At 28.8% G+C, this 69,130-nt stretch overlaps 9 protein-coding genes across 12 annotated transcripts; 6 read left to right on the forward strand and 3 right to left on the reverse strand.

Moving 5' to 3' along the window:
- Window positions 1-9,263: 9,263 nt before the first annotated feature.
- LOC122852082 (insulin-like growth factor-binding protein complex acid labile subunit) lies at window positions 9,264-11,410 on the reverse strand. The gene is made up of 2 exons (XM_044151661.1): window positions 11,130-11,410; window positions 9,264-11,040 (listed from the first exon to the last, which is right to left on the reverse strand). Exon 2 carries the CDS (start codon window positions 10,934-10,936, stop codon window positions 9,305-9,307), a length of 1,632 nt encoding a protein of 543 aa, XP_044007596.1. The 5' UTR covers window positions 10,937-11,040; window positions 11,130-11,410; the 3' UTR covers window positions 9,264-9,304.
- Window positions 11,411-13,049: 1,639 nt separating this feature from the next.
- LOC122852081 (testis-expressed protein 10 homolog) lies at window positions 13,050-15,285 on the forward strand. The gene is made up of 4 exons (XM_044151660.1): window positions 13,050-13,397; window positions 13,468-14,837; window positions 14,905-15,059; window positions 15,132-15,285. The coding sequence occupies exons 1-4, from the start codon at window positions 13,203-13,205 to the stop codon at window positions 15,233-15,235; spliced, it is 1,824 nt and encodes a 607-aa protein (XP_044007595.1). The 5' UTR covers window positions 13,050-13,202; the 3' UTR covers window positions 15,236-15,285.
- Window positions 15,286-15,397: 112 nt separating this feature from the next.
- LOC122852070 (transcription elongation factor SPT5) lies at window positions 15,398-20,201 on the reverse strand. Its single transcript, XM_044151644.1, has 2 exons — window positions 19,716-20,201; window positions 15,398-19,118 (listed from the first exon to the last, which is right to left on the reverse strand). The coding sequence occupies exon 2, from the start codon at window positions 19,116-19,118 to the stop codon at window positions 15,783-15,785; it is 3,336 nt and encodes a 1,111-aa protein (XP_044007579.1). The 5' UTR covers window positions 19,716-20,201; the 3' UTR covers window positions 15,398-15,782.
- Window positions 20,202-23,561: 3,360 nt separating this feature from the next.
- LOC122850952 (leucine-rich repeat-containing protein 15-like) lies at window positions 23,562-25,193 on the forward strand. Its single transcript, XM_044149994.1, has 2 exons — window positions 23,562-23,609; window positions 24,462-25,193. The coding sequence occupies exons 1-2, from the start codon at window positions 23,562-23,564 to the stop codon at window positions 25,191-25,193; spliced, it is 780 nt and encodes a 259-aa protein (XP_044005929.1).
- A 1,088-nt stretch (window positions 25,194-26,281) lies between these two features.
- LOC122852136 lies at window positions 26,282-28,246 on the forward strand. Of its 2 annotated transcripts, XR_006373795.1 has the most exons (3): window positions 26,282-26,765; window positions 26,889-26,950; window positions 27,230-28,246. XR_006373795.1 is itself a non-coding variant. In XM_044151753.1 (2 exons), the coding sequence occupies exons 1-2, from the start codon at window positions 26,736-26,738 to the stop codon at window positions 27,587-27,589; spliced, it is 390 nt and encodes a 129-aa protein (XP_044007688.1). In that variant the 5' UTR covers window positions 26,282-26,735; the 3' UTR covers window positions 27,590-28,246. The 2 variants fall into 2 exon arrangements, 1 of the variants encoding a protein (XP_044007688.1); XM_044151753.1 differs by lacking the exon at window positions 26,889-26,950.
- A 582-nt stretch (window positions 28,247-28,828) lies between these two features.
- Window positions 28,829-30,764, forward strand: LOC122852128 (protein LSM12 homolog). The gene is made up of 3 exons (XM_044151743.1): window positions 28,829-29,133; window positions 29,639-30,015; window positions 30,085-30,764. Exons 1-3 carry the CDS (start codon window positions 29,013-29,015, stop codon window positions 30,193-30,195), a joined length of 609 nt encoding a protein of 202 aa, XP_044007678.1. The 5' UTR covers window positions 28,829-29,012; the 3' UTR covers window positions 30,196-30,764.
- LOC122852064 (NACHT and WD repeat domain-containing protein 2) lies at window positions 30,587-37,563 on the reverse strand. The gene is made up of 4 exons (XM_044151631.1): window positions 37,461-37,563; window positions 37,154-37,359; window positions 32,428-37,071; window positions 30,587-31,259 (listed from the first exon to the last, which is right to left on the reverse strand). Exons 1-4 carry the CDS (start codon window positions 37,561-37,563, stop codon window positions 31,101-31,103), a joined length of 5,112 nt encoding a protein of 1,703 aa, XP_044007566.1. The 3' UTR covers window positions 30,587-31,100.
- Window positions 31,996-49,927, forward strand: LOC122852061 (transformation/transcription domain-associated protein). Of its 2 annotated transcripts, none has more exons than XM_044151625.1 (3): window positions 31,996-32,225; window positions 37,838-49,206; window positions 49,322-49,927. In XM_044151625.1, the coding sequence occupies exons 2-3, from the start codon at window positions 37,908-37,910 to the stop codon at window positions 49,663-49,665; spliced, it is 11,643 nt and encodes a 3,880-aa protein (XP_044007560.1). In that variant the 5' UTR covers window positions 31,996-32,225; window positions 37,838-37,907; the 3' UTR covers window positions 49,666-49,927. The 2 variants fall into 2 exon arrangements, with proteins under 2 accessions (XP_044007560.1, XP_044007561.1); XM_044151626.1 differs by having other exon boundaries at window positions 32,004-32,225; window positions 49,331-49,803.
- Window positions 49,928-50,239: 312 nt separating this feature from the next.
- On the forward strand, window positions 50,240-55,227 carry LOC122852078 (zinc finger-containing ubiquitin peptidase 1-like). 2 transcript variants are annotated; one of them, XM_044151655.1, is made up of 5 exons: window positions 50,240-51,443; window positions 52,334-53,403; window positions 53,468-54,007; window positions 54,077-54,300; window positions 54,374-55,227. In XM_044151655.1, the coding sequence occupies exons 1-5, from the start codon at window positions 51,238-51,240 to the stop codon at window positions 54,416-54,418; spliced, it is 2,085 nt and encodes a 694-aa protein (XP_044007590.1). In that variant the 5' UTR covers window positions 50,240-51,237; the 3' UTR covers window positions 54,419-55,227. The 2 variants fall into 2 exon arrangements, with proteins under 2 accessions (XP_044007590.1, XP_044007591.1); XM_044151656.1 differs by lacking the exon at window positions 50,240-51,443 and adding an exon at window positions 51,950-52,234 and having other exon boundaries at window positions 54,374-55,005.
- The last annotated feature ends 13,903 nt before the right edge of the window (window positions 55,228-69,130 follow it).

A 69,130-nucleotide genomic window follows, 5' to 3' on the forward strand; every position in this document is an offset into this window, starting at 1 on the left:
ACTTTTACGTTTTAAATAAATAACATTTTTCGAGTGAATTTAAACTAATTAATTCTTGTGATAAATTATTATTTCCTGTGTTATTTAACCTTCCCTAATCCTATATAAAAATTATTGACTGTGACATTTCTCCGGGGTGTTGTTTTCTGTGCTACGAGTTACCTATTGGATTATTCGAAAATTTTCAACATCATCAGGCGACCATCCGGATTGACACGCTCTCTATAAATTATTTTTGGATAACCAACAACAACAAGGTAGAATCTACAAAAATTTACACATTCCCTCCTAACCCGTTACCCTGTAGGGAATAACAAAATACGAGGATTTTACAAAAAACGTTAAATATCAAGTTGATTGAATTAAATTAGTCCTAATAAATTATATTATTATTTTTCAAGTTAAATATTCTTCTTTTCTTTTGTTATTTCATAGACTAATTTAATTAAATCAACCTGGTACGTAACACTCCGTATCACTCCGGAATTGGCCCATTAAAATTTTTCGGTCATTTTTTTTCCTTCATTTTACACAGGAATTCGAGTATTTTGGAATTGCAACCGATTTTCGTATTTTTTCGAATTTTTTCTAAGTGAACCAATTCCGGAATAATCCGGAGCAATTCGGAATAATCCGGAGCAATTCCGGAGAAATATTTCCACCAGGGCCTGCGGCGCGCTGTGAAGTATTTAAAGATAACCCTGGTAGAAATATTTCTCCGACTTTTTTCCGCCATTTCTCCACTTTTTTACGAAAATGACCCATGGTTGGAGAAATGGCGGACAAATTTCTCCAACCTTTCTCCAACCAAAAATTTACTCCAACTTTTCTCCAACTTTTTTCCGCCATTTCTCCAACCTGAAATGTACTCCAACTTTTTTCCAACCTTTCTTTAACCAAAAATTTACTCCAACTATGGGTTATTTTCGTAAAAAGGTAGAGAAAGTTGGACAAAGTTGGAGAAATACTTCTACCAGGGAAAACAGCGTCTTATAAAAAAAAAACAAATATACAAGTTATATGTTCCAAAAACCCTTAACAACAATAATAATAATGACGATTATGATAGGGGTAACATGATGATTACGATGATTTAAATATATTTTCTTGTAACGATTATGATGAGTATGATAATTATCAATTAATAATAATAATAATAATAAAATAAATATATCAGATCAAATTTATGGTCGTATTGGCCGTGGATTATCCAGGTAAAAAATTATCAATTGGTGGTGTTTATGTAAAATCAATTAATGACAGGAAACATAAAAACAAAGAACAACGTCAAAAATTGAAAAGTGAAAAACTTTTGTCGAAATAATTAGTAGTGGTTATAATAGTAGACAAAGAGTCATGGAAAAAATGACAAAAAAAGTTGAAGATGAAAAAAATTATCTATAATAAATATTTAGCTATTAAGGAAAAGCAATTTAATGAATTTAGGTCAAATAAAGAAATTGAAATACAAGAATTTATTGAAATAAAAAAAAAAAAAAATTGATAAGCCTGCAGTACATCAAAATAATAATAAGCATCGGGGGTATAAAGAATATAAATTAAAAAAAAAAGCTGAATTATTGAAAAATTCTAAAATTGAGGGTCTGGATGCAAGAGAGACCTGAGTGCTCAGAGCTGGATAAATGCGGCGCTGTAAACTAGTAAAATTTAGAAAAAATAAAATTTGGAAAATTGAAAAAAAAAAAATATCACCTTATTGAGAAAGATAAGAGGGACATTTTTTTTTCAAATAAACGTTTTTCTAAAATTATTATTTAACGGAATAAAAAATACAAATGAAAAAAATTTACGGGCTACCGTGGTAGAAATAATCTCTCCGGATTTCTCCGAATTTTCTACCCAATTGAGACTTCCGGAGATATTATTCCGGAGTTTTTTCGGGTTTTGTCCGGATTTTCTCCGGTTTTTCCAGAAAAAATTTCTTTTTTATTTTTCGTATGTAAACTCTTATTTCTACTTTTTCTTATTAATTTTTCCATTTTTTTGTGTTTGTTTTTTTAAGTCAAAATTCCGGAAAAAATCCAGAGATATTATAGAAATAGTCTGGAGATTACTCCGTAAATATCTCCGGAAGTCTCAATTACGTAGAAAATCCGGAGAAATCCAGATTAAGTCCGGAGAAATCCGGAAAAATTCGGAGAGATTATTTCTACCAGGGTAAATTTTCTTTTTTTTTAAATATAACTCATCATAACTTTCTGAAATATTGTTGGATCGTTTTGAAATTTTAAATACATATCAAGTACAGTATAGCGATGTATTTAGTAATGATAGAAATTTAATTTGCGTTTATTGTTTATTTATAGGAAATTTTTATTGAATACGCGACGAAAACTACGTTTCTTGCACTTTGACGAGAAAAAGTATCGAGGAAATTTCATGATTATGTTTACAATAATATTCCGTAGTAAACAAAACGACATAACCTATGAGCAATTGGACATTTATTTAAAAAAAAAAAAAAATGAACCAATTAATAATTGCACATGACCCACCGGAGTATTGAAAATTTTAATTTTCGTCACAAGTGATTTTTTTTTCTGAATTTTTCTTTACAGAATCAGGTACACAATACACGCATTTTAAGCACAGCAAAAATCTGGGTCCAGAAATATAAATATTTTTTTTTTATTTTTGAAATTTTTATTTTCAGCAAAAAAAGTTTCTAAAAATGCCGAAACAGGAAATTTACCAAAGGAAAATCTAGTTTTATTTTATTTTTTTGAAATCAAAAACTTATATATTATAAACTTATATTTATTTTGGAAAAAGAAATTTTTTTTTCTGGAAACAAAAAATTTTTTTGCTGAAAAAAAAAAATTTCAAAAATAAAAAAAAAATATTTATATTTCTGGACCCAGATTTTTGCTGTGCTTAAAATGCGTGTATTGTGTACCTGATTCTGTGAAAAAAAATTCAGAAAAAAAAAAATGGTCTTTTTTGAGAAATTGCAAAAATAGTGATATTCAAGATGTTGGAGTCTAGAAAAATTAATGAAAAAATCTAAAAAAATTAGGGGCCTTATTTCAGCCTAAAATCAACCAAAAATAGCTCATATTATCAAAATCGTAAGGGGTCAGGCAGATGACCCCGTGATTTGACTAAGAATGCCCCATATATATACCTATATATAATACAATCATTGGTCGACTATATATTATTTAAAGTTGATGAATTTAGAAGTACAAAATTATGCTGTAAATGTAACAAACCATGTATATAACATCAAAATCACCAGATCGTTATCAATATTGTGTTAATTGTAAAATCACTTTTAATCGGGACATTAATGGAGCTGAAAATATATTTATTCAAGGTGCATCAAGTGTTGATGACAATTTAGTTTATCTATAGTTCCAATCAGGTTTAATTTTTTGCGGTCAACAAACCGTGATGACATTATAGCTTAAATCTTCAATTAAAATGACAAAAAAATATAGTTCGGTTATGTAAACCAAACAAAATAATCAAATAAAACTTTGTATTTAGTTGATGAATTGTATCCCTGGTAAAAATATTTCCCCGAATTTTTCCAAATTTCTCCGCTGTTACTCCGAATTACTCCGCGATTATACTCCGAATTTCTCCCAAATTGACCCATGCGGAGAAATGGGTGGAGAACTTTTTTTCGGCGCGGAAAAATTACTCCGAACTTTTTCCGCACTTTCTCCGAAAAAAGCTAACGGGGAGAAATTGGAGAAAAATATTCTTGACTCGGAGAAATTTTTCCGAATTTTCCGCAAAACTGACAAACGACGAGAAATGATAACAAAAATATGTTTAATGTTTGAATTTCGATAATGTTGAATAGATAATATTATTTATATATATTGTATGTAAATAACAATTGATAATAGACTTATTTAGAGTTACTGAGGAGAAATTCAGAGAAATATTTTCACCAGGGGTACAATAGTAGTACAACAATATAAGAAATCAGAAAAAAAATACCAAGAACAAGCAGTGGCCAAGGAAAAAATGGAGCTAAGGAATTAATGCAGCCAAAAAAATTATGGAATAAGCAGCGTTAGTTCCTTAGCTTAATTTTTTAATTAGCTAAGGAATTAATGTACAAGGTCAACGAAAAAAAAAAAAAAAAATCAATAACTGACGGAGAAGAAAGAATATCGAGAATACTTTGTTGCCCTGTCATATTTACTTGATCCATTGGTTTCACACATACAGTCATTTGTTTATTTTTTTGAGACCAAAATTTTTGACGATCGTATTGTATTTTATTTTCACTGGATGATCACGTGAATGTAAATATTTTATCTCGTTTGAAAAACACGGGCTTCTAAATTCACGTGATCTTCCAGTGAAAATATTTAAATTTAACGTGAATTATGCCAGATATTAACTGAACTATTTGACTCAAGCATCTTTCACGTGATTCCAGCGTTATTATAATTCGACATCTCGGGAAAAAAACTTGGAATTCACGTGAAAGGCTTTTAACGCTTTTTTCACTTTAACATCACGTGAAAATAAATAAAAAAACAATGTTTCTTTATTCAGATTGGCTATCGGGTCCAGTAAAACTTGATGTCACGTGAAAATAACATTTTTTTTCTCTCAGTGAGGTTTTTATCAAAAAGTGAACTACAAAAATTTTGAACTCTCGGACTTATTCTTGTTTGTTTGGGAAATGATTGAATTTTTTGGAAAGATAGAAATCTTGGGCTTTTTTGAGGAATAATACGAGCTGGGCTATCCTTCAGATTCAACAGAAAACGGTTCTGGTTTTCGAATGGAAATGTGCTGTGTGTCCATAGAGGACCCCAATTTCTGACACTTCGGCATATATGTAAGAGAAGATGAATATTATAAGACATAGCTTTTTTACCATAAAGTTCTTGAAATCCAACAACGAACCTAATTAAAAGCACTTCCGCATCTTTCAATGGTTCTTCCACAATACTGTTTTGAAGCAGAATATTTATATAGCCACCACAAACAAGGCCCAATGTTCAAAATATTTCTTTTCTAGTATCCCTTTATTATTTTATTTAGCTTTCTATAGACTGCAACTAACAGAACAATGTTCACCATCACCTCCAGAACCACGGCCACAACTACCTGAAAAAAATCTTGTGCCAAAAGTTCATGTACAACGTCTAACTCCAGCAGAAATACCATCAGCCCGAAGACTATCTATATGTGATAATCTCGTGGTCGATAAAACCTACGAAGTTCAATTAAAGCACAAACCCATTCGCGTGGCGGCACTAACGTGGTTTAATACTGACAGAAGTAGATTTTCTTTCTTTATTGATGATGAAGGATCTGAAAAAAGCAAAATCAACGAGTCTACAAGAAAGAAGATATTATCTACTTGGGGGAGACCAATAAAACCATAAAAAAGGTGTTGACTTGTCAACATACCAGGCATAAATATGGTTTGAAGGGGCGACCCAGAAAAGTAAAAGCATAATAATCTTAGGCCCCATTTAATCTACTAATCGATTTTTCACGAAAAATATGGCTTGAATAAAAGAATGATTCAAGTAAAAGCTGTAGAATTTGAAATGAGACATAGAAAAAAAAAAAAACAAAAGTTAAATTGGCGGAGTTAGGGTTTATACAGAGTTTCAGGTATAAACCTGGAACTCCGCTATTTTGAATTTTTGAATTTTTTTTTTTTTTACGTCCCCCTTTAAATCCTACAACTTTTACTTGAACCATATTTCTCAAGAAAAGTCGATTAGTAGATTAAAATAGAAAAGTCTGTATTGTACTGGTTAATAACTGACACACAGCTATAAAAAAAAGGTTATATAATATAATTTTAATAATTTAAGATAAATCAAACAATTGTGGTATGAGAATAATTTTATATCATTTACTGTCGACTTTTTATAACATCATTACCTCATATAATAACAACTTGACTCAATGACCTAGTCAATAACAATCAATAAATTAAGATAAATGAAATAAAAACTAATTTTTGGTATCACAAATTCTCATGAATTATTTTAAAACCAAAAAGACTAGAAATACCGTATTTTAATTTCAAACTACGTCATACTGTGCATCTTATATTCTTCAATTTTTCTAAAGTAAATGTCAAGCCTAAAATTCATGAATCCAGTTGCTGAGTAAGAGCTTAAAAAAATAACGACATAAAATTTTTTATTCTAGAATTGAACAAATTAATAAAATTAGAAAAATTCGTACGCTAATTTGTACTGATAAGAGCGGAATTTGTACCTCAATAATTAAAGCAGATATGCAATTGTTAATTAACATTTTGGAGTAAATAATTTTTTTTGCATGTTATTTGTGAGGTACAAATTCCGGGCTTAATGGTACAAATATTTCCGGAATATTTCCGAATGTCTCTTCACCCGAGTCGATTCGGAGAAAATTCGAAAAAAATTTCTCCGCTTAAATGATACGCGGAGAAATATTTCCGAACGTTTTTCCACCCAAGTCAATTCGGAGAAAATTCGGAAAAAAATTCTCCGCATAAATGACACGCGGAGATAGTTTTTCCGCCGTGAAATTATTTCTTTAACATGTTTCTGCGCGTGTGTTTTTTTCGTGAAGAAATATTTCCGAACGCTTCTTCACCCAAGTCGATTCGGAGAAAGTGCGGAAAAAGATCGGAGTAATTTTTCCGCGTCGAAAAAAAGTTCTCCACCCATTTCTCCGCATGGATCAATTTGGGAGAAATTCGGAGTAATCGCTGAGAAATTAAGGAGAAATCGCGGAGAAATATTTTCACCAGGGTTAATAAAGTACAAAATAATAATCAATAATAAAAAAAAAAATAATTGAAAATACGATAATAATTAAATTAATACAAAATTATTTCAAGATTGCTGATGTCCTACTGGCAGTACGAATTCAATTAATATTATTTAAGTCTCAATACACTTGCTAATTTAATGTGTCTATAGAGATGCCAAAACAGTTAATATCATCCTTTGCTAAATTTACCCATTTATTTACTGACAGCATTAAATTATTCGAAACTTTTTTATTATTGAATCTTGATGCATTAACAAGAGGATAAAAAGGCAATTGCTTTTTTTCCCTTGTGTTAATGTAAGGAATGTTTATTATCATTTTTTGGAGTACTGCTGGACAATAAATAAATGAATTAATTAAATTCAAACAAAAAGTAGTCAAGATCAAGTCTCTTCTTCTTTTTAAATCCATGTAACCAGATATCTTACACAATGTCTCATTATCATATTCATTCTCTAGCCAAATATTATTTTTACACCAATATAACTGTCTTACAAATCTCCTCTGAACTCTCTCAATCTTTTTGCATAAATACACTGCTTCAGGTGCCCATATAAGTACACCATATTCAAGTTTTGTTAATACTAAAGTTTTATACAATAATTCTAATGTTGCACAACCAACAAAATTCTTATTAATTCTTACAACCATACCCTGGTAGAAATATTTCTCCAACTTTTTCCAACTTTCTCCGCTTTTTTTCCAACTTTTTCCACCTTTTTACGAAAATGACCCAACGTTGGAGAGAAGTTGGAAAAAAGTTGGAGTAAGTTTTTGGTTGAAAAAAGGTTGGAAAAAAGTTGGAGTACATTTCAGGTTGGAGAAATGGCTGAAAAAAGTTGGAAAAAAGTTGAAGTAAATTTTCGGTTGGAGAAAGGTTAGAGAAATTTGTTCGCCATTTCTCCAACCATGGGTCATTTTCGTAAAAAGATGGAGAAAGTTGGAAAAAAAGCGAAAAAAGTTGGAGAAATATTTCTACCAGGGGGGTACCCAATATTTTTAAGGCAGAAGAAGTCATGCTACTTATATGTGGAATAATTACTTTGTGTCAAATACTACCGCCAGGTCCTTCTTAATTATTGACCTATTCAGCACTACCCCATTTAATATGTAATGCCAATTGATTACCTTTCTACACCTGCTGAACATCATCACCTCGCATTTTTTTTCATTCAACTTTAATCCCCATTTTTTACATATAAGCAAATTTATCTAAATTATCTTGCAATGACAACACATCATCAAGTGATTTTACTTGTGAATATATTTTGCATCATCAGCAAAGAACAGAGTGTGACAATGAACATATTTTGTAATTCTATTTATAAAAGAGTAATAAATAGATGTAATATAATAAGAGTAATAAAAGAGATGTAATAAATATAAAAGAGGCCCAAGGTTTGACCCCTGAGGAACCCCTGATGAAGGAAAAAATGTCCTTGATTTTATATTATTTACTATGACAAATGTTTCTCTATCCTTCAAGTACGAAGCAATAATATAAATTAGATCAACAGGAACATTAATCTCTTCCAAAGCAACCAACAGACCAACAAATGGAACCTTATGAAATGCTTTAGCAAAATCAGTGTAGATAACATCTACCTGAAATCCATCAGCAAAAGACTCATTTATGTAAAAAAGTGGTACTTATTTTTAGGGTTTACCGTCTACGTTTGATAATACTTCAAACAGCCCTAAAAATAAGTACCACTTTTTTTCAATATTTATGAAATTTAAATTTTCAAAACCATGAAATATATCCATTATTAATTTATCATCATTTAATTCTGTTGGTCGAATATTTTTATAAAATAATTTATCTAGTATTTTTTTTCTTTTTTTCTTATTTTAAATTTTTTTTACTAATTTTAAATATTTACCTATTCTTGCTCAGCTAGAATTTACAATGATATTATTCGCAAAATTTGTTTCAAATGTTATAATATTTTGAGCTAATAAACAACTACGAAATCAACATTATAAAATGGTGTATTAATACCTGCTTCTTTTCTTAATATTTTGTATTCACATAATAATTCATCAATATAATCGGTTTCTTTTGATTTTCTTTTTCGAGTTGTCATAAATGTTAATTTATTGATATATTTATGTAGATGTACAGTTGAACTTCTCGATAATGATAATTCTTCAATCAATTTATTATTTGGATAATTTAATGAAAAATTAAAAAATCGACTGCTTTTTTCATAATTTCATTTTTACAAATACGATTAGAACCCATTTTAACTGAATATATTTGATAATTTTTTGATGAATCAACTCCAATTGTTGAAATACGTTTTCTTTTTTTACCATCCATATCATATAGGTATTATTATAACAAGACAGTGAATTTATTTAATCAAACTTTTATTCAAAAATTTTACAAGTTTTATTTTTTATATAAAAACAATATAGTGACAAGATTACTTGTATTTATTCTTGCTTTAGAATCGGTATGTACATTTTATCGTTTTCGGTAGATTAAATTTATTATTTTTATCATTGAGACGATATAACTTTTTCAACTAGATAAAGGTAAAGTAAAAACTCTAGGCTTAAATATAAGCTCGCTTGATTCTAAAGACAAGGTTGTAAGTTTTTTATTTTTCTTGAAAATATCGATTGGAAGCTCTGTTAGTCTATTATGACTTATATCTAAAGTTTCAAGTTTACGCAAACTATTAAAAATATCAGCTTCAAGACGCGTTAATTTATTTGATTGTAAGTGCAACAGTTCTAAAGATTTTAAGCCGTTGAATATTCCATGTGGAAGAGATGTTAAATTATTATTATCGATAAATAAGTCTACAAGATTTGACAATTGTTTAAATGTATCAGGCTGAAGATTTTTTAATTTGTTCTGATCCAAAACCAAATGTCCGAGAGATTTCAATTTTTTGAATACTTGTCGAGGAAGAGATGTTAAACGATTATTCCTGAAATTTAAATAACAGAGATCGGACAAATTATTAAAAGTACTAGGTTCCAGATTTGTCAGTTGATTGTCAGACAAATCCAAAGAAAGTAGAGATTCTAATCCATTAAACATTTCTTGTGACAAAGATGTTAAAAAATTACCACCGATATTTAAACGCTCGAGATTCGACAAGTTTTTGAAAGTATTAGGTTCAATGTGGGTCAGTTTATTGTATTCCAAACTTAAGTCTTCAGTAAGCGATTTCAATCTATTGAATACTTCTTGTGAAAGAGATGTTAAACTATTAAAACTGATATCCAATTTTTCGAGATTGGTCAAGTTGTTGAAAGGATTTGACTCAAGATTTGTTAGTTGATTGTTAGACAAATTCAAAGAAACTAGAGATTCTAATCCATTAAACATTTCTTGTGACAAGGATGTTAGAAAATTACCACCGATTTTTAAACGCTTGAGATTGGACAAGTTGTTGAAAATATAAGGCTCAAGACTTGTCAGCTTATTAGATCTCAAGTTTAACTTAGTCAAAGATTTCATTCCATTGAATACTTCTTGTGAAATAGATGTTAAACTATTATAACTGATATCCAATTCATCGAGATTCAACAAGTTGTTGAAAGGATTTGACTCAAGATTTGTCAGTTTATTTCCAGACAAATTCAAAGAAACTAGAGATTCTAATCCATTAAACATTTCTTGTGGCAAGGATGTTAAAAGATTACTACTGATATTTAAATTTTTGAGATTGGACAAGTCGTTGAACATATTGGGCTCAAAATTGGTCAGTTTATTTGATTCCAAATTTAACTTAGTCAAAGATTTCATTCCCTCGAATATATCTTGTGAAATAGATGTTAAACTATTATAACTGATATCCAATTCATCGAGATTAGACAAGCTGTTGAAAGTATTTGACTCAAGATTTGTCAGTTTATTGTGAGACAAATTCAAATAAACTAGAGATTCTAATCCATTAAAAATTCCTTGTGGCAAGGATGTTAAAAGATTACGGCTGATATTTAAATTTTTGAGATTAGACAAGTCGTTGAACATATTGGGCTCAAAATCGGTCAGTATATTTGAACTCAAATTTAACTTAATCAAAGATTTCATTCCCTCGAATACATCTTGTGAAATACCTGATAAACTGTCACAACTCAAATCCAATTCTTCCATATTGGACAAGTCTTGGAAAGTATTACGTTTACTGCTGGTCATCTTGTTATATTGTATATCTGACACTGTATTACCTCTTGAACTGATTCTTCAACGTCTTCAGCAACAGTGCTTGCATCCGCAAGCTATCTTTATCACTCTGAACACTATCCATTTAAATAATAATTTAATAAATCATCCGAGTTCAATTATATTTAATAAGTTATTAATAATAATAATAATAATAAAAACAAACCTTGCAATAAAATGTTTTGAGTGGTTTTGAGTATGTGAGATTTGCAATTTTTGATGTAAATAAATATTGTATAGGTATTTTTTTCCAATCAAATGAAGACAGATAGTCCAATTTACGCGTTGGAATTTATATAATTCGATATGATTTCTTAATCATGAACTTGTTTAAACAAATATAATGAATTCAAATCAATTTGTTAAACCAATGACATAATTCAATAAATAAGAAAAAGAGAAAGTCAGCAACAGGCAACAGACAACAATGCAACAATTAGTTACTATTGTTACCAATTGTTACTAACACTCAAAGTCAGTTTTTGGAAAAGCATGGAAAAGTATTGTCATACACCACGTTGTCTAAGAAGACCAGAAAACCTGTTTGTTGACAATAGTGCGTCGCTTTTTGACCGCCACATGGTGGTGCTCTCGTAGCTAAATACCAGTGATGGGTAAATGGTCGATTTTTGAGGTTTCTTACACTTACAGTAAGATACTGTAAGAAACTGTAAGATACCTGAGACGCCATTTTTGAACATTCTTACCGACTGTCGACTCGACAATTAGCTGTCATTGCTCGATATATGTTGGTACATGTATTTTATTTGTTAAATAAATATATAAGATATCAAGGAGAAGCAGTGGCTAAGAAAAGATATAGCTCGGCACCCGTATTCAGAGGATGTTCTCATTAGGGCTTTTTTTTTCCGATGGTGGCGCTTGTGAAGCTTTTCTATGTAAAATCTATATAAAAAGTTCACAAGCGCCGCCATCGGAAAAAAAAGTCCTAATGAGAACATCCTCTGAATACGGGTGCAGAAATTAATGTTGCTAAACAATTATGTTTTAAGGAATTAATGTTGCTTGAAACAGAATTTTTTTGGCAACTGTAATTCCTTAGCGACATCTTTTCCTTAGCTACTGCTTTTCCTTGGACAGTTTTATTTATCAAATAAATAATATGCATGTAATTTTATTTGAAATAAATAAAAATATTTATGAAAGTATAGCTAGAAAGATGTAGCTAAGGAATTAAGGTTGTCAAAGAATTATATTTTAGGCAACATTATTTCCTTGAAACATAATTCTTTGGCAACCTTAATTCCTTAGCTACATCTTTTCCTCGGCTACTGCTTTTCCTTGGACATTTGTATTTTAAAAAAATAAATTTACATGTATTTTATTCATAAAATAAATAAAAATGTCCAAGGAAAAGCAGTAGCTAAGGAAAAGATGCGTGGCTAAGGAATTACAGTTGCTCAAAAAATAATTCCTTATACCCACTGCAGCAACTGTAATTCCTTAGCTCCATCTTTTCTTTAGCTACTGCTTGTTCTTGGGATTTTTATTTATTTAATAAATAAATGACATGTATTCATCGAATAAAAAAAAATTGTGGCATGAAGGTTCCACTAAAAAATCATAGGAGGCGCTGGTAACGCAGTGTAAGATACCTTGATGTATGAAACCAATGATGTAAGATACAGTATCTTACATGGTATCTTACCTACCCAACTCTGCTAAATACCATGAAAATATCATATATTTAATACTACTATATTGCGCATAGGATATGATTTTAAATTGGATTATTATGTAGTAGACATCTTGTCGTGTTATAGCGTTTCGTGGACAAAAATCTTTCGCGCATGTCCGAATTATTATTCGAGTGAGAGCTCGGAAACATTCTGCAACGCATACAAATTCATTGTGTATACGTGTGAACCGAACGGATTATTTGGACATGCGCAAAAAATTTTTGTCGAGGAGTATGACTGCAACAGAGAGATTGTCGGCACCGTAAAAAATCCGAACAGCCCACTTATGGGAAAGCATAGGCGATGCGCAATATAGTAGTATTAAATATATGGAAAATATTACGTAGTGTACACTCGTCTTTATCGTTGAAAAATAGTTCCAGCAGTAAAAATGGGCCTTAATAAACTAAGCAGTAAGCACATGGCTTGACGTTAAATTTACCTGATAAAATTATAAAAAACATAAAGTACATAACCCTATGTTAAATATAGTATTGTTTAAATAATTATTATCCTTGAACTAAAATTGTTAATTAAAAATGGGCAAAAATCAAAGACATCAAAAATATCTTAAATCCGAAAAGGCAAAAGTTAAATTAAAGACAAAAAAAGGTTTACCAACAGGAACTAACATAACTGATACGACATTTAAAGTCAAAAAAATTATAATCCGAGAACAACTCAAGCAACATGAAGAATCTGAAATTCTCAGTCGTCGAAAATTAAACATTAAAGTAATATATATTTTTAAATTAATAAAGTACCTATAATTAATTTTATTTAATGTTAAATTTTTTAATTTAGGATCTTTTGTCACGTTTAAAACATCACAATTCTACAGTACGTCAAGAAGCAACAAAAGAAATTAAAGAAGTTATACTTAATAATTCCTCGAGGATTTTAAGTTCAAACTTGGGATCTTTACTTCAAGGAATATGTGTTTTAACACTCGATAAAGAGTCTAATATTCGTCGAGAAATTCTTAAAGTTCTTAGCTTGCTGTTAGGTCCAATACCAAATGAACAACTATCTCCATTCTCAGATGTTCTTATATCTTATCTTAAATGTGCCATGACTCATATTGATTCAGCTATAAAAGAAGATTCACTTAATTTTTTGGATGTTCTTGTGCAAAATTGTGGCTCACTTGTTGCAAAAAATTCACAAAAAATTCTTTCTAATTTTTTGGACATGGTGTCAAAACATAATAAAGAATCTCAAGTTTCGCGACAATTGACTCTTTCATTGGGCTCCAAACACACAAGTATCAAATGGCGTATCAAAGTTTTTGAAAGTTTATCAAGTATTTTAAATTTATTAATTATTGAAAAAAGATGTAAAAGTTTTGGAAATAGTCAGCATGAAGGTCGAAAAATATTTGTTGATAAAAATACATATTTTGTTGAGCTTTATCAACCACATCATATGAATGATTCTAAAATTAATTTTAAAAATGATAATGAAGATGTTAGTAATGACAATGAAGTTGTTAATTTTAAAAAATATATTGATGTTTTGATGCATTTAATGATGGAGAGTTGGCTTGAAGTTAGACCCAAAGAAAATAATATTCATGTTTTAGCCTCAGCAATATCAATTGAAGCAGTTAGTTTTCTAAAAATAACAACAAAAATAATACAACAAATTATTGGTTGTATTGATGTTATAGAATCTGACAATGAAGATATCAATATTTGGTTTGCTCGTACATTTCAAACAACATTTGGTAAATATTTTATGCTAAAATTTCCATACAGCCAAGTTAAAAGTCTTCAAAGATCCAACAAAAGAGACAATGATTCTGAGACAAATGACAAATGTTTATCTGAAAATATTGGTATTTGTTTTGTTTATTTATGGATGACATCAAGATGTATGATAATGACTGACGAAGTTAAAGATGGATTTGAAAAAATTTTAGACTACATCAATGACAGATTAGATAATTGGAGTCATGTTAATGACAATAATTCTCTTAATCAATTTATTAAATTACTCAAAGAATTATTTTTAAATTCAAGCAAAATTTTATACAAAAATAGAATTAAATTGAGCAAAACTTTGAATAAAATAATTAGTGTCAGTCTTAGAGTTCCTAAAAAAGAACTTCAAATACAATTATTTAATATACTTGGTGAAATTGTACTTGATCACAGTTTGACTGAACTTCATAGGTAAGATTATATTAAATTATTAAAATAATCTTGTCATTAATTTTATTTATGTTTTTTTATTTTGTAGTGAAGAAAAGTTGAAGGAATTTATAAAAACACTTCCAAATTTATTGTTGGAAAAAAGCATTTCTGAAAATACAATTTTCATGATTAATCGAGTTAGTCTTCAGCATGGAGCCTGGATTCATAACGAACTTCGAAAAAAACGATTAGAAATTACTGGTAAGATTAAATAGCAGTAATAAATATTTTTAGAATAAAATAAATTACTATATTGAAATTATTTTGTTTTAGAAAATGCCAAAAAAATCGAAATTACAGGATCAACTGATATCATGCAGTCTCGACTGATGATATGTAATCTTTTTTATTTTATTGATGGACAAATATATTATTGAGTTTTTAAATAAACTTTTGTTTCAATAAAATTGTTAAACGATTCAAACAATTTTTTGGAATAATTATTTTACTTCCAAGTCATACTATTTTATTTTGTTTATTAACTTTCAATTTAATTACAAAAAATTAATTAAACAGACAAAATCATGTTTTACTTGATGCATTAATGTGATGTCATGTCGACAAACCAACATGATGTCGAAATTCTTCATGATTAACCAAAACTATTTTCTAATTACAATTCGTCTTTGTCAGCTAACAGCTAAAAGTTATAAATTAAAAAAAAAAATAAAAAATAATTGTTTAATCTAGCAGGACAATTGTCAATAAAATGTGTAAATAGTATGTATAATTATTTAAAAAAAAAAAAAAAAAAAACTAATTAAAAAATCGTCGTTAATCTAGTCAAACATATTTTCGTTAGATAAATTTAAATTTATCTAATTTCATCAGCTTTTTTTTATGTATGATATACGCTATTTGTAAAAAATAGTACATACATACATATATTAATTATGTTCAATTCGGATAAAATATTTAATATTATTACGCTGGAGTTTTCATTTTGCAAAGATATTTCAACTGTAACATTTTAACTTCACCAGTATTAAGTTTAACGACACCTTCTTGATTGTCGATTGATAAAAGTGTACCAACTGCTTCACGTTCTTCTCCAATAATAACTTTAACACGATCACCATGATTTGGAGCAACTGGTTCAAGTTGTTCACAAACAAGATTTACAGTTCTATCTTCAGCTGGTAGAAATACTGCGCACATACCACCAGAAATACCACGAATGATTCCCTGTTGTTTGGCAAGTGCTGGATCATTAGAGTCACGAATTCTAACTTCAATATCAACTGTGTGCCATTCGGTGTTGCCAATCATACCACCAATTCCAGTATCCAAACCTGATCCAGGTGTTTGTGGATTATATGGACTACCAGCAATACCCGGAGTCATTGGACTGTAACCAATTGGAGACATTGTACTAAATGCACCATGTGGACTTGTTGTGTATGCTGTGCCACTTGGACTGGGTGTAGCAACATAACCAGCTGGACTTGGACTTGCTGTAACAGAAGCTGCAGGACTTGGACTTGGCTGATAAGGAGAATAACTCTGCTCAGAGCCGTACATTGTTCCAGGAGTTTGTGGTGTAAATGGACCACCAGTTGATGGATAACCTGGTGCATAACCGGGTGAGTTGCCTTCGTCTATTGAATAAGCATCAAAATCATTGTTTCTAGCTGGTGTATTAGTGACTGTAGGATCCCATGCACCTGATTGACCAGGTGTTCGTGATCCATCATGGCTTGGTGTCATTGAACCATAATGAGGTGTTCTTGAACCATTTTCATACATTGGTGTTTGAGAACCATGCATTGGAGTCTTAGATCCATCGCGTCCATACATTGGTGTTTGTCCACCAGTTGTATATGCTGGTGTTTTTGAGTAAGAGCTGAATCCACCGTCTTTCGTTGGTACTCCAACACTTGCAATATGAGAACGATCAACTGATATTGTTTGACAAGTAGAATGAAGCTCAACTCGAGCAGTAGTTTCCGTAGCATCTTTGACAATACCAACATTTCCTTTGTAAGGACCACCAGTAATTTTTATTGTTACACCAATGAGATCACGATCTCTTCTTGCACCACTACCTCGTCCTCTACCACGACCACCACCACCGCCACCACCACGACCACCAAATCCACCTCCACCTCCACCACTGGGATGCATTGGTGATGCTATTCGTGGTGACATAAAACCAGATATTGGTGAAACTGAAGTTGTGGCTTTTGTACCACCAGCTAACTGTAAGTGTCGTGTTTTACAAACAAATATACCACCATTATCTACATACATACGTGAATGTAAAAATGCAAAACTACGATACAAATGTTTTATTTCACCTTCTCTACCTGCATGTGGACCATCAACAACTTTAACAATATCTTTTTTTTGTATTGTATTTTGTTGATGATCCAGTGCAACAGCATTACGATTTTCTCGTCTTTTAGTAAGACCCTGATGTCTTGCTTCAACTACTTTTCCATGCATTGATAATACATGAAAATTTTCTCTTTCTAAACGTACAATAACACCAACAGTTTGTGCATCCAATTGAACCAAATCACCCCATTGAAATTGACCAAAACTATCAACACCAGTCGCCATATCTGAGCAAAGCTGAAGATCACGTGGAAGTACTTCCAATTCATGCATTGATAAATCAGAAAATAAAACAACACGATTTTGTTCAACACGAACAATTAAACCAGTATCACCTTCATATCTTCCTGCTACAACTTTAACGTGATCACCCATTGTAAAATATTTACGCAATTCATTTGCTTGAAATTCCAATGCATCTTTTAATTCTTCATGTTTTGGCATTACCATAATCATATTTCCATCGATAGATACAATTTTACCTTGTAAATTCATCAATTCTCCCTCACAAACTTCAACATTATCACCATTACTAAATGAATGTGTAACTGCACCATCTTCTTTTCCTGCTGAAGGACCCATTGATCCAAGCTGAAGATCAATACCTTCTGGTGATTCTTCAAATTTCTCTAGCTCCGATAAAGTTGGCTTAATTCCATCAATAACAATAGCACTTATATTGAAATTTTTCAAAAGAAATCCTTTACCTGAATAACGATTACCTTCGAATATTTGATAATCACCGTCAGATGTCATTTCACCACCAATAGCACGAATTGCTTCAGGATCAAAAGGCTTTTGAGGTGGTCGACGTTTTTTTTTTCTTTTTAATGCCTCTGATTCACTTTGAGCTGTTCGTAATGCACCTCTTGGTCTTGTGTAATCAATTCTTGGTAATAATTTAAGACAAACAAGATTCTGAGCCATTTCAATATAAGCAACTTGAGCAATATCATCTTTGTAAATACCTCGCTTCAATCTAACCCATTGTTTTGGTTTTAATCCTGATTGTTCCTTGACAACTTTCAGTACATCCGTCATTTCTTTGATTGGTACCATTTGTTGTTTCCATATTCCCATTCTCAAATTTCCAACATTGTCAATAGCAGCTTTAACATGAGGCTGTTTGTATGCCTCAATGTATATATATCCTTTGGCTGATTCTGGTGCAATAACTGATTTAATTTGTATTGGCTCAGGTGAAAATTGATAAGTTATAAATTTTCTCATTAACAAAAGAGCTGTTGCTTTTTCTTCACCAATACGACACTTGACCATCCATAAATTTGGATCCTTTACACCAGGAAGAAGAGTTTGTTGTGTTATTTCATCAGACATTTCTTCACCACCATCACCAAAATGTCTTGCTGCAGCTGATTCATCACGATACTTGTTTGTATAATATTCAGCAAGATTTTCTACATTGTCATCACCCAACAAATGTGTCATTCTTCGACGGCCTTCAATATCTCGGGCAGTTGGTCCCTGTTCATCAACATCATTACCAACTACACTTAATTCTTGTGCACCATCTTCCCATTCTTCGTCATCTTCAACATCATCATCAACTTCAGCTTCATCATCAATAAATCCACAAAAACGATCTTTCTTTTTTCTTTTACGTGGGCGATTATCTTCTTCATCGTCTTCGTCTTCTTCACTATCATGAAGATCTTCACCCTCAGGCTCATCTTCTGGTTCAGGTTCTTCTTCTTCACCTTCTTCGGCTTCATCATCTTTGCCACCGTCAGATAATGATCTTGATCTTGAACGACTACGTGATTTTGAATGTGACTTTGAACGTGATCTTGATTTTGAACGTGATCTATTGGATTTAACAGAACGATTGTCTTCAGAATCACTTATTGGTTGAGCTCGATCAGAACTTTCGTTCCCCGAAAAGTCACTCTCCGAGTCCGACATCTGTAAAAAATATTAAAACATTTTTTTTTTTTTTTTGAGATAGCTATTTATAAATTTATGTATACGTGGTCATTTTGAATGTGGAGACTTCATTAACTCAATTTTTACAGTGTTTTGACTGAAGTAGTGTAAAAGGCATAGAAAAAAAAAACACATATAGGTACACTTGTTTAGTCTACGAAAATAACAGCTGTTGTTTTATCTCAATTGTAAAGTATATTTACAACAAACAATTTTATTCTTTTTAACATTGCAACTATTGTAAAAACAGCTTTGTTTTTTTTTCAATTAAAACATTGTTTACATATTGTCAATGAATGCAATTGTTGCAGCTTAGTAATTTTATGTACCTATAAATGATTCTTTTTTTTTTTAATTTATAAATTGAATAATAGAGTTTGTTCAATGAATTTTGAGAATAAAAAACCAATCAAACCAAATGATCAAGATTGCCTTTTAATAAGCCATGATATTTTAGGTTATAAATTGACAAGTGGATGCAAGTGGATGTTTTATTTAGAAGATCGTGTAGATAAAATTATGATGTTACTGAAATTAAGTACTAGAATTGATTTGTTGGTAATTAGAAAAACGTACTTTTTTACTTGGTTGTTTTTCTCTTGTTATTGATGTTTTATTGATAACACCTTTGACAGTAGTAGCAGGAGTACAGCTTTAACAAACAAGAGTTGTCGTCTGCTCTATTCTGCTCCAATTTTTATTCTGTTAAAAAATGCAGCAAAGCTAATATAATATTATCAATAGCTCATGCTTCAAACGATAGAAATCACTTGTATTCACTTGGTATCATTTTTGTAAAATGTAGTTTATAAAATCCAACAATTCAAGATATTATTATTACATAGGTACACATAGGTAAATATCAATTTATGAGCTTATATTTTAATTGTATTTTATTCATTTTATATAATGCTCATACATTTGTATACATTGTTATTATAAGTACAATACATACAAATGTATGTATCCATACGGAAATACGGCGTATGTACATACGTCATAGTGCGTCATAGGGCCGGTTTTGTAGTCCCAAGAAGACTCTCTAGGTTTCTAAATAGTCTTCTTGTGTAGTCCATAGTCAAGTCAACATGGTATATCATCATTATCGCCGATCATTTAAATTAATTTACAGTTGGTTCCTGGTGGAGACATGCCACTATGCCAGATACATAAACAACATAAAAAACAACATCAATATATTTTCACATATGTATAGCACCGAGTGTTTATTGGGATTAGCCGCATGTTTATATTATTTTACGTTAAATATCTTGGCATGTAGTGACGGTCAGATTGGTATTTGTTATTAGCATGCGCAGCGTTCAGTATCTTATATTCAAAACTTCGATACATCGATAATAATTCGAGGCTACTGGGCAACTGGCGATGCTAAGTATGCGCATAGAGCATGCTATATACATATGTACAAGGCTAGATTTTTTACTAGCTGTGAATTTTTACTTTTCAGCTAGATTTTACTTAGCTAAATTTTTATTTCTTAGCTAAATTTTTACTTAGCTGTAATTTGTAGACAAACAATCGATACATTATTTTATTTTAGCTAGATTTTTCACTTAGCTAGAATTTTACTTAGCTGTAATTTGTAGACAAACAATCGATACATTATTTTACTTAGCTAGATTTTTCACTTAGCTAGAATTTTTTTACTTAGCTGTAATTTGTAGACAAACAATCGATACATTATTATTTTACTTAGCTAGATTTTTTACTTCTTAGCTAGAAATTTACTTAGCTAAATTTTTTACTTTTAGCTAGAATTTTACTTAGCTAGATTTTTTACTTAGTCAAATTTTTTACTTGAAGCTAGATTTTTTTACTTAGCTAGCATTTTTACTTAGCTAGAATTTTTACTTAGCTAGATTTTTTTATTTAGCTAAATTTCTTAGCTAGATTTTTCACTTAGCTGTAATTTGTATACAAACAATCGATACATTATTATATTTCTTAGTTGTTTTTATGCTTAGCTGTTTACTTCTAGCCAAATTCTTTTACTATAGCTGTAAACTTTTTCAGCGAGATTTTACTTAGCCATTCAAAACCAAGGTGAGGGATAAAATTATGTAACATGTGGTTATAGATGGTATACATGCCATATAGCATGGAGTAATTTTACTCCATGACATATAGCATGTATATATGCTCGATAATATAGCCTGCTCTATACATATGTAGCATGCTCTATCGATTGTTTGTCTACAAATTACAGCTAAGTAAAAAATCTAGCTAAGTAAAAAATTTAGCTAAGTAAAAAATCTAGCTGGACAAAATTCTAGCTAAGCAAAAAATTTTAGCTAAGTAAAAAATTTGGCTAAGTAAAAATTTGAAGCAAGCAAAAATTTAGCTAAGTAAAAAATCTAGCCTTGTAATATATGTATATAGCATAAGCTCTACGCGCATATAGCATGCGCCAGTTGCCGAGTAGCCTCGAATTATTATCGATGTATCGAAGTTTTGGTAAAGATACTGAACGTACGCGCATGCTATATAATGTAAATTTCAATCTGACCGTCACTTATCTCGCATGCGGGATATTTACCAGCATGCTATATTATAGAGCATGCGGAATAGTGCCAATAGCAACGTCCGGAGTTCAACTGACCACGACCACGAGGCAAGTTTTTTATATTGCCAGAAGTAACTAGAATTTTCCGAGTTAGGGTCGGTTTTCACTCACAGCTTCATGACGCGCGACACCAAGCGTCTTGAGTCTTGACGCAAAGCAGCCGACTTTTTGATCGCAAAAACTTTTGACGCAGTGTTCTGACGCGCAGCATGAAATTACGATGCGCTAGTTTATGCCGTTATTGTTGTTTACATTCTGTCAAAAAGGTCACATGTTTTAAATTTGACAGAATGTAAACAACAATGGCGGCCAAAACAAGCTGCGCGTCATGAAGTTTCATGCTGCGCGTCAAGAAGCTGGACACTTTGCGTCAAGAAGTTGGGTGCTTTGCGTCAAGACGCTTGGTGTCGCGCGTCATGAAGCTGTGAGTGAAAACCGACCCTAAGGGTATACAGGGGTGCGTTCCGTGGCTACCCAGTCCGTACGAACTTCGAAATGGCGACGAAAAAAATGAAAATTCTAATAATGTTAAAAGTTACAATGATACATCACTAATCAGTAATCACTATAGCCAAAGAGAAGGCCAGAGATTTTTAAAAACTTAAAATATTAAGTATTACTATTTTTTTCAGGTTTAAGTTGACAGAATTTCTATTTAATTATTTCATTTCTGTCGAATAAATTGGTTAATGTCAAATTTGGTCAGATTATTTTCAAATGAAAAAAAATAGGTCTACCACAACAAAGGATCAAAACATTTCCAAACTCCGCCATTTTGGAGTTCGTACGGACTGGATAGCCACGGAACATGGGGTGCGTTCCGTGGCTACTCAGTCCGTACGAACTTCAAAATGGCGACGAAAAAAATGAAAATTCTAATAATGTTAAAACTTACAATGATACATCACTATAGCCAAAGAGAAGGCCAGAGATTTATAAAAACTTAAAATATTAAGTATTACTATTTTTTTCAGGTTTAAGTTGACAGAGTTTCTATTTAAATATTTCAAATCTGTCGAATAAATTGGCTAATGTCAAATTTGATCAGATTATTTTCAAATGAAAAAAAACAGGTCTACCACAACAAAGGATCAAAATATTTCCAAACTCCGCCATTTTGGAGTTCGTACGGACTGGATAGCCACGGAACGCACCCCTCATTTTTTTGGATCTTCAAGATGGCGGACGTGAGTGCCTATCTAAATTGCTGGACTCAATCAACACCATCTTGAAGATCCGAAAAAATGAGACTTTCTGAATTATGGACCCCCGGTTTAACTCTAAGTGCTTTCTTTTAGGTGTTTATTTTTTTCACTTCAATGCGCATGATCATACACATGCGCATATTATGCAAACATGGGACAAAAACAGTGGCGTCAAACAAATAATTCTTAAAAAATAAGAATTAAATCATAGCCGATCCAGTCCCTCATGTACTACGCTGTTGCAAACTGACTTTTTGCTGACTGCGCATTCAACTACGCATGGGCAAAAATAAATAAGAAAAAAAATAAACACGCAATAAAAAGCACCTTATTTAACTCGATCTTTTCAACTCCGTATTCCATTAAGTGCGCATCGTTCTCCGGTTGTTCGAAATAAAATAAATACCGCGATTTCCTTCAAGTGCATTTAAAAATTTCAAACTTGTAAATTTACATTAATTAATTAATATATATTAACAATTAATTAAATTTTAAATTCTATGAAAAAAAAAGTTATTTACGGCATATTTCAACAACGAACACGTGGCAATTGTTGAATACAATAGTGAACTTTCGTTGCATCGTTCTGCAATGTAAATATTGTTATAATTATAACAATAGACTATATCCAAAATGTCATGCAATAATGCCAGCGATACTACATACAGAGGAGAAAACGAGGTAATGATTATTCATCTGGTATTGACAGCGTATCTCGTGAAGTTCCTGCCGTTCCTCAGGGTGATTGCTACAAGATTTATGTAAAAAATTTTTCATTTTAGTTTTTCATACAATTAATTTTAAAAAATATTTTTTTTCTCTGAAGCAATCATTATAATTTTTGGTTATTTGGGGGCCTTTATTAAATTTAATATTCAAATTTTCTCACAGGGCCCAATTGTAAATATTGAATGCGATCAATTCCACTAAGGTTTCAATCGAAGGCGCTTCATGAGTAAACTCCACACGATATTTTTTTTGAATCGTAAAGTCCCACATATATTGCTTGACAACGGAAAAAAATAAAAAACATTTAACGAAATGACTTAGAAATCAAATTAAGAATAAAGAAAAAGTATTCAAATTTTTGATAAAATATAAAAAAAAAAACTCCGACGAGCACTTGACTATATATAGTTTTTTTTTTTTAATTTATTGAAAATTAAAATTTTTCTTTTTGTTATTAATTAAAAAATAAAAAAATGTCAGTTAAAATAATATACTTATAAATTATAAATTATAATAAATTAAAATAAAATACTTATAAAATAATATCTAAAAAAAACAAATTCTGACACCACATACTGTTGAATAAAAAAAAAAGTAAAGGACAAAAAAAAATAAAACAAAATGAGCAACTTGAAAGCCAATTCGATCAATTGGTCCCAAAGTTATCACAAAAGAACAAAAAGTCACATGAAAAACAAAAACATAAGTTTTCTACGGAACACTAAAAATGATTGTTGATTATTTTAAATAATAGGCTGATTAAAAAAAAATTCTAATGCAATCATTTGTAAAATATAATTTCAGGGAGCAGAGCTAGACCAAGATGGTTTAAAAGCTGGTAGCAGCAGTGTATCGATGAATGAAACATCTGGAGACGAATCAACAACTAAAACATTATCATACAAATCATATTTTTGTGATTCAAGTTCTGTTTTTTACGATCCAGACATTTGTACTGATTTTTCAACCACAAGAATTAATATAATCGACAGAAGTTTGACATCTCTGCCAAAGGGAATATTCAATGGATTAAAATCTCTGACAGTGTTAAATTTACAATCAAATAAACTGACCAACATTAAACCTAATACTTTCAAAAACTTGTCGAATCTCAAGGATTTAAATATCAGTAATAATGTTTTAACATCCTTGTCACAAGAAGTATTCAATGGATTGGAATCTCTAACTGATTTAAATTTAGAATCAAATGAACTGACAAGTCTTGAGCTTCATATTTTCAATAATTTGTCGAATCTTAGGCGTTTAAATATCAATTATAATAGTTTAACATCTCTTTCACAAAAAGTATTCAATGGATTGGAATCTCTAATACTGTTAAAGTTACAATCGAATAACTTGACAAGTCTAGAGCCTAATATTTTCAAAAACTTGTCGAATCTCAAGACCTTAGATATCGCCAATAATAATTTAACATCTCTTTCACAAGAAGTGTTCAATGGATTAGAATCTCTAGGTTTTTTGGCTTTGAGTGGCTCAATGCTGAAAATAATAAATCTAATCTACCAAAAACGATAAAATATATATGCCAATTCTAAAGCAAGAATAAATACAATTAATCTTGTCACTATGGTTTTATATAGAAAATAAAACTTGCAAAATTTTTTGAATAAAAGATTGATTAAATAAATTTATAATTGTCTTGTTAAAAGCTAATTTATTTTTTTTTCTATTTATTAAAATGAATGCGTTTGCAACTCTGATAGTGTTTAATTTTTCAATCAAATCGTCGATTAGAATATAGAATTTTTTGAATAAAAGTAAATGGATAAATTATTAATATTGTCAAACTTTAAAATTCCAATATTTTTAGGTAAGGACACAAACACGAATGTCAAGAAAAATATAAATATAATACCGGCGCTAATGCACAACCATTAAACTACGCATGCTCAGAAATAAATTGGAAAAAATAAACCACCGAAAGAAAGCACCTATTTACCGGAACGTTTCTTGAAAAATATTAATATAATTTTGAAGTAATTTATAGATAAAGACCAAAGAGTACTCGTTCAATTTATATTAGCATTAGTATACCGCTATAATTCGGTTGTACATTGTTACAGTCTTACCAGTAAGTTACCGAAATATTGTCAACTGGACAGTTACAGAACTCACTGCGCAACTGTCTAATTCAGTCTAATTAATCTTATTAATATATTTAAGTATTAAATGAAAATATGAAAAATTTTTTATATATAATTTTCTAAGATCTGTTAATAATTTATTCAACTTTCTCAAACAATTTTCAATTGAATTTTATTTTATTATTAATTGTATACGCCTACTTGTGATTGAAAAAATCTTCAAGTTCTAAAGAGTTACAAAAGCTGAAAAAAAAATGTCTTAAAGTTCGATAGAAATGGTGAGGTTTAGTTAATCTTATATTTAACTCATTACTAGGTCAGTTGTGACATGTGGAGTAATACAAAATAATTCGTAATAATACTCATAATAATACGGAGTAATTTGGGAAAGTTTCTTCACCAAAAATGTACGCATGCTCACTACAGTATTAGACACATGTATTTAACTACGTTTAGATGACACTTTGTTGCACTTCGTAGCCATGACTACCAAAGTTATAAATGTCACTAAATCAGACAATGACCCATGCTTCTTTTTAACCTTAAATAAATGACAATAAAAACAAGTTAACATGTTACTTGAAGAACCGTATTTTTTTGTAGCATTAAAATATTAAAAATGTATAATTTAAAATTAAATTGAATAATCGGTACATTTAACAGCATGTTTTTGATGTAAATTATCAATAAAAAAACTCTTAGACTTCAGATGAAAAACGCGGCTAACATGTCAAAGTGTGTTAAAAATCAGTTCTAATATTTTTTGTTTTTAGTTATCCGTGCCCTCTTGGTGGACAAACAACATTTGACAATCAGAAGAACATTAACCAAATTTTTCACCGGTATTGTTATTCAATACACACAGATTATTGGCACGTTTAACCTAGGTTTTTTTAAGGCTCAAATTAAAGGCCTAAAGCTTTACCATATACACTCAAAAATAAATTGTATTTTTCATTATTGATAGAATAAAATGTTGTCTGAAGAATCAGCACATCAAGTGGTACGTAACACATAATTGAATTTGTAATTATTAAACATCAAATCATTATTCAGTATCACAATACAAAATTAATTTTAAAATTATATATTGATACTTGAGTATATTGTGGTAAATTAATTCTAGGTTGCTGATTATAAACTCTTATTGATATTTAATTATTGATGACAAATAACTGACAACTTTTGGTATATATTTTGTTAATAATGTTGCTGTATTGTTGATCAAGCTTTATTTGTTAAATTGCATGTTGACAGTGGTTATAATTTTTTATTGATAGTGTATGCTTTAAATTCTTCCATAATAATCATGTACAATGTACATACATGTACAAGCACGTGTTTGTAAAATGCTTTTTTCCATTAGCAATTTTTAATTTTTTACTAAAAATACAATATAACAATTAAATTAACTTTTGATTAATAATTTATCTTTTTATTTTTTGTTTTTTTTTTTTATATCATAAGGAGTGGGAAATGGTTGATGATTTTGTGGATACATCAATAGAAATGTTGTTGAGTGAAGGCAAACTTGAAGAATATAGTCTTTTGAAAAATTCAAAGGAGTGTCGATTAAATGGACGTCTTTCTATTATGCAAGTTTTGCAAACAACATGTATGTGTTTATTTGATTATCCAGATCTAGTTATTGAATATCAACGTTTTTTTTCAAGTGAACAAGTTACATTTCACAATGATTTTAATCGAGATGGAGAATTTACACAAATATTAATCAGTATTGCTGCTGATTTACCAACTTCTACATCTGCTGCAGCTGTTATTATCAATAGAAGAAATGGAATTGTACAATGTACAATTGTTTTATAGCTTTTTTAAAAATTTTTTCTAGATTTAATTGTTTTTAAATAATTAAATTTAGTTAATTAGCATAAATAAATTTGAAAAAAAACAAACAAACAAAAAACAATCAATTAATTATTAAACTTTTAAGTGTGTTTTATAAAAAAATTATTATCAACTAAAATTGAGCTTTTTATGGACATATCACATATAAAAGTCAAGATATGTATAGTTGACTCACTTGCTGTATAATGTATCAGTTGATGAGACAATTTGTTTGTTGAATTTGAAATGATGTTTAATGACAATTTACGTTTGTTGAAGTTGTTTATCTTGTAAATAAAATAAAGTATCAAAAAATGTACCAAGTCGTTTCAAAGTTGAGATTGATAAGCTCTGATTAGTGAGTTAATCAATTGACAAGCTTCCAATAAGTCTATTTATTCAGACTTGTTAATCCAAGCTTGTGATAAAACTTAATGTCAACACTATTTTTTTATCATTAAATTTAATCGAAACATATATCCATTTAGCTTAATTTCGAAAGCAATATATATTACTCAAAAAATGACGTAAAAACAAACGAAATCTATTTAAATAAGATGAATGTATTTATCAGAGTTATCAATAATAATTTTTTTATGATCATTAGAATAGAATATGAATGTAATAAGTATAATAATTGTGGAGTTGTTTTTGTACCAGTTATTAATAATTAATAAACTAGCGAATTTTTCGTTTTAATAATTCGCTAGTTTAATAATTCACTAGAGGAAAATTCCACAGTTTATATTTTATATTATGTTTTAAATATATTATTTTGAACTTGAAATCGAAGGTATAACTTTAATTTATCATTTTTATATTTTGTCAATTTAATAATGAATCACTGACTAGTTGAACCAATCAATACCTGTTATAATTTTGTAATCAATTTTTATCTTCTCTTTGTTGGTTGTTAATCATTATTAGTTTCAATAATATTTTATAAAAAAATTTATCTATTAATTATTATTAATATTAACCCCTATTTTCTACTATTATTATGCAATTTTAAAATTATTTCTGTATTGTTTTATTACAAAATTGAGACAAGATAAGACAACTTTTATTGGCCCGCGCGAAAAAGGATTGACTGTGCAAGTCCTCATTTGAACCGATAGCGTTTTTTACAGGTAAAAACAGTATAATAATGTAAAATATCGGTAAATTAACAGCTTTTGTTTTGGTGTTTATTTAGTTTGACAAATGATCGCACCAAAAAAACGCCATTTCTAATCAGCTGGTTTCGCGTGGGTCTGCCATTTTGCTCCATATGAACGAGAGAGAGAAAAAAACACAGAGAAAAAGAGAAAGATACGACTTCACCATCAGCATATTTTGTGTATTTGCGACACTTTGTATTTATCAGTATTTCAATATATATGCTGTTTATTATTAGTAGTAAAAAATGGCCGGCGTTAGCGACTGGTTTGGAATTGGAAGTACGGTGGCATGCAAAACGTGTTATCAAAAAGTAATTGAAGGTGAAGTGTTGGCTTTTGATCCACAAACAAAAATGTTAATACTTCGTATCCTTTTTTAAAAAAAAAATATTACATTAGTTAATTTTAGTAAAACACTAACTTGTGACGAATGTTGCATCTGCCCTTGCTCGATGTAAATAATAGCCTATTTATTATTACAATAATTCATCAAAATTTCAAGTTAATATTATCTTTCTATTCATTTAATTATATCTTAAAAAGAAATTACAAAGTAATCATCAAGTTGTAAGATCATTTTTTAGATTAAACATTGAAAATTTTTAAAATTGAGTTAGGTTAGACTCAAAACTTTGGAGTATATTATTATCAACTTGACCAAGTGTTACATATTTTTTTTCTTTTGTTTTTATAAATGCTATTGTTATTTGTCTCTTTATTTTTTAAATAAAATTTCAGTAGTAATTATTTTTTTATCATAAATAATCACTACATACTGTGTATATAAAAAAATGTTAATTATTATTGTTATTTATTGTTATGATTATTCCTTAATTTGAATGTCATGATTACGACTAAAAATATTAAACAGAATGCCCATCATCAACTGGAAGATCTTCACTTAATGATGTGCATATAGTTAACTTATCACTTGTGTCAGATGTACAAGTTAAAAGAGAAGTTAGTCCAACGCCGATTGAACCACCACAAAGTTTAAATTTGCACAGAATAAATACAAGAGTACGTAATCAGATTGAAGAAAAAAAACGTATGGTTAAAGCAATACAAGCTGGTGTATCACCAGATGGACAAAAACTTTTTATTGCTATTGCCAAAACAATACAAGAAATAACGTGGTCTGGACAAAATATTGTTGTTCTAAATACTGTTACAATTGTACCACCATATAAAGTTGATAATATACAAGGAAATATTGAGTCAAAGCCATATTTGCATATTAAAAAAGTGGCAAGTATATTTTTTAAAATTTCAAGTAACTGTTTATTATCACAATGATAATAATTTATTTTCATTTAGGTGGAAAAACATTTAAAGGATACAGCAGTAGCAGCAGCATCATCAGCAGATACACTGCTAAAAGATCCACAGCCACAATTGCTAACACAAAAAACAAGCAGTACTCAGTAGAAAAAAAAAAAAAAAAAAGAGAAAAATAAAAAAAAAAAACTATAAAAGAAATAAAATCATTCTAAAAAAATTATTCGTTGTTGAAATACATCAAAACACAAAGAAAAGACTACTAGAAATAAGAAATTTAATTAAACAAAAACAGCAAATACAATTAGCCTTGAATAATTTTTTTTTGTTTTTTTTTTTTTTTCAATTCTTATTTGAAAAAATATGCAATAGATTATTTTACTTACTTTCATCATTGATGAATACTTTTGTTGCACAATAAAAAGGTGGCTAAATCATTTTTATTTGCATCAAAAAGTGAGTCAAGTGTAAAAATTTATTTACTAATGAGAGAAAATCAATCGAAATTAATAGTAAATAAAGTGATCGCTTTCATCAAACAGTTATTTTTTTTTTTTTTATTTATTTTTTATTTTTATTGAAAAGAGATTTTGTTTTTTTTTAAATAACATCAATCATGTGCATGTGAAAGTAAAGAAAAAAACAAACAGCCTGTTAAATTGTGAAGAGAAAAACATATTGGCTTAGATCTTGCCTACATTAAATCACGTGAAATACAAGTCATTGAAACTGTTGAACAACAATTATTATAAATTAATAATGAAAGAAAAAAAGTAATAATAAAAGATAATATAAACTCTGTATTTTTCATTTGAATATATTATTTTTCATTTCATTTATAATTTAAAGAAAAACATGTGCTGAATTTAAATTTGTTTGATTTTGTTTTTAACAATTGCCAAGTAAAATTTTACAGTAAATAAATTATTTAATATTATTTATCATTGAAATAATATAACAGATTATATTCTCTATTAATAACAACAACTAATTCGACTAATTTTACATTGAAAATAATTTAATTAAAAATTGTCAAAGTAATTAAGGAATGACTTCTAATTTTCAATTATTTCATCATCTTCATTGTGATCAACATCTTTGAGTCCAGAATTAGTAAACTTGACAGTATCAGTCAAATCATATGTGATTCTTGCACATCTTGCAGCAGCCCTAAATTTTATTGCTGCTTTTTGTTTCTCCATTTTATGTTTCCACTGAAAAAATATATTTAAATCATTATAAACAATTATTAATTATTTTAAATATGAATTTATATAAAGATTTCGAAATTGTGTCTTGTTTACACTGTCAAAAAATGGAAAAATGTAAAGTCCCTAGATGCAAAGAACATATTCCAAAGATGAAAGTTGTTCTAAATTAGAGAAAATTTGTCATCAAAATGTTTTTTAACTCTCAAGATTAACTTCAAATTTTGCTAATTTTTTAAAAAATAATTTCTATGTTTGCTAAAATAGATTAGAAGTTTAGAACTAATTAAAAGCTCCCTAGGATAAACTAGAATTCCCCACACTGTGGATGTGCCATCTTGTGTGACTCAAATGTTTTTTTTTTTGCTCTTTTTCATTAATTTTTATAAATTAAAATACTTTATTATTGTGAATGAATTCTTTTTTTAAATCAGCAATGCTAATAATATTTTAATTCATTAAAATTAAACGGAATTATCATAGAAGCGAAATGACCGATTTATAACTAGACTCAATCTGGGGAATTCAAATGAACTAGGCTGCCAAATAAGAGCCCAATAAGAGCCCTCAATCCTCATGTCGTCCAATGGTAAAATACGATTTAGCCAAGGGAATAAGCTTTCTCCCACTCTTCCTTAAAAACATTTGATTCCGTGTCCCCTTCTCTAAAACTAACTTTGGTAAATTTTACCCCTGGCTAGTGGAGTAGTGGCTCTTTTTTTTTTCTGCTTTGGCGCACTTTGACACACCGCCTTCACGCGGACTGTTCTAAAAATCTAAATAATAATTTCTCTACGAATAATAACAGATTGATTTTATTGTTTTTATTTAAACAATCATATTAAAATATTCTAAAACATTTGATAAACTATTAAACAATGTGATTTTAATTAAAAAAAAAAACTGTGCAAATAATATGAGAAAAGTTTTAATTGCCGACAATACCAAGACGCTGGGAGCTTAACCTCACATGTAAGTTGATATTATCAATGTATTATTATTTTTTTTATATCAAATATAAAAGGTTCGTTTACTTTGTGTGTTTTTAATTTTATCAAAAAAAAAAAGTAACAATTACTTTAACCACACCCGTACAAGAACAGAAAAAAAAACCAGCAACATGTATGAATTTGTTTTAATTCTAGTTGTAAAAATAATATATAATTTTTCTTACGGTTTCATCTCTAGAGGGTAAATTTTTAAGATAATCTTGAATCTCTGGTTTTGCTGGATCAGCAATTGTTAATACTGAAACACATCCATCAACTGTGCCCATGACAATACTTTTACCATCATATGTCGTATCAATTGCACTGAGTTCAGCTGGTACACGATAATTTGCAATCATTTCACAGTCTGATGATCTAAAAACTCTTATTGTTTTACGTCCACTGTGATAATAAAGTACATAATCATCAGTTTTATTAAAAGTTGATATAACTGTAAATACACCTTCAGCAACTTTTGGAATATATGTTTTAACTGTTGTTCCTTTTTTTAATTCAATAAGTTCTAAACCTCCACGACTTGGTGCATAAAGTGTATATTTACCATCTTTACTTATACATCCACTCCATCTTGGTAATGTTCTTATTGTTTTTTTTTTATTAATATCAACAATACTACCTTTATCAGCTCCAATAATACCAATCCATTGTGCTTTATTTGGCATTGGTACAATACTTATAATTTCTTTAATACCAGTTAATTTAATTAATATTTTACTAATAAATATACCAGTTTTTGCATTATGAATAAGTACACAGTCTCTTGTTAATTTTTCGGCTGATGGAATTGCCAAATAATTATCATCAGATGTCATGACAACTTTTCTAAATGGTAAACCAGTATGACTACGAATTGGATATTCAAAATTAAATATATTTTTACCATCTGGAATATTTCTCATTACAAGTGTTGCATTTGTTTTAATACATTCAACACCAACTGGATTATTTGGTCTTGATACTGAAATAAATTTCATTGATCCTTGAAATAAAGACAACTGTTGTACACCCTGTTGTTTTTCTTTAAATAATACTTGTTCAGAAATTCTATTCCATATTATTACATTGCCAGATTCAATTGAAATAATAAATTTACCATCATTTGTTATTGCTGCATGTGTTACAATTGCACCAAGTGGACTATCAGCTAGCTTTGATACTAATTTACCAGATTGTAAATCCCATACTCCAACACAACCTCTTGTTACAGTTACTGCTAAATTACAATGTTCTGCAAGACTTATTGAATCAATTTGTAATTCATGACGATCAATAACATGTACTTGTTCAAATATATTATCAATATTCCATACTTTAACACTTCTATCTATACTTGATGTAATAACACTATTCCAATTACCAATTGTCAATGCTTCTAATTGTATAATTCTAGCAAAATGAGCATCAAGAATTTTAACTAAATCACATGTATCTAAACTCCAAATGTATAAACTTTTTCTAACACCAGCAACAGCATAATTTTTTTTAGCTGATACCATTATTGAATTTGATTTAAGCATTTTTGTGCTAATATTTCTAACTCCATTTGGTAAAGTTAAATTAAATGGTTCAATTATTCCTTCAAAAAACCAAACAATAAAACCATTTGCTGTTGTTGCTAATAATGTTTCTTCATTTCTATCAATTTTAAGTTGTAATAAATATTCATTTTCATCATTTGAAGTACGTGGCATATCATATTTTTTTTTCCACATTAATAAATCACTAGATAAAGTATATTTTGTAACACGATAATCACCTTTTGTTGTACAAGCATATAATGTTTTTTTTTCATTATCTAATACTATTGAACTATGAAATGACAATGATTCAAATTGTATATTTGATTCTCTAATAGTATGAAATTGCATTGATGATTCTTCCAAATTACCTGACCAATATATAACATGATAATCATCAAGTGTTATATATTCAACTTGTAATATATTCCAAAATTTTGGATCAACTGGTGAACTATGTCTTGATATTAAATTTCCTCTTATGTCAAGTCTACACCAACAATTATTACCATAAACAATTGTAAATTGATTCATCATATAAACACCACATACTGGAATTTCTTCAGTCAAAGGATTATCAATTGTTACAAATTCACTTGTTAATGTATTCAAAATAATAATTTGATTATTTGTTGTATATGCTGCTGCATAACGATTATCAGGACTTAATACAAGTTGTTGCATTATTCCTTCAATTTTTGGATTTACATCTCTTGTCATGTCACTTGTACTTAAATCCCATGTTATAAATCTATTTGATATTGATACAACATAACGATAATCTGATGTTATAACAAAACCAAATACAGCAAATTGATGACCTTCAAGTGAATATTTAAGTGGACCACCAGGTGTATGAAGACAATGATAAACTGGTATTAATGCACAATCATTTGTTCCATCTTCATCACATGCACGAAGTAACATTCTTACATTAACATTACCACCAATTTCTGGTAATAATCTACCAACTAATTGTGGTGCTAACATATTTGGATGATTACCTAATATTGCACCACCAAGTCTAAGTGCATCAGCAACCATCATTAATTCTCTTACTAAATTTTGATCTTCAATATTTATACAAGCATCTTCATAATCAGATAAAACAGCTTGTAATGGACAAGAACTTAATTTAGCATGTAACCATTTATAATTAAATAATACATTTTGAAAAAGATCTTGAAATCTTCTTGCTCTTATAAAATGATATGGTAATTCACCAAATTTTCGTAAATTATAACGTGATAATTTACCTTCTTTTGAATAAAAAGCAAGTGGTTGTTCTGGTACTTTACGATCAGCAACACCTTCTTTATCTGTTAAATTAAATCTGTGTCTTTGAATTTCTGTATATTTAAATGGTTTTGCTCTACCACCTCCCCATATACCTAAAAAATAATCAGCAATCATTGAATGAAAATACATTGCCATATTCATATTTTTAAAATAACGTTCTTTAGCTGTATCACGAAATTGACGATGATACCAATTTAATACACTAACACCATCAGCTTCTCTTTCACTTAAATAATTTGGTAAATCATTACGTATTCTTGTCCATAATAATGGTGGTATACGTCTTACTGGTGGTAAATGATATTGATAAACATCATCTAAAACTTTATCATCCAATGATATTAAATCTTCTAATTCAGATTCTGATAATCCTGATTTTGCTGCAGTTATATATGCTAATGCATGAAAAACAAGAATTTTACCATGTTGTTTTTCAATTCTTTCAAATAACATCATAATACTATCCATAACAGTACTTGCTAAATGTGTTTCAGCTGGTTTAGTATAACTTCTCCATCTGCATATTTCAGCAAATACAAGTTTAACAAATATTGGCAATGAACATTTTGATATTGCATTTGCAACAAGTCGCCATTGATAATTATTTAAATCTCTGTGTGCTGTTTTCATCCACATTTTAATAATATCAATAGCAAGTTCTTCACCAAGTGATGTTACCTCAATAAAATTATCCTCAGTATCAATCATTCTTCTTAATAAATGATAATCACGTGATATAAATGGATTTGATTCTTCTGCAGCACATGATAATATCATTTTACAATATTGTGGTAATCTTGTTGGTAGCCATGATAGTTTATTACCTTGTACACCAGTTAATTGATCAACACTATCAAGAAATAATAAAATTGGTTGTTTATCAGTTGCAAGTGTTAATAAATATTTAAAATGTGCTGTTAATGGAACAAGATCATCTGGTATTTCATCAAATGGTAACATAAAATTATATGATATTTGTTGACATATTGATACAAGTGTTGGTGTTAAAGCACTACTGTCTGGTGTTGTTCCAAGATATCTAACTATTGATATTGGTTTTTTACCAATTAACCAAATACTATTACTTAATTCAGCACTTTTAGCAAGTAATGAAGTTTTTCCACATCCACCCTCACCATAAAGAACAAGTGGTTTTTCACAATTTCCCAACATATGAATACGTATTTTTTCTAATGAATCTTCTCTTCCATAAAATACTTTAACTGAATTATTACATGCATGTAAATGTTGTAATATTTCAGTTATAATTTGTCCTTGTGCTGAACTATCCTCTTTTCTCATAGCTCTATCAACTAATTTAACAATATTTCTATAAAAATGAGTTATAAAATGTTGTAAATATTCACTATGAGTTTCTGTATCTAATCCTTCTCTTCCGATCCATTCAACAGTATATCTTTGTAAATTTGCATCTTCAATTTTATCTGGTAATCTTTCATCACGTAAATTTGCTAATAATTTTGATGCTTCATTATCTAAACTACGATTTGTTATATCAAGAAATAATCCAGCTTTTCTTAAATTTTGTAAATTAATATTATTAATATATCTAACATATGCTAAACAATGATTTTTAGTATTTTTAACTTTAAGAACACCATTAATAACTTCACGTTCAGTAACAGACATAAAATAATTATGCATTGTTTCTTTATCAAATTTACCAGATGTAAATAATGATTGTGCACCTTTACGAAATAATTTTTGCATTTTTAACATTGTATCCCACCATACAGCTTGATCTTCTTGTTGAAGTTTTGGAATTCTTTTATTATTAAAATTTTTTAATATTGATGAAATTGGTTGAAGTATACTTGTTGGTGGTACTGCATTACTGTCTTTTTTGTACCATGTATCTAATACCTCAACATCAATTCCTTGTGAATCCAAATCAGCTCTGAGCATTTCTAATTCAGAGCTCAAAACATATGTAGGAATTGGACGATAACCATATTTTTGTCCCAAGAAAACCTTGAAATTGAACAAAAATTATTAACAAGAAAATTGTTTTTTATAATTATTTATAATAAATATAATATTTTAATTTATTTACAACAAAGTTTGGACCCATTGACAGTCTTTGACAATTTTCAATTTCTCTCATACAAAGTTCTGTCGTCATGTGATCATCAGTTGCTTCATCACGAACACCCCATCTCATATCAACAACTTGAAATTCTAGTCCATGTTTTTCTCGACAATAATCTTTTATTTTTGGATAACATTGTGCCATCAGTGTGTTTCTTTCCATAGTTGTATCTTTTTTGTTTTTTTCAAAACGAGGAAAAAAGAGTAAATATATTTTAATTATACTTTCATATTTTAATGATGTAATTCTTATTTTTTAAATTTAAATTTACCTGTAAATGTTGAACTCGTAAATATTCGAACAATTTTTGAACTTACAGGAGGCAAACTTTTCAGTGAGCCTGAAAATATTGAATCAATTGTTTTTTCATCCATTGTTGTATTTTATTAATTAATAATAATGAATTATATTTAAAATTTTGAATAACAATATTTGATAACTGTTTATTTTTTTTCTTTCAACTTTTCATCTGGTTACCAAGTGACTTTGTTTACTGTTGACCTTGAATTGTATAATCAATTATTTTTTTATTATTTTACTAAATAATACAACGTCATTGTTTTTTTTTTTTTTTTTGTTTTGTTTACCTGTAAATGTAAAATTAATAACAAATAATAATATCTTGATTTTATTTATTTTTTTTTTCAGGACTTTAAATGACAGAAGGGTTTTATTTTTAAATAAATATTAAAACACATAAAAAAAAATATATATAAAAATGACGTCACCAGATCACGTCAGTCAAATGAATAAATATCGGTCATACGTGTCCATGTTGGCTGATCCAAATTCAAAGGATGAACTTAAATTCAAAGCAGCTCAAGAATTATCAGAAAATTTTGAGGTAATAATATGTTCACCTCAGTATCCAGCATTTCTTGATCATCTTATGAAAATATTTTTAAAAATACTTCAAGATGGTGAACCACATTTTATATCTGAATATAATATTCAACAAGTTAGAAAATTAATTCTTGAAATGATACATCGTCTTCCGACAAATGAAACATTACGTCATTATGTTAAACATATTTTAAGTTTAATGTTAAAATTATTGGAAACAGAAAATGAAGAAAATATACTTGTTTGTTTAAGAATAATAATTGAACTTCATAAACATTATAGACCAACATTTAATCCAGAAATTCAACATTTTTTACAATTTGTAAAATCAATATACAGTGAATTACCAAAAAATTTACCTAAAATATTTGAACCACGTGCACCTCTTCGTGTTAAAGATATATCTGAAATAGATATTAATGCATTACTCAAAGAAACATTTACTGTAACAGCAATACAAAGTGATAAAAAAGCTGCTGATGGTACAATTGTTACATATAATTTAATACCAAAAGCTGTATTATCATTAAAAGTACTTCAAGAATTACCAATTATTGTTGTATTAATGTATCAAATTTATAAACAAAATGTACATCAAGATGTATCTGATTTTATTCCACTTATTATGACAACAATAACACTTCAACCAGATCCACAACATCGTTTATCACCTGGTTTTAATAAAGAAGTATTTGTTGATTTTATGGGTGCACAAATAAAAACACTTAGTTTTTTAGCATATATTATTAGAATATATCAAGATGTTGTAGCACAACATAGTCCAATGATGGTTAAAGGTATACTTAGTTTATTAACACTATGTCCAATGGAAGTTGCTCATTTACGTAAAGAATTATTAATAGCAGCACGTCATATATTAGCAACTGATTTAAAAACAAAATTTGTTCCACATATGGAAAGATTATTTGATGAACAAATGTTATTAGGTAATGGCTGGACAACACATGAATCAATAAGAACACTTGCTTATTCAACACTTGCTGATCTTGTTCATCATGTTAGACAATTATTACCATTAAGTGATCTTGAACGTGCTGTACATTTATTTAGTAAAAATGTACATGATCAAAGTCTTCCAACGACAATTCAAACAATGTCATGTAAATTATTATTAAATTTAGTTGAATGTATACGTCAAAGAAGTGATGCAGAAAATAGTAATCAAGGTAGAGAATTATTAATGCGTATGCTTGAAGTGTTTGTATTAAAATTTAAAACATTAACTAAATTACAAATGCCAATGTTATTAAATCGTGCAAAAGCATCATCAGCATCAATTGGTCAAAATAATGATACAAAAAATACAACTGAAGATTCAAAATTAAAAGTACAACAAGAAATTTCATCAACTATTAATAATGATGATAAAGATAATGGTAAATCAAAATTTGGTTTTCCACAACCACAAGTTGCTAATTATAATATTGCTGAATATCGTGCATTAGTTAAAACATTAGTATGTGGTGTTAAAACAATAACATGGGGTTGTGCAAATTGTAAAACTGGTGAATTAATACAACCAAAACAATTTCAACCAAAAGAAACACTTGTATTTATAAGGTTAGTTAAATGGGCATTACAAGCACTTGATATATATACAATTGGTCCAACAACAGTTGGTACTGGACAAGGACAACAAGGACGTTCACCACCACCACAAACAGTTAGAACAAAAGAAGAAAAAGAAGTACTTGAACATTTTAGTGGTGTATTTTCAATGATGAATCCACAAACATTTCAAGAAATATTTTCAACAACAATTGATTATATGGTTGAAAGAATATTTAAAAATTGTGCATTACAAATTGTTGGTAATTCATTTTTAGCAAATCCAACAACATCACCAATATTTGCAACTGTATTAGTTGAATATTTATTAGAACGTATGGATGATATGGGATCAAATGTTGAAAGAAGTAATTTATATTTAAGATTATTTAAATTAGTATTTGGTAGTGTATCATTATTTCCAGCTGAAAATGAACATATGCTAAGACCACATCTTCATCAAATTGTTAATAGATCAATGGAACTTGCAATGTCAGCAAAAGAACCATATAATTATTTTCTTCTTTTACGTGCATTATTTAGATCAATTGGTGGTGGTTCACATGATTTATTATATCAAGAATTTTTACCATTATTACCAAATTTATTAGAAGGACTTAATCGTTTACAATCTGGTTTACATAAACAATATATGAAAGATTTATTTGTTGAACTTTGTTTAACTGTACCAGTTAGACTTTCAAGTTTATTACCATATTTACCAATGCTTATGGATCCTCTTGTATCAGCTTTAAATGGTAGTCATACATTAGTTAGTCAAGGTTTACGTACACTTGAATTATGTGTTGATAATTTACAACCAGATTTTCTTTATGAACATATACAGCCAGTACGTGCTGATTTAATGCAAGCATTATGGCGTACATTAAGAAATCCAGCAGAACAAGTTGCACATGTTGCATTTCGTGTACTTGGTAAATTTGGTGGTGGTAATAGAAAAATGATGATTGAGCCACAAAAACTTAATTATAATGATCGTGAAACAAATTCACCATCTATTATAGCTGAATTTCCAAATACAAATGGTACAAGTAAAATTAATTTTTCAATTGAAAAAGTTGTTGAAACAGCATTTAATGCATTAAAAACAAATACAACTGATATATTTTATCGTCGTCAATGTTGGGAAGTTGTAAATTGTTGTTTAATTTCATCATTACAATTAAATGATGATTATACAACACTCAGTAAATTATTTATGCATACAAGTTTTAAAGAAGGTAAAATTCCACATTTACAAGGACCATTTTATAAATGTTCTGATACAGTTGCAAGAAATGTACAAACAACAGCACTTACTGGTTTATTTGTTGCAACAACAATAAAAGAACTACGTCCATCTGTTATACGTACAATGGTAGCTTTTGTTAGACATTATACTATGATTGCAATTGCTCAACAAGCTGGACCATTTTGTCAAACAATACAAAGACATCATGTTATATCATCATCATCAAATAATATTAAACCAAATGGTTTAGATCCATATGTTTTAATTGATGCTTTATCAATAATAATTGGTCATGAAGAAAAAGAATTATGTAAACCTGGACATTTAGCACTTGTTCTTATTCTTGAAACATCAACAAATATTCTTGGTAGTAAAGAACGTGCTTGTCAATTACCATTTATGGAATATCTTGCTGAAAAAATGTGTTCTTTATGTTATGAAAGAGCATGGTATGCAAAACTTGGTGGTTGTATTGCAATTAAATTTTTATTTGAACACATGTCAATAAAATGGGTATTAAATCATTTATTTGTATTTTTAAAAGCACTTATGTTTGTCATGATGGATTTAACTGGTGAAGTATCAAATGGTGCAATTGATATGGCTAAATCAAATTTAGAAAAAATGTTAAGAGTTTGTGTTAATTCTGGTGCAGCTATTCAAAATAATAGTAATGATAAAGAATTAATTGATGCACATAATAAAAGTATATATGAAGTAACACATGAATTAGTTAGACAAGTTACATCACCACATACAATTGTACGTGAACAAGCAATGTCATCATTAAAATTACTTGCTGAAATACAAAATAAAACAGTTACTGAAGTTATGGAAATACATAAAGAAGTATTAGCTGATATGATACCACCTAAAAAACATTTATTAAGACATCAACCACCAAATGCACAAATTGGTTTAATGGATGGAAATACATTTTGTACAACATTACAACCAAGATTATTTACAATTGATTTAAGTATCAATGAACATAAAGTATTTTTTCAAGAATTATTAGCTTTATCAGAAGCAGAAGATGTTAATTTAAATAAACTTCCATGTTATAAATCAGTTACAAATTTAATACCATTAAGAAAATCAGCATTACGAGCACTTGCTGCTTGTCATTATATTACAAATTGTCGTGAAAAAATATTTGGTGTACTTTATAAAGCATTAGAAAAACCAAATTGTGAATTACAAGAAGCTGCATTTGAATGTATTAAAAAATTTATAGCTGGTTTTCAAATTGATAGAGAATTAGTTCATGCTATAATACGACCAATGCTATTGACTCTTGGTGATCATAGAAATTTAAGTTTAAATTGTGTTAAAAGACTTTCATATTCAACACAATTATTTCCAAGTACATTTAGTATAACATTATGTGAACAATTATTACAACATTTAAGAAAATTATTGGAAAATTTAATTTTAGCACAAAAAGGTGTATCAAAATCTGGTGAAAATGAAAAAAAAATATCAACAATTATTGAAATATTTTATCAAATACCAGCAGCAACACCAAAATTTATTGATATACTTTGTCGACAAGTTTTACAAACTGAAAAATCATTACTTATTGAAGCATCAAGTCCATTTAGATTACCACTTATGAAATTTCTTCTTCGTTATCCAACTGAAAGTTTACATTTATTTTTACATGATAATAATATTAAAGATCAACAATGGAGTAGATTTTTAGAATTTTTAATAAAACACAAAGATGGAAAACCATTTAGAGATGTTTTACAAAATAGTTCAAATAGATTAATAACAATGTTACTTGCACATTCATCACAAACAAATACAAATTTAACCATAACAGATAAAAATGAACTTCAACATCAAGCAATTAAAATAATATCAGTATTAGTTAAATTTGATGAAGATTGGTTATCAAATCAAACACAAATTATTGCAGCATTAAAACAAATATGGTGTAATGATGATTATCAAGCTCTCCATAAACGTGTTGAAAATGTTGATTTTTGTCGTTGGAAAGAACCAAAATTAATTGTTAAAATATTATTACATTATTTTTGTCGTCATACAAATGATATTGATTTATTATTTCAACTTTTACGTGCAGTATGTGATAGATTTATTCCAGATTTTCAATTTTTACTCGATTTTTTGGAAAATACAATTGCACAAGAATATACAATTGAATGGAAACGTGCTGTATTTTTTAGATTTGTTGAACATTTTCCAACAAATAATCTGTCACAAGAATTAAAAGCTAAAGTTTTACAATTAATTATTATTCCATGTTTTGCTGTTAGTTTTGAAAGAGGTGAAGGAGTTAAATTAGTTGGTGGTGCACCAATGCCTTATCAAGATAATCCAGAAAATGTTGTATCTGTATTTATAAGTAAAATTATTGATCCTGATAATCCATTTGGTTCTGCTGATTGTGTTAGAGTATCATTACTACAATTTTCATGTTTACTTGTTGAACAAGCATCACAGCATATTCATGATGTTACAAATAAACGTCAAGGTAATAAATTACGTAGATTAATGACATTTGCTTGGCCATGTTTATTAGTTAAAAATTGTGTTGATCCAACAACAAGATATCATGGTCATTTACTATTAAGTCATATTATTGCTAAATTTGCAATTCATAAAAGAATTGTTTTACAAGTATTTCACAGTTTATTAAAAGCACATGCTGTTGATGCAAGAAATGTTGTTAAACAAGCACTAGAAATATTAACACCTGCAATGCCATATAGAATGGAAGATGGTAATACAATGTTGACACATTGGACTAAAAAAATTATTGTTGAAGAAGGTCATTCAATGCAACAATTATTTCATATACTTCAACTTGTTGTACGTCATTATAAAGTTTATTATCCAGTTCGTCATCATTTAGTTCAACATATGGTCAGTTCAATTCAAAGACTTGGATTTAGTCAAACATCAACAATTGAACATAGACGACTTGGTGTTGAATTGTCTGAAGTTATAATTAAATGGGAATTACATAGAATAAAAGATGAAGCTGAGGGTGGTGAAGCTGGTTGTTCTGGAACAATGACAGGAGTTAAAAGAGTTTTATCAGCTCCAGATAATGATATCACCACAGCTGGTGGTGGTATTAAACGTACAATTGTACCAAGTAACAATACTCCAGGTGGAAATCCGAGTCCAGTTGCAGTTAATCAACAACCAACAGTTGAGCCTGGATCAACAAAACCAATTGAACGTATTCATGCTGATGCTATACTTAATTTTTTACTGAGACTTGCTTGTCATGTTAATGAAGCAGCAGCAGCAACAACAGCCACAGCAACAGCAACAGCAGCTGTTACTGCAGCTGCAGCAGCGGCAGCAGCACAACAAGCAGCAGCAGCAGTAGCAGCAGCATCTGGCTCATCATCATCATCATCATCAACTACAACAGCAGCAGCAGCAACAACTGCACAAGGTAATCCAGGTGAACAATTATCACGAAGATGTGTAACACTATTAAAAATGGCTTTAAAACCAGATGTTTGGCCACAATCATGTGATCTTAAAATTCCATGGCTTGATAAAGTTTTTGCAAGTGTTGAAAATCCAACACCAAATTATGGTAATATTTGTACGGCATTAGAACTTGTTACATTTTTATTAAGTGTTATGAAAAGAGAACAAATATTATCAAGTATAAAGCCACTTCAACGTGGACTTGGTCTTTGTGTTAACAATACAAATACCAAAGTTATACGTTTAGTTCATGGTTTATTGTCAAGATTAATGACAATATTTCCTACAGAACCAACTGCATCAGCTGTTGCATCAAAATATGATGAACTTGATACATTATATACAACAATTGGTAAATTTATATTTGATGGTCTTGCTACATATGAAAAAAATCCAACAGCCACAGCTGGAAGTCTTTTTGGTACACTTATGATGTTAAAAGCTGCCTGTACAAATAATCAAAGTTATATTGATCGTATGATAACTCCATTTATGAGAGTATTACATAGAATGACCAAAGATCATCTTCAGCATAATCAAAATGAACCAAATTTACTTGCTAATGAATTATTAATTCTTAGTTTGGATTTAGTTAAAAATAGAGTTGTTGTTATGGGTGTAGAAATGAGAAAATCATTTATTGGTACAATACTTGTTGGTTTAATTGAAAAAACACAAGATATTAAAGTTATGAAAGCTATAACAAGAATGTTAGAAGAATGGATGAAAAATAAAAATTTAATAGCCATTAATCAAGCACCAAATTTACGTGAAAAATCAATATTACTTGTTAAAATGATGCAATATGTTGAAAAACGTTTTCCCGATGATTTAGAATTAAATGGACAATTTTTAGAATTAATTAATTATGTTTATCGTGATGAAACACTTAAATCAAGTGAATTAACATCAAAATTAGAACCAGCATTTTTAAGTGGTCTAAGATGTTCACAGCCACATATACGTGCAAAATTTTTTGAAGTATTTGATGGTTCAATGAGACGTAAATTACATGATCGTTTTCTTTATATTATATGTAGTCAAAGTTGGGATGCAATGGGACCCCATTATTGGATAAAACAATGTATCGAACTTTTAATTGTAACAGCATCACCAACAACAACAATACAATTATCAAATTCTGATATTCTTTTACCATCAGTATTATCAATAATTAATAATGGTGATTCAGAAGATCATAAAAATTTTATGCTCTATATGACAATAAAAGAAGAGCCATCAGTTAATCAAGATAATACTGATTCACAAGATGATATTTTAGATCTTGATCTTGTTAATGTTGATTCAGGTAATATTAGTGAACAATTAACTGGTGGTAGAGTTTCAACAATAAGTCAATTAGTTGCTAAACAATCAGAATTTATTAATTTATCTAAAAAATTTAAAACAGAACAACTATTAAAATCAATAGCTCAATTATGTCATATGGATACAAATCTTGCTGAATCTGTTTGGCTTGATATGTTTCCACGTCTTTGGTCATTACTTGATGAACATCAACATAGTACATTAAGTAGAGAACTTGTACCATTTGTTTGTTCAGGTAATCATGTTTTACAAAAAGATTGTCATCCAAGTGCAATTGCAACAATGGTAGAAGCAATGTCACATTGTGATCCACCTATTGCAATAAGACCACCATTGATGAAATATTTAGGAAGATCACATAATGTATGGCACAGAATGACATTGAGTCTTGAACAAATGGCATTTGATAGTGGACTAAGTTCAATAAGAAATAAAAGAGAATCTGATTGTTATGATTTTGAGCCTGATAATAGTTTACATTCTGAAGTATTAGATTCACTATCAGATATGTATTCATTATTATGTGAAGAAGATATGTGGGCAGGACTTTGGCAAAAACATGCACATTATAAAGAAACTTTACAAGCAACTGCATTAGAACAACAAGGATTTTTTGAACAAGCACAAGGTGCATATGATGTTGCAATGACTAAATTTAAGCAAGATTATGTTGCATCACCAGCACCATTTAAAACACAACGTGAAGCATTGTTATGGGAAGAACACTGGATACGTTGTGCTAAAGAATTAAATCAATGGGATCTTTTACTTGATTATGGTTCTAAAAAAATGGAAAGAAATCCATTTTTAATACTTGAAAGTTCTTGGAGAATTCCAAATTGGGCAATGATGAAAGAAGCATTATCACAAGTTGAACATAATTGTCCAAAAGAAATGGCATGGAAAGTTAATCTTTATCGTGGATTTTTATCAATTTGTCACAGTGAAGAGCCACATTTAAATGCTGTTGAAAGATATGTTGAACTTGCATCTGGACTTTGTATGCGTGAATGGCGAAGATTACCTCATATTGTGAGTCATATACATTTACCATTGTTACAAGCAGCTCAACAAATAATGGAATTACAAGAAGCAATGCAAATACATCAGGGTCTTTTACATGGTAGATCATCATCATTACATGATATGAAAGCAATTGTTAAAACATGGAGAAATAGATTACCAGTTATTGCTGATGATTTAAGTCATTGGTCTGATATATTTACATGGCGACAACATCATTATACATTTATTTCAAGTCATTATGATAATCAACAAGATCAAGTACCAAATCATTCAATGCTTGGTGTTCATGCATCTGCACAAGCTATTATACATTTTGGTAAAATTGCAAGAAAACATAATTTAACAAGTGTTTGTTTAGATTCATTATCAAGAATTTATACAATTCCAAGTGTTCCAATTGTTGATTGTTTCCAAAAAATACGTCAACAAGTAAAATGTTATTTACAAATGGCATCAATAACAGGAAAAAATGAATTACAAGAGGGTCTTGAAGTTATTGAATCAACAAATTTAAAATATTTTACCAAAGAAATGACTGCTGAATTTTATGCATTAAAAGGAATGTTATTATCACAAATTGGTAGATCAGATGATGCAAATAAAGCATTTTCAGCAGCTGTACAATTACATGATACACTTGTTAAAGCATGGGCATTATGGGGTGATTATTTAGAGCATATATTTACAAGAGATTCAAGACAAATATCAATTGGTGTATCAGCAATAACATGTTTCCTTCATGCTTGTCGTCATCAAAATGAATCAAAATCAAGAAAATATTTAGCTAAAGTATTGTGGCTTCTTACATATGATGATGATAGATTTTCATTGATGGAAGCATTAGATAAATATGCTGTTGGTGTACCACCAATTCAATGGCTTCCATGGATTCCACAATTAGCTATGTGTCTTGTAAGATATGAAAATACAGTCATATTAAATTTATTATCACAAGTTGGAAGAATGTTTCCTCAAGCTGTTTATTTTTCTATACGAACACTTTATTTAACATTAAAAATTGAACAACGAGAAAGATACAAAAGTGCTGAAATGGCTGGTGGTAAAACAACAACAAGTACAACAGGAACAGATGACGGAGGAGGTTCAAGAAATACTCAACATCAAAGTGGACAACATACAAATGAAACTGGACCAATTAAAGCAACTTTACCAATGTGGAGATGCTCAAAAATTATGCATATGCAACGTGATATTCATCCAACAATATTATCAAGTCTTGAGGGTATTGTCGATCAAATGGTATGGTTTCGTGAAACTTGGTATGAAGAAGTACTTCGTCAATTACGTCTTGGTCTTGCTAAATGTTATGCAATTGCATTTGAAAATCGTGGTGCTGTTTCTGAAGCAACAATAACACCTCATACATTAAATTTTGTTAAAATTCTTGTATCAACATTTGGCATTGGTATTGAAAATATATCATCATCACAAAATGGAAATAATACATTTGGTTCAGCAGCATCAGAATCATTAGCAAGACGTGCACAAGCAACTGTTCAAGATCCAGTATTTCAAAAAATGAAAGGACAATTTACATCTGATTTTGATTTTACACTTCCTGGTGCACGTTTACTTCATAATTTAATAAGTAAATTAAAAAAATGGATAAAAATATTAGAAGGAAAAACAAAACAATTACCAAAGTCATTTTTAATTGAAGAAAAATGTCGATTTTTAAGTAATTTTAGTTTAAAAACAGCTGAAGTTGAATTACCAGGTGAATTTTTATTACCAAAACATTCACATTATTATGTAAGAATTGCAAGATTTATGCCAAGAGTTGAAGTTGTACAAAGACACAATACAGCTGCAAGAAGATTAAGAATACGTGGACACAATGGTAAATTATATCCATATCTTGTTGTTAATGATGCTGGTTTAGGTGATGCTAGAAGAGAAGAAAGAGTTTTACAACTTTTACGTATGCTAAATCATTATTTAGCTAAACAAAAAGAAACATCACGTAGATTTTTGCATTTTACTGTACCTCGTGTTGTTGCTGTATCACCACAAATGCGTCTTGTTGAAGACAATCCAGCATCAGTATCACTTTTGGATATATATAAACAAGGATGTACAAAACTGGGAATTGAACATGATGCACCAGTTGCAAAATATTACGAGAGACTAGCAACTGTACAAGCAAGAGGAGCTCAAGCAAGTCATCAAGTATTACGAGATATTTTAAATGACGTTGGCACGACAATGGTGCCTAGAACAATGCTACGTGATTGGGCTATTAAAACTTTTCCAGCTGCTACTGATTATTGGACATTTAGAAAAATGTTTACTCTACAATTGTCACTGGCATGTTTTGCCGAGTATGTTTTACATTTAACAAGACTAAATCCTGATATGATATACATTCATCAAGATTCTGGTTTAATTAATGTCGCATACTTTAAATTTGATGTCAACACAGCTGGTGAACTTGATGCCAAAAGACCAGTTCCATTTAGATTAACTCCAAATGTTCTTGAATTTTTAACAAATACTGGTAAGTCATGTTTTTTTTTTTTTTTTTTTTTTTAACATAAATATTATTTTATTATTGAATTTGTTTTAATAGCAAATTAAAAAAAAATGTATCTATTGAAATTAATTTGTCTCAGGTGTTTCAGGACCATTAACTGCATCAGCAATTGCAACAGCACGTTGTCTTGTTCAACCACATTTTAAAGTTCACACAATACTTAGAGCAATACTTAGAGATGAAGTTATTGCTGATCATAATAAAAAACAAGAAGATTTTGAAAATACAATGCAAGTACCAGCTGATGCAAAAGGCGAGATACTTATTACAATGGTTACACGAGCTGTTAATTCAATTGTTTCAAGATTAAATTCACTTGCTAATTTTGATGGTACAGATAGCAAAGTCAGTACACTTGTTGCTGCTGCAAACAGTCATGATAATCTTTGCAGAATGGATCCCTCATGGCATCCATGGCTTTAAATAGTCAAAAATAAAATAAAATAAATATACACTAGTAATTATTATGTAAGCTAAAATCATTGTAAATACTTAATTAATATCTAATCAATAATTTTTCACTTTTTAATTTTCCAATAAGTATTAATTATATTCATTTGAAAAAATAAATTTTTTTTTTTTATAAATTCATCAACTAAATATTTAGTTTTTACTTTAATTTAATTTTTTTTTTTTTATACAACTTATGAATTAATTAATTAAATAATAAATTATTATTAATAATGTATATATCGTAATTATTTTTAAAAATATTTAAATATAAATTGCTCCAATTACTGTAAATTATGTGAAATTATTAATAAGTCAAATTAGTTGATAATTTTTTGTAAATAATGATTTATTCATTAAATTCGATTAAAAAGAAAAATTATCTAATAATTATTTATCATTTGAATTAAATTATGAGAAGCAAAATTTAGCATCAACTGATAAAAACAACAACAATTATTTCTAATTAATCAATATTGTTGATAACGTAGAATGCAAACGGGGTGGAAAAAGAAAAAAAGAAAAAGAATATACACATATGTATGTCAATGTACGTAATAACATCAGCACGTCATATTGTAATATTAGGGGGATGAGGGTTAAAGTTAGAAACAGCAGTGTAGTATTGGATGGTTTACTATAATACGCGGAGGTTTTATATCACGGTGGTAATATAATTTGTCATATGGGAAGGAGTAAGGCGGCGTGTTTGGTTCTTTTGAGCCAACACGATCGCCAATTGCATTAAATTTAACAATAAATATAATATTAAATAAACAAATTATTCAAGTGTGATATTTTGTTATAAATAAGATATAAAAATAGCAAGAAAATACATCGTATTATCAAGGTAAACCAACTTTATTATCAACATTTAAAAATGTACGTACAAATAATCAACAAATACAACATACTGCATCATCAATTATTTATTTATCCTACATCGCACATTAGATCGATCTCATTACACCAATTCAGTGCGGTAAAATTCACTAAATATCAGCATAATTTTAACGCACGCTTGCCAAGTTTTAATATATTAAATATGACCTTAAGGGTAATATGTTGCTAGGAGGAGAGAGAGAGTGAACATGGAGCAACATAATTGACCCAGTAACAAACTTTTTTTCAACAAAGAAAAAAAAACCTTTGCACATTTCAACTGCTTTTATTTTAACACATATTAAAAATCATTTTTCTTTGGCTTTAAATCCTTATAATTATAACTTATAAAATTATTTGTATAATAATTTTTAAAAATATATTACAACTGTATCGATCGTTGGAAATTGCATCAGTGTTCCAAATAAATCGATGTAAAAAAAAAAAAAAAAAAATGCATTTATTTTTTGCTAATATGAATATATATATTTTCTAAAAATAAAATAAAATCTAGTATTTTAAAAAATGTAATTTTTTTCCAGATAAAAATAATATTAATGCATAAGAAAAAAAAAAAAAAAAGTCAATGAAATATTGGAAAAAATAATGATGTGATTGTTTATGTTGAGTTTTTGTTAAAAAAATAATTTATTTTCTGAAAATATGGCATCTTGTAAACCACCTGAGATGATGTACACGTGTGAAATATGTGGCCTTGAGGGTTTTAATGATGAAGAAATGCGATCGCACATGGTGCTGTATCATCTACAGGGTGCAGTTAATTGTCCATTTTGTGATCTTGTTGAAATATCACCAGCTAAAATGCTGATACATGTGAACAGTGCTCATCTGGAATATTTAACACCCAGGTTTGTAATTATTATTTATTAATTTACACTTCTGGAAAGAATATAGTATTAATTTGTTTTAATTTTAATGAAAAGATTGCTCAACATGATCAGCTTGTTAATTTAATTTACTAATTTACTATCAATGTTTTTTATTGTCTTCACAAAACATGTTAAAAAATTCTCGATTTAAATTTAGAGTCAAAAATATTTAGGCGAATCCAATGCTCTTGATTGAGTCACGTGATAAAATAGTAATAGGTTTAAGGGGTTTATCCACCAAGCAAGTTTTCCATGCAAGTTCATGTATTACCAGAAAAATAAAACTAGATTTTTTTCTAGATAGAAAATTTAGAATAGTAAATATATTTATTTAGAAAAAATATTAAAATTCTATGTAAAAGCTCGTTTTTTTAATTCAAAAAAGTATTGAAAAATGTTAATTGAGCTGTTTTTTCTTATCTTTATGACTTTACTTGCCACTGCGCAGTGTCATGCGCAAAAAAACGATGTTAATAATCTAGAAAGAAATACGGTGTACACTCACCTTAAAGCAAATCGATCCGATTCAGCTGCTCCATTTTTTTTTTACTAATAAAAGCAAATAAAAGTACATAAAAAAATAGAGTCATTACACCCTATGGTAAATTACATATTGGTCTATTTATAGCCTTACGAATTAAACTGTTTTACAATGTTTTGTCTGTGCTGATTTATAACAATTGATTATTTCATAAAAAATTAGTTAAAAAAAAAAAAAAAAATAACACAATGACTATTGGAGAAAAACGAGTGCGAAAGAGACAAAAATGGTAATACAAAACAAAAACTTTTGACTGTGATTAAATTTTATTTGTTATTTTTTATGATCTATATGAATTATGAATTAATTATTATTAATTTAATTAAAGCACACCTGATAATGACATGATGGCATTCATTGATGACGATTCATTGATGGATGATTCGTTAAAAGAAGACGAACCCCAAGAAATGTCTTCATCGGGAATGCTTCATCCGTCTTCTTCGTCATCGTTTCACAATGGCTGGAATAATCAATCTTGGAATAAACGTCATTGTGATGGTTTGTCAAAGAAAGTAGATCCTGTCAATTGTAATAATAACAATAACAACAACAACAACATTAACAATAACAACGATGACGAAAAAGATGTTGATGTTAGAGATAATTATTATAATAATTCAACAAATGCAGCTGGACATGGTTCACCTCTTCGTACAAGTTTAAATCTCAAATTAAATTCGTGTACCTCGTCAAAACCACTACCAATTTTGGATTGTCCAATGTGTCCTTACAGTTCAAATTGCCCTGAACGTCTTCAAGAGCATATTAATAGACAACACTTTGATTTGACATCACCATCATTTCCACCAGAATCATTGACTGATTGTAAAGACAATGTTAATGATAATAATGATATTTTTAATTGTCCTCTTTGTATAAAATCATTTAAAGATGCTTCAGAACTTGAAATTCATGTTAATATTGAGCACAAAGATATTCTTAGTCCTTCAAATGGCTCATTATCAGCTCATTCAGATACAATACCAGAATTTATACCTGAAAGTGTCATACCAACTTGTCCAGTATGTTCAAGCACATCATTTTGTACACATGAAGAATTAGAACGTCATGTTGAAGAACATTTTAGTAAAAATCGTACACCATCACCAATAACACCTGATTCATCATGTGATCGTATGTTAGCTCGTGATATGGAAAAACAAGGAAGAGAAAGAGATAAAGAAGTTATGAGATTACGAGAACAAAAAGAATTCGAATTATTAAGAGCACAATATGGTATGGATAATCAAGGTAATTTTCGTGAACAAAGTGTTACAAATATGCAAAAAGCTGTATTTGCTGGTGAAATGAGTGTTTCTGATTATTATGAAAGACAAATTGAATTAAAAGCTGCTGAACATAATGGTATTGATGATGGGCGTTCATCTACAAAAGGTAAATAATAATTTTTATAATTATTTATGTAATTTCAAATGATTATATGATTATTAAAATTTAGGATTAGTGCCAAGCATCAAAGCAGTAAGTCAATCAAGTAGTAATGTGATAAATACATGGATGTGTTCAACTGTTGATCATTATGCCTCAACCTATGGTGATAAAGGCTGGGGATGTGGTTACAGAAATTGCCAAATGTTATTTTCTTGTCTTCTTAGACATAATGGCTATAATGATTTACTTTATAAAGCATGGTCATTAATTGGTGGTAATAATAGTGGTAATTATACTGGTGATAATCCATCAAGAAGTGCCTTACCATCACTTTCACGATTACAAAGAATGATTGAATTTGCATGGTCACAAGGTTTTGATGCCCCAGGTGCTGAGCAACTTGGTAGTAAATTAGTTAATACAAGAAAATGGATTGGACCAACTGAAGTTGTTACATTGCTATCTAGTTTACGTATAAAATGTAAAATGGTTGATTTTCATCGACCAACTAGATCTGATGGATGTCATCCAGAATTATTTAATTGGGTATTACAGTATTTTCAAAAAAATGATGATTTTAAACCACCACTTTATCTTCAGCATCAAGGTAAATTTCCTATTTGTAGAATAGAATAATAAAAGGATCAAAATTTAATTAAAAAATAATTGAACATAGGTCATAGCAGAACAATCATGGGTGTTGAACAGCTCAAAGATGGTTCTATAATAATGTTGGTACTTGATCCAAGTCATACACCAATGCAAATGAATCAGTTTAATGCAACAAATACTGCATCTGGAGCAATGAGACTCATTAGAAAATCACCAGCTGCTATGAAAGCTAGACAGTATCAAATAGTTGCTGTTGTTGGTACCATTGATTCTGAATCAAGCTATCAAGTAAGTTTATATTTACCAATACATAAATAATCTTTATTATTCAATCTTCATGATAAACTCTTTTTTTTTTTAGCTCAGTAAAGTTTTGCAATCTGATAGAATTCCCAATGACAGATGAAACACAGCTGGACTTGTAATAAAAAATATAATTTTTACGATCAAATTAAATTCAAATCTTAAAATAATTCAAATTGATAATAAGAAAAAAAAAAAGATGAAAATATACAAGCAGCAAATTATTTATCTAACCAGTGAAAAAAAAAAAAAAAAAAATGCCGACAATTATTTTGCTCAATATTTTCAAAAATTTACTATAAATATTTCGAGATATAACGAATAAATTAGAAAAAAAAAAAAAATTGGGCTTCCCATCGTGGCTGGACTCGAAGGGGCCCACAATAATTCATATTGATTTATAAAAAAATAAAAAAAAAAATAAAAATCTTTTTCTTATAAACAAAGTTCAATGTTTTTTATCTTAGTATATAAATAAATTAACTAATTCAATATTATGATAGTTAATTAACAAAGTATTGATTAGTTCATCACAAATAATTAATTGTTTTTGATAAATTGAATAATCATTGATATTAGCAATAATTGTAGCATCACATTGTCTCGCAATATTTATCATAAATTAACACATTTAAAAGTAACAATCATCATTAATATAAATATTTTTGAAATTCATAAAACAAGTACAAGTACCCACACCAATTATCCTATTTTTTGTTTTTCAAAGTTTCTTAGAAACGATTTTAACAAAAAAAAAAAAAAACATTGTTGTTTTAAATAAATATTTATTCTTATTATAATGATCCTGTATATCCTAAAAGTATCAAACTGAATTCCATATTGTTAAATTATTTTTAAAAATTACGATAAAACTGTAATAATAAAAAAAAAAAAAAATATTAATTACACCAATGTTGTCATAAATTATTTAGACTGTAATAAGTATTTTGAATGATTAATTTTATTATTATGCAATAAACTTTTTTTAAATATTAATTGACATGTTTTATTTTTTATATTAAATTATATACATGTTTATGTCAATATAGTGAAGCTAATGTTAACAAATTAAATTAATTAAGTTTTAATATTGATAATTCAGGTTGTAATCATTTAGAAATTTACGAGACTTGAAGGTAATGAATAATAATAATTTGTACATATTAAAGTAACGAAAAGAATTCTTGTTTTTTGAAGGTGTTTTTTTTTGGCCTGAATAAGTTCACTTGTTTTTTTTGAATACCTTTGGTACTGCTGGATTTGTGATTATTCACAAATTGAAGCCCAAGTGACGCATGCAGGCTTTGTGAGCTTCAATCAAATGGCCACATTCTGATTCACCTTTCTCCATTATACTAAAAACAATAATTTTTATTTGATCATGAAAAAGTTCATTGTTATAATGATTATTGAAATCTTATTGTTGTTATAATTTGGAGTCATCATTATTCTAGTTATTATTGCAAATTTTAATAGCATGATTACATCATTTCAAGGTTACCGTTGCAATTAATTTATTGGATATAAATATTTTACAAAATGTCATTTGGAAATATTTATTTGTTTTACGAGTTTAAAATTTAATAAAACTATTGATAGCATAGTTTTCAACTATTAATTTGAAGAAATAAAGTTATTTTGAGTGATTTAAACAATTTCAAATGATAACCAACAAATTATTGAAAAATTTTATGCTACTTACCAAGTATCACGAATTTTTTTAGTTTCTGGACATGCACAACAAGCTTTAAGCTTTTTTGGCTCTTCTGGAGTTTTAACTTCAGCTGCCTGTGCTTTTGGTGCGGTGTTTCCCATTTTAATATATAATTTGTTCAACAAGAAAAGTTGAATAACAATTTGCACAACGTCTTTTCAGAAGGTACAAGATGCGTGTTAATTTTACAATCAATGTTAATTTTAAACCAATGCGGTAAAGATTGGGGCTGCGTTTAGAACATCAAAGAAGAAAACAAGGAAAACAAGAGTGAGACAAGAAATCACTAGAAAACGACAGTTTGACTTTTTTTTTTGCGCATCATGACCACGCACACGACAGTAGCTAAAAAATTACAGGCGCGTTTTTTAAATAAGCTTAAAACAAGACAATAAATTTATTTAATCAAGTTTTTATTCAAAAATTTTACAAGTTTTATTTTCTATAAAACCATACGAACAAGATTACATGTATTTATTCTTGTCTCAAAATTGGCATAGATATTTAATTGTTTTCTATTAGATTAAATTCATTATTTTCAACTTTCAGACGACATAACTTCTTCAACTTGGAAAAAGTAAAGTAAAAACTCTAGGCTCAAATTCGCTGGGCACGTTTGATTGTAAATACAAAGTTGTAAGTTTTTCATTTTTCTTAAAAATATCAATTGGAAGCCCTGTTAATCTGTTATCACTTATATTTAAAAGATGAAGTTCAGGCAATTGTGCAAAAGTATTTGACTCAAGACGCTTCAATTTATTTGATTGTAAGAACAACACTTTTAAAGATTTTAAACCATTGAATACTCCATGTGGAATAGATGTTAAATTATTATTATCGATGAATAATGCTATGAGATTTGGCATTTTTTCAAATATATTGGCCTCCAAATTTTTTATTCTGTTCGAATTCAATTTCAAAAAAATGAGAGATTTTAATTCCTTGAATATTTGTTGAGGAAGAGATGTTAAACGATTATTCATGATAAATAACTGCTGAAGATTGGGCAAGTCATTAAAAGTATTTGACTCAAGGCTCGTCAGTTCATTAAAACTCAAATCTAAAAAAGTAAGAGATTTCAGTCCATTGAATGATCCTTGTGGTAAGGATGTTAAAAAATTATTATCGATGTTTAAATTATTGAGATTGGACAAGTCATTAAAAAGATTGGGCTCAAGATTTGTCAGTTCATTGTTACTCAAACTCAAACAAAGTAGAGATCCTAATCCATTAAACACTTCTTGTGACAAGGATGTCAAAAAATTATTACTGATATGTAAATGCTCCAGATTGGATAAGTTTTTGAAAATACGAGGCTCAAGACTCGTCAGTTTATTTGATTGTAAATTCAAAATTTTTAGAGATTCCAATCCATTGAATACTTCTTGTGGAAGAGATGTTAACTCATTTCTCCAGATATTCAATTCTTCGAGATTTGACAAGTTTTTGAAAATATTAGGTTCAATGTTGGTCAGTTTATTCGATTGTAAATTTAACTCTGTTAGAGATCCTAATCCATTGAATATTCCTTTTGGCAGGGATGTCAGACTTATGTCGATTATATCAATTTTTGTGGTTGAAGAATCAGCACAAATGTCTGGATCGTAAAAAACGGAACTTGAATCACAAAAATATGATTTGTATGATAGTGTTTCAGTTGTTGATTCGTCTCCAGATGTTTCATTCATTGATACACTGCTGCTACCAGCTTTTAAGCCATCTTGATCTAGCTCTGCTCCCTGAAATTATATTTTGATGATTTCATTAGAATTTTTTTTTCAATTAATCTATTTTAAAATAATATTAACAATCATTTTTCGTGTTCCGTAGAACAATTATGCTTTTGCTTTTCGTTTGTTATTTTGTGATAACTTTTGGCATTAGTCGAATTAGCTTTTAGGTTGCTCATTTTATTTGATTTTTTTATTCAACTATATGAGGTGTCAGAAATTGTTTTTTACCGATATTTTTTAAACTGACATTTTTTTTCTTTCCAATTAAGATAAAAAATAAATTCAAATTTTCAATATAAATTATAAAAACAAAAAAATATAGCCAAATGCTCGTCGCACCTTAGGTGTTTCGTAGGAGTATTCTTTATATTTTATTTCATCGAAAAATTAAATATTTTTTCTTTATTTTTAAATTAAAAACAAAGACTTTCTTTTTTTTTGATAATATTTATAATTTGGCTCTGTGAGAAAAATTGAATATTAAATTTAATAAAGCCCACAAATAACCAAATATTATAATGATTGCTTTGGGAGGAAAAATATTTTTTTAAATTAATTATATTGAAAACTAAATCAAGAAAATACTTACATAAATCTTGTTGCAATCGTCCTCAGGTACGGCAGGAACTTCACGAGATACGCTGGCAACACCAGGTGAATAATCACTGCGTCTTGTTTCTTCTCTGTATGTAGTATCACTGGCATTATTGCATGAATTTTCTGACATTTTCGATTGTCTATTGTTATAATCGAAGTAATATTTATATTGTAGAACGATGCAACGAAATTTTACTATTGCAACAATAGCCACGTGATCGTTGTTGAAATATGCCGTAAATAATTTTTTTTTTCATTCAATTTAAAATTTAATTAATTGTTCATATATTCACTAATGAATTAATAAATGTAAACTTACAAGTTTGAAATTTTGAAATGCACTTAAAAGAATCGTGGTATTTTTTAAATTTCGGACAACCGGAGAACCATGCGCACTTAATGAAATACGGAGTTGAAATGATCAAGCGACAGAACATGTAGGCAGCGTTCTTTTGTCAATTTTTTTTAGCGCATCATGACTGCGCATTTGCGCAAAGGTGAAAAAGCACGTGAGTCTTCAAGTGTTTGTAAGTGTGTGTAACGCACACATATATACTTTAAAACTTTTACTTGATTCCTCTACTTCTGCGCAACTGCACGGTCAGAATGCGTGAAAAAAAACTGGGCTCATTCTATCCGGCCGTATTATACGGCTCTTATTTTTGGCGTCGTATCAAACGTTTTATCCGCAGATCGATAAAAAAGAAATTGGTAAAAATGAAAAAAAAAAAATATGTAATTTATTTATAAAATAAAAAAAAATGTCCAGGAAAAGCAGTAGCTAAGGAAAAGATGTAGCTAAGAAATTAATGTAGCCTAAAACATTATTTTTCTGGCCACATTAATTCCTTAGCTACTGCTTGTCCTTGGGATTTTTATTTATTCCTATATAAAAAAGAACAAGGTACTAATAGCTAACTTCATGTGACGCCGCTTTATTCGTGATTCTATTGGCTGACGCTGTCGACACATTTATTTTCATTCGCTCACATACACATACACGTTATACGTTCGATACATTCAATAAATCGATATATTTAAAATAGTGGCTAAGTTAATTTAATATGCAATTCAATGGTTATATAAATACTATTGAGTAAACTGTAAACAAAATAATAGACAAATATCTTGCCTCATTGTCACAGATGCAATAATGTCAAAAATATTTAATTTATTTATGAAATATTTTCAATAAAAGTGCCATAATCGGAGCATATTATTAAAACATTAACCAGATGCAACAATTAAATCAATGTCAATAGTGTCATTGTTATTGTGTTGTTGTATTCGGTGTTAATATGTTGTTCCAACTATATTAATACATCAACAACAGCATATACAACATTAAAATGGTCAAAACTTAATTAAAAATATTATTAAATCAAACACTTTGCCATCAACTGCAGTTGATGAAAAATTAAGATAGGTTATAATTTGTCGAAAAACATGAATGAGATAGTAATAAATATTTACAGATCCAATCTAATTAGCCAGCTAAGTTTGATGGAATTAGAATAAGCTGTTATACTTATTCTATTGGAGTTTTTTTTGGAGAATATTAGAGTGAAGTTAATTTTCTTTGGGAGTAAATGGTTTAATTAATATTAATTAATTATAAGATTTAGAGGTGCAGGCAGCCTGAACTTTTTTATTTTTCATTTTATTTAGGTTTTTTTTTTTGCAATCGATAGATAATTTTTTAGAGAATCATCATATGCAAAAAAATTCCATTAATAGTTCTTCAATTTATTATTAAAAAATATCATAACTTTTAAATTATTGCTATGAGCTGATTAATCATTTTGGTCCATTGCGCATCTCTATACCCACAAATCTCATACATTGACAAAGTGACAGCATTATTTTTATGATTACTCCAAGTTATACTCCGAAATGTTTATTTATGATAAAAAAGTTCTTGAACATAAATTTATTGTTTTCTAATTTAACCTTTAAAAATCAGGAGTATGATAGAGATTAGAGTGCATGGAGGGAAAATTTGGAGTAGGGATGCGCAATGGACCAAAATAATTAATCAGCACATAGCAACAATTTAAAAGTTATAATATTTTTTAATAATTAATTTAAAAACTCCCAATGGGATTTTTTTGCATATTATGATTCTCCAAAGAATTATCTATCGATTGCAAAAAAAAAACCTAAATTAGTTGAAAAATAAAAAAGTTCAGGCTGCCTGCACCCCTAAATCTTAATTAATTAATATTAATGAAACTGTTAACTGCCAAAGAAAATTAACTTCACTCCAATATTCTCCAAAAAAACTCCAATAGAATAAGTATAACGCAGATTATTCTAATTCCATCAAACTTAGGCTAATTAGATGGGATCATATTTACACACATACATTGAGTAAAATCGAGCGAAAATAATGCGGTCAAATTGCATTGATTAATTTGATAATCGCATTGAATAATACCATCAGCACCGATAATACAATTTGGAACAAAAAAAGCTTGGCATTCACATAATAGTTTTTTTTTAAAAACGATTAATACAAAGTCAAGGGTTGAGTGCCTGAAGGGCGCGATCTACACGTCATTTTCTAATTTTCCTTTAACATCACATGTTAATCAACATTACAACAATTAAAATTATCTATTGAAATAGAACTTTATAGATATTAATGATTTAAGTGAAAGATAAAAAACTGTCACTCATTAAGAATTAAGGTTGATTCCAAGTCCCATCGCCGTACCAATATTTATGCCACAAAGGGCCCGTATATTAATAACGCTATTTTTTATTCCCCGTATCCTGAAATTTTTGTGGCGCCACTGATGAAAAAACCAAGTTCTTTAGTAGTATGTGTGTGCGCGGCAACACACTAGCAAACAAAGTTTACGTCGTACGCCAAAACCATGCTTGTGTTCATGTCTGTGTGCCGCGCATCTAGCAAAATTTCGAAGTTTAAAAGTTAAATATTTATTAAAAGAAAAAGAAGAAAAAATTGAAATAATTATCAAAATTTCGTCTTGTCCAGGGCTACAATCTGATAGTAAATGTACAGTTTTGAATCAACACAAAAAAAAGTTATTCGTAAAAACATGAGGTAACGCGTATACCTTGTGTGTCAAAGTTGTCAACTTTGACAGTAAATATCTCGAAAAAAGCAAACAAGAAAAAATTCAAAAAAATTCACAATATAGATAATTATTTCATTTAGAAAATAAGCCGAAAAAATCGAAAGTCTATCAGAAATTCAGATATTCGGAATCAACCTTAATATTGATGAAATTGATATAAAATATTTGCACTGAATATCGGAATATCCATTATATTTCTTTTTGTTTATTTATTTTTATATATATATGTACAGATAAATGAAAAAGGCCATTGATACAAAAACGGACTTAAAGTATATAAATACATATCTAATTATTATATTAAAAAACATACGACAAAACGTAACTATGTATTCCCAAACATAAGACATCGACATTCAGGTTAAATAAAAGCGACCGCGCAAGCGGGCGCTCAGTCTCGTTTATAAATAAAATACAGGTGGATTTATTTTCTGAAAATAAAAAGGTCCAAGGAAAAGCGGTAGCTAAGGAAAAGATGTAGCTAAGGAATTGATGTTGCCAAAGAATTATGTTTCAAGCAACATTATTTTCTTAAAACATAATTCTTTGGGAACCTTAATTCCTTAGCTACATCTTTTCCTTAGCTACTGCTTTGCCTTGGACACTTGGATTTTTAAAAAATAAATTTACATGTATTTTATTTATAAAATAAATAAAAATGTCTAAGGAAAAGCACTTGCTAAGGAAAAGATGTAGCTAAGGAATTATATTTTAAGCAACATTATTTTCTTAAAACATAATTCTTTGGCAACATTAATTCTTTAGCTACATTTTTTCCTTAGCTACTGCTTTTCCTTGGACCTTTCTATTTTATAAAAATAAATATTTTTAAATAAATAAAAATCCCAAGGTCAAGCAGTAGCTAAGGAAAAGATGTAGCTAACGAATTTATGTTGCCTACCACATAATTTTTTTGGCTACATTAATTCCTTAGCTACTGCTTGTTCTTGGTATTTTTATTTATTTAATAAATAAATACATGTATTTTATTAAATAAATAAAAAAAAATAAATACATTTTTATTTTTTTAAGATAGATTACATGTATATCACTGAAATATAATAAAACTGGAAGGCGAACTCCTATGCTTAGCCAATGCACGGAGTGTCGCTAGAGATAGCAATATATTGGATGGTGTTCCTTCTCACGCGTTTTTTAATAAGCTTAAAACAAGAAAATGAATTTATTCTATCAAACTTTTATTCAAAAATTTTACAAGTTTTATTTACTATATAAAACCATAGTGACAAGATTACATGTATTAATTCTTGTCTCAAAATTGGCACGGATATTTTATTGTTTTCCGTTAGATTAAATATATATTATTTTCAACATTCAGACGACATAACTTCTTCGACTTGGAAAAAGTAAAGTAAAAACTCTAGGCTCAAATTCGCTGGGCACGTTTGATTGTAAATACAAAGTTGTAAGTTTTCCATTTTTCTTAAAAATATCAATTGGCAGCCCTGTTAATCTGTTATCACTTATATCTAAAAGTTGAAGTTTGGGCAAACTATTGAAAATCTTAGATTCGAGACGTTTCAATTTATTTGATTTTAAACGCAACTTTTCTAAAGATTTTAAGCCATTGAATACTCCATGTGGAAGAGAAGTTAAATTATTATTATCGATGACTAATAGTATGAGATTTGACAACTTTTTAAATGTATTAGGCTCCAGGTTTTCTATTCTGTTCAAATTCAAATCCAAATAAACGAGAGATTTCAATCCCTCAAATATTTGTTGAGAAAGAGATGTTAAACGATTATTCATGATAAATAATAAATTGAGATTGGACAAGTGTTTAAATGTATTGGGCTCTAGATTGGTCAGTTTATTGTTACACAAACCCAAAGAATATAGAGTTTCTAATCCTTTGAACACTTCTTGTGACAAGGATGTCAAGTTATTATTAATGATATTTAAATGCTTGAGATTCGTCAAGTTATTAAAAACATAAGGCTCAAGACTTGTCAGTTTATTCGATTCCAAATTCAAATCCTTTAGAGATTCTAATCCATTGAATACTTCTTGTGAAAGAGATGTTAACTGATTATCACTGATATTCAATTTCTCGAGATTTGACAAGTTTTTGAAAGTATTTGATTGAAGACTTGTCAGTTCATTTAATTCCAAATTTAAATCTTTTAGAGATTCCAATCCATTGAATACTTCTTGTTGAAGAGATGTTAAACTATTAAAACTGATATCCAATTTTTCGAGATTGGTCAAGTTTTTGAAAATATTAGGTTCAATGTTGGTCAGTTTATTCGATTGTAAATTTAACACTGTTAGAGATTCTAATCCATTGAATATTCCTTTTGGCAGAGATGCCAAACTTCTGCCGATTATATCAATTTTTGTGGTTGAAGAATCAGCACAAATGTCTGGATCGTAAAAAACGGAACTTGAATCACAAAAATACGATTTGTATGATACTGTTTTAGTTGTTGATTCATCTCCAGTTCTTTCATCCATTGATACACTGCTGCTACTAGCTTTCAAACCATCTTGGTCTAGCTCTGCTCCCTGAAATTATATTTTACAAATGATTGCATTAGAATTTTTATTTAATCAGCCTATTATTTAAAATTATCAACAATCATTTTTAGTGTTCCGTAGAACACTTATGTTTTCGTTTTTCATGTGACTTTTTGTTATTTCGTGATAAAACTTTTTAACCTATAAATTGATCGAATTACGGCCTTCGAGTTGCTCATTTTATTTCATTTTTTTTTTCAACTTTACGATAGTTTTTTTTAGAATTTTTAGGTCCTTTACTTTTTTTTTTTTATTCACTGTATAGGTGGTGTCAGAACTTGTTTTTTTAAGGATATTATTTAAACTGACATTCTTTTATTTTTACTTAAAAATAAAAAGAAAAATTCAAATTTTCAATATAATCTATTAAAAAAAAAAAAAATTATATGTAGTCAAGTATTCGTCGCACTTTTGAGTGTTCGGTAGGATTTTTTTTTTTATTTATTAAAAATTTGAATATTTTTTCTGTATTTTTAATTTCAAAAAGAAGAACGTCTTTTCTTTTTTTTTTTTCGTTGAATGTTTTTAATTTTTTCCGTTGGACAAGCAATGTTTTTCGGGCCTTGAGATTCCAAAAAAATATCGTGAAATCTTTACTCATGAACTGCCTTTGATTAAAACCTATAGTGGAGTTGATCGCAATCAATATTTACAATTGGGTTTTGTGAAGAAATTCGAATATTAAATCTAATAAGGCTCACAAATAACTAAAAATTATATAATGAGTGCTTTTGAGAAAAAAAATATATTCTAAAATTAATTATATTAAAAACTAAATTAAAAACATATTTACACAAATCTTGTTGCAATCACCCTCAGGAACGACAGGAACAAATGGTTCTTCACGAGGTTTGCAGTCAATACCAGATGAATAATCACTACATCTTGTTTCTTCTCTGTATGTAGTATTGCTGGAATTATTGCATGAATTTTTTGACATTTTGAATTATTTTTGTTATAATTAAAATAATATTTATTTTGTAAAACGATACAGCAAAATTTTGCTATTACAACAATTGCCACGTGTTCGTTGTTGAAATATGCCGTAAATAAATTTTTATTTCATTGAATTTAAAATTTAGTTTATTGTTAATATATTAACTAATTATTTAATGAATGTAAACTATTACAAGTTAGAAATTTTCAAATGCACTTAAAAGAAATCGAAGTATTTATTTTATTTAGAACAAGCGAAGAACGATGCGCACTCAATGGAATACCGAGTTGAAATCATCAGATTGAGAGAACATGTACGAAAGCCAGGTCATTGGGTGCGTACGTGTAGTCGTACGTCCACACACGTGGGGCTTAATTCTCGACTTGGTCGGGCAAAAAGAAATTCTCCTATGGGCCGGTTTTTTCATCCTACACAAGAAGACTAGAAAGAAGGAGAGTCAACTCCGTACATTAGAAATGGGACAAAATATGTCCTGTACCTCAAGCTTCTCAAATTCGCCAATTTGGCGCTGATTGTTCTCAGCCGTACTTATGCGCTAACTATTTTGAATTAATATTGTTATAGCGCAGATTCGTTTGGGATAGCGTTTTTTATTTTTTTTTTTTCTGTCATGTAATTTATATACATGTTTTATATTAAAATTATACGTAAATATTTCACGAGTTTGTTGCATCAAAAAGTGCTCGGAAAACCAAAAACAAGAGTGATTTGACGGCTTTTTCAGATACCAAAAGTAAGTAAGTTCAACATCGTTAGACCAACACTTTGATAAAAAAGAATTCTTGCCAGAATTTAATTGTTTTTGTTTATGTTAACAGTTTATCATTAATTGATGTTTAAAAAATCATACTTCTTTCATGCTTATAACCCTATTTATTAACTTTTCTACTGATAATCATTGAATTTAAATTTTGTTTACTATTTTCATGTTTCTTATTTTCTGCAGGATGCTCGTGTAACATGGCTTAATGTGATAGTTGTTAACAATTTTTGTGAACTATATTTTCAAGAAGAAGATATAATTTGATTATTTCATACAATAAATCCCAAACATTGTTGATAATGTCAATAGTGAGACCAAAACGTAGATGTGCAGCAAGACAAACATAATCATAGTTTTGATGATTCATGTGCTGTATTATCTAAGTCAGCAACTCAAAAATCGCGTGATGCTGCAGATGAAAAATAATTAATTTTTGTAATGTTGACAAACAAAATTTATTGTCAAGTGAACAAGTTGATATGATTTTATTACAGTAATATTTTTTATGTTACTTGTTAATTTTTAAAAACGTTACTTATCGATCATCATCACCCAGTAAATTTTTTTGTCTGTTTAATATGGATCAATAAATTGATAAACCTGATATATTCCTTTGACATTGCTCTAAGATGATCGAATAATAAACCTGCGCTATAACAATGTTTATTAAAAATAGTTAGCGCATAAGTACGGCTGAGAACAATCAGCGCCAAATTGGCAAATTTGAGAAGCTCTAGGTACAGGACATATTTTGTCCCATTTGGCCTATCCCCCACTACAGGGAGTTGACTCTCCTTCTTTCTAGTCTTCTTGATCCTACATAAGGGCTCAAACTCACGACAAGCAACATTTCGCTTGTAAAACGCACTGAGCATGCGCAACGAGTTAGGTTGTGTTGAACTTGTAAACATGGCCGTCCTAATTCTCATAAAACTAGTGATATATTCCTAGTTGACGTGATTTTCCTAGTAATTTTACGTGTTGCGCATGCTCAGATCCCTCAGAATTATGTCGGCCACGTTTACAAGCGAAATGTTGCTTGTCGTGAGGGCTAAAACTCTGTCAGAGATGGGACTGCTGATAAACCATTATCTAACACAGTTGATAATCGTGGCTTATCAATTATTTCAGCAGCTTTCTTGTAAACTTTTTTGTTTGAAAGCTCTCCATATTCTTTTGTTACTGGGCTGATATATTTTTTGATATCCTCATAGGACGCAAAAGCTTGCAGCAACATGGCCGCTGAAAACATATTTCGAAATTGCAGAATTAATTGTTTGACGCCTCTCTTGTGTTTTTTTTTTTTTTTTTTTGCACGAAAAATACTATTCGTACGATAAAAATTCATTTGAAAAAGTTATAGAATTTTGAAAAACGATTATTTTAAGCCTAATATAAAAACCTCTGCGACAACTCTATTTTGAGTTATAGCTTGTGCCGTTTTCATTTTTTAGGCAAACGATAACTCATGATGAAATGGTGTTAGAGACTTCATATTAGGCTTAAAACATGCGTATTCGAAAATTCTATCGCCTCTCCGAAAAAATTTTGATCTATGAATTATATTTTTCATACAAATTAAAAAAAAACCGATTTTTTTTTTTTTTTAAATTTAGTTTCCTTTATAAAAAAGGACAAGACACTTTCAGTTAACTTCACGTGGCAACATTTATTCGTGATTCTATTGGCTGACGCTGTCGACACATCCATTTTCATTAGTGCTCACACACACATACACGTTATACGTTCGATATATTCAATAAATCGATATATTTAAAATAGTGGCTAAGTTAATTTAATATGCAATTAAATAGTTATAAACACTATTGAGTACACTGTAAACAGAATAATAGAAAAATACCTTGCCTCATATTCACAGATGCAATAATGTCAAGTATATTTTATTTATTTATAAAATATTTTCAATAAAAGTGCCACTGGAGTATGTTATTAAAACATTAACCAGATGCAACAATTAAATCAATGTCAAGTGTCATTGTATTCGGTGTTAACATGTTGTTCCAACTATTAATACATCAACAACAGCATGTGCAACATTAAAATGGTCAAAACTTAATTGCAAATATTATCAAATCAAATACATTTGATAAATAATTTAGTGAACTTAAAGCAACGTTTGGTATACCTATGAGAAAGTAATGAATATTTACACACATACGGAGCCAAAATAATGGTCAAATTGTATTAATTGATTCGATAATCATTGAATAACACCATTAGCACCAATACAATTTGGAACAAAAAAAGCTTGAATCCACATAATAGTTTTTTTTAAAAAAGGAATAATAGACAGTCAAAGTTGAGTGCCCGAAAAGCACGATCTACACGTCATTTTTTGATTTTTCTTCGCATGTTGATCAACATTACAAGTATTGAAATTATCTATTGAAATAGAACTTTATAGATATTAATGATTTAAGCGAGGGGCTATTCACGGCCAGATTTAGTGACACCATGACTACATAATGTAGTCAAAAAAGACAAATACTACACCTACTACACCTTATAATAACTACAATAACTACACCTCGACTACAACAACAAAATATGATGACTACAATACTACAATGACTACACCATTTACTACAATAACTACACTGTTCACTACATTTTTTGAGTTTTTATTATTATTATTGATATTTTTATTAATATTTTTGATAATATTATTAACACTATCATATGATACACAATATTGTTTAATAATAATGATAATTATTATCATTAATATTATTATTATAATATAATGGAATTATTTATGAGGGATTATGATATAATGGAATTTAATTTATTTGAATGTATTTATTTTCTTTATCGATACATTTAATAAACTTTCAATAATATTAAATAATATTTAATATTAATTAAATTAAATTAGTATATTCATGTAAATATTATTCTATATATTTATATAGATATATAAATATACGTAAAGAATATTCTACTATCGTGTAATTATCAAGAAAATATATATTTTTTTTTTAAATTTTCATTGAAAATATTGTTTTATTTCTAGAACTGTAATCTCACTTTTTTTTTTTTATTTTTCTTTTATTTTTTCTTTATTACCCAAGTGAAAAAAATATATTTATTGGAAATATAAAACAAATTTAATTTATATTTAAAATACATGTGAATTAAATTTAATTAATGTTTTAAAAAATATAAATTAAATTTAATTTACATGTAATTTACATTTAATTCATATGTAATCTATATCTATACAAAAAGTAAATGTATTTTATATTTTTTCAAAACATAAAATAAATTTACTTAAAATTTTTTTTTTTTCGACATTGCAAAAAAAAAATTTGGATGTACTTCAAATTTAATTTATATTTTTCAAAAATATGAAATAAATTTACTTTTTGTATAGATATAGATAAC

This window comes from Aphidius gifuensis, linkage group LG3 (assembly GCF_014905175.1).
Source record: "Aphidius gifuensis isolate YNYX2018 linkage group LG3, ASM1490517v1, whole genome shotgun sequence".
Classification (NCBI taxonomy): domain Eukaryota; kingdom Metazoa; phylum Arthropoda; class Insecta; order Hymenoptera; family Braconidae; genus Aphidius; species Aphidius gifuensis.

Bases quoted from the DNA above. Each gene is read 5' to 3' on its own strand.
- LOC122852070 (XM_044151644.1), bottom strand. From the start codon at position 19,118: ATGTCGGACTCGGAGAGTGACTTTTCGGGGAACGAAAGTTCTGATCGA.
- LOC122852136 (XM_044151753.1), top strand. From the start codon at position 26,736: ATGTTGTCTGAAGAATCAGCACATCAAGTG. The intron at 26,766-27,229 runs GTACGTAACACA...TTATATCATAAG, and splicing joins AAGAATCAGCACATCAAGTG to GAGTGGGAAATGGTTGATGA.
- LOC122852078 (XM_044151655.1), top strand. From the start codon at position 51,238: ATGGCATCTTGTAAACCACCTGAGATGATGTACACGTGTGAAATATGT. The intron at 51,444-52,333 runs GTTTGTAATTAT...ATTTAATTAAAG, and splicing joins CTGGAATATTTAACACCCAG to CACACCTGATAATGACATGA. The intron at 54,008-54,076 runs GTAAATTTCCTA...AATTGAACATAG, and splicing joins ACTTTATCTTCAGCATCAAG to GTCATAGCAGAACAATCATG.
- LOC122850952 (XM_044149994.1), top strand. From the start codon at position 23,562: ATGTCATGCAATAATGCCAGCGATACTACATACAGAGGAGAAAACGAG. The intron at 23,610-24,461 runs GTAATGATTATT...ATATAATTTCAG, and splicing joins CATACAGAGGAGAAAACGAG to GGAGCAGAGCTAGACCAAGA.
- LOC122852081 (XM_044151660.1), top strand. From the start codon at position 13,203: ATGGGCAAAAATCAAAGACATCAAAAATATCTTAAATCCGAAAAGGCA. The intron at 14,838-14,904 runs GTAAGATTATAT...TTTATTTTGTAG, and splicing joins AGTTTGACTGAACTTCATAG to TGAAGAAAAGTTGAAGGAAT. The intron at 15,060-15,131 runs GTAAGATTAAAT...ATTTTGTTTTAG, and splicing joins AAAACGATTAGAAATTACTG to AAAATGCCAAAAAAATCGAA.
- LOC122852064 (XM_044151631.1), bottom strand. From the start codon at position 37,563: ATGGATGAAAAAACAATTGATTCAATATTTTCAGGCTCACTGAAAAGT. The intron at 37,360-37,460 runs GTAAATTTAAAT...AAAACAAAAAAG, and splicing joins TACGAGTTCAACATTTACAG to ATACAACTATGGAAAGAAAC. The intron at 31,260-32,427 runs GTAAGAAAAATT...ATATTTTTTCAG, and splicing joins TACCCTCTAGAGATGAAACC to TGGAAACATAAAATGGAGAA.
- LOC122852128 (XM_044151743.1), top strand. From the start codon at position 29,013: ATGGCCGGCGTTAGCGACTGGTTTGGAATTGGAAGTACGGTGGCATGC. The intron at 29,134-29,638 runs GTATCCTTTTTT...AATATTAAACAG, and splicing joins AACAAAAATGTTAATACTTC to AATGCCCATCATCAACTGGA. The intron at 30,016-30,084 runs GCAAGTATATTT...ATTTTCATTTAG, and splicing joins ATTTGCATATTAAAAAAGTG to GTGGAAAAACATTTAAAGGA.
- LOC122852082 (XM_044151661.1), bottom strand. From the start codon at position 10,936: ATGACCAGCAGTAAACGTAATACTTTCCAAGACTTGTCCAATATGGAA.
- LOC122852061 (XM_044151625.1), top strand. From the start codon at position 37,908: ATGACGTCACCAGATCACGTCAGTCAAATGAATAAATATCGGTCATAC. The intron at 49,207-49,321 runs GTAAGTCATGTT...AATTTGTCTCAG, and splicing joins TGAATTTTTAACAAATACTG to GTGTTTCAGGACCATTAACT.